This window comes from Erinaceus europaeus, chromosome 9 (assembly GCF_950295315.1).
Source record: "Erinaceus europaeus chromosome 9, mEriEur2.1, whole genome shotgun sequence".
In the NCBI taxonomy this organism is placed as follows: Eukaryota; Metazoa; Chordata; class Mammalia; order Eulipotyphla; family Erinaceidae; genus Erinaceus; species Erinaceus europaeus.
The window spans coordinates 18,297,908-18,369,996 of record NC_080170.1 but is presented as its reverse complement, the minus strand read 5'-3'; the positions used below and the strand labels follow the sequence as shown (position 1 = coordinate 18,369,996).

At 41.8% G+C, this 72,089-nt stretch overlaps 1 long non-coding RNA gene across 2 annotated transcripts; it reads right to left on the bottom strand.

Annotated features, from left to right (window-relative positions):
* Positions 1-26,646: 26,646 nt before the first annotated feature.
* On the bottom strand, positions 26,647-53,779 carry LOC132540153 (uncharacterized). 2 transcript variants are annotated; one of them, XR_009551393.1, is made up of 5 exons: positions 53,752-53,779; positions 30,179-30,249; positions 29,730-29,905; positions 27,946-28,057; positions 26,647-27,022 (listed from the first exon to the last, which is right to left on the bottom strand). It is a non-coding gene; the product is annotated as an uncharacterized LOC132540153 (long non-coding RNA). The 2 variants fall into 2 exon arrangements; XR_009551392.1 differs by having other exon boundaries at positions 29,730-30,249.
* Positions 53,780-72,089: the final 18,310 nt, after the last annotated feature.

Sequence of the window (72,089 nt, the reverse complement as noted above, 5' to 3'; positions counted from 1 at the left end):
ACTCATAGTTTTCAGAATATAAGTCTTTCTCTTCTGTGGTCGTCTTGATTCCTAGCTATTTGATTGATTTTGCTGAAACAGCAAATGGGAGTGATTTCTGGATGTCTTCTACTTCTTCAGATTTAGTGTTTGCATAAAGAAATGCCACTGATTTTTGTACATTGATTTTTAGCCTGATATCTTGCTATATTACCTAATAACTTCCAGTAGTTTACTGCTGGATTCTGTAGGTTTTTCTATGTATACTATCATATCATCTGCAAATAGTGAGAGCTTGACGTCTTCCCTTCCATTCTGTATTCCTTTGATTTCCTTCTCTTGCCTGATTGCTATGGTAAGAATTTACAGTACTATGTTGAAGAGTAATGGTGTCAGAGGACAGGCCTGTCTAGTTCCCGATCTGAGGGGGAATGCTTTCAGCTTCAGTCCATTGAGTATGATGTTGGCTGTAGGTTTGCTATATATAGACTCCACTATGTTGAGTAATTTCCCATCTATTCCCATGTTTTGTAGAGTTTTGAGCATTAATGGTGTTGGATTTTGTCAAAGGCTTTCTCTGCATCTCTTGAGATAATCATGTGGGTTTTGGCTTTGCTTTTATTGATGTGGTGAATGACATTGATTGACTTGTGGATGTTAAAGGAGCCCTGCATTCCTGGGATGATTCCCACTTGGTCATGAATGACAATCTGTTTGATATGTTGCTGTATCCGGTTGGCCAAGATCTTGTTTAATATTTTGGCATGTATGTTCATCAGCGATATAGGTCTGTAGTTTTCCTTTTTTGTTGTGTCCCTATCAGCTTTTGGTCTCAGGATGATGTTGGCTTCATAGAAGGTGGAAGGAAGTATTCCTGTTTCTTCAGTCTTGTGGAAAAGCTAACTGTTTCCTGAAAGTTTTGTAGAATTTGTTTTTGAAGCCATCTGGTCCAGGACTTTTGTTGTTGGGGAGATTCTTAATAAGGGTTTCAATTTCTTTGTCTGTGATTGGTGCATTTAGATTTTTTAGTTCTTCTTGGTTCTGTTTTGGAAGGGCATATGCTTCTAGGAATTGTTCCATTTCTTCCAGATACTCTAGCATAGTGGTGTGTAGTTCTCCATCGAAGTTTGTTGTTTTCGACGGGTTATGTTGTTTTCAATGGGCTGGCTTCATGGGCAGGTAACAGACAACCAGGGACTCATGGTTGAGCTGTAGGCAGTATCTCTTTATTCATGCAGGGCGCAGCACAATCTAAGACGAGCTAAGCTAATCTCAAGGTACAGTACTGTAAAACTCACAATGCTGTCTTTATATATACTTGCCAAGTAAGGTGGAAACAGGATGTGACATAGAGAGAGTGGAGAGAAAAGTGACTGGTGAAAAACAGAGTGTGACAAAGAGGGGGCAGATTAGGCGAGAATCCTATCACTGAACCACAAATGCCCTGGAGGGAGGGTGGAACTTGTTAACAGTGGTTATGTAAATAGAATGAAGTGGTTATGTAAATAGAATAGTGTTAAGCAGGGGGGATTTAAACCAAATGAAACAGAAGGGGTCTCATGCATACCAACAGAAGTTTCGCATGATTCTTTGGATTTCTGTGGTGTCACTTGTGATATCTCCTCCATCGTTTACAATTCTATGAATTTGAGTCTTCTCTCTTTTTTGTTTGGTGAGTCTGGCTAGGGGTTTGTCAATTTTGTTTAATCTTTAAAAGAACCAACGTGTGGCTTCACTGATCTTTTGTATGGTTCTCTTATTTTCGATGTTGTTTATTTATGCTCTAATTTTAGTGATTTCTGTCCTTCTGGTTGCTTTAGGGTTCCTTTGTTCCTCTTCCTCTAAGGCTTGAGGTGTGCAGTAAGGTCGTTCATTTGAGCTTTTTCTTTTTGTTTAATATGTGATTGTATGGCTATAAGTTTCCCTCACAGTACTGCTTTAGCTGTGTCCCAAATATTTTGATAGGTTGTGTCTTCATTTTCATTTGTTTCCAGGAACATTTGAATTTCTTGCTTGAATGACTGTCTGATCCAGTGGTTCTTAAGGAGTGTGTTGTTTAGTTTCCAAATTCTGTGACTTTTCATAATTTTCTGTTTGTTGTTAAATGTTAGTTTTACTCCACTGTGGTATGAGGAGATACTTGGGATGATTTCCATGCTCTTTAATTCATTGTTGCTGGCTTTGTGGCCTAACATTTTGTCTATCCTTGAGGATGTGTTATGTGCACTTGAAACGAAGGTGCATTCCTGTTTTTTGGGGTGAAGTACTCTGGAAATGTCCAAGAGGTCTAGTCTGTCTATCTCTCCATTTAATTCTCTTGTATCTTTTTTGATTCTCTTCTTTGTTGATATGTCTAAGTGTGAGAGTGGTGTATTGAAGTCTCCCACTCTTATTGTATTACTATTGATGTATTTTTGAAATTCTTTCAGTAAGTGCTTGATGTATTTAGATGGTCCCTCATTGGGTGCATAGATGTTAATAATTGTTAAGTCTTCTTGGCTGATTGATCCTCTAATCATTATGTGATGTCCTTGCCTATCTTTTATTACTTTAATTGATTTAAAATCTATTGTGTCTGAGAGGACAATGGTTGTTCCATTCCTTTTCTGTGTTCCGTTGGCCTGTAAGATAGTTTTCCATACTTTCACTTTAAGTCTGTGTTTATCTTGTTGTGTCAGATGGGATTCTTGCAAGCAGCATATGGTTGGATTATGTTTTCTGATCCATCCCCCCACTCTGTGCCTTTTGATGGGTGAGTTTAAGCCATTGGAATGTATTGATATTATGCATTTAATGTATTGTCGTGCCATTGTTGAAAACATTTTTTGTTTTTACTGATATATTGCAAGTATTATAGTGATGTTCTTATTTATAAGAGGTCTTTTAGAACCCCTTATATGTCCGGTTTGGTGATGGTTGCCTCCTTTAACTGTTGTTTGTCTAAGAGGGTTTTGATCCCTCCATCTAGTTTGAATGAAAGACTAGCAGGATATATTATCCTTGGTTGAAGCCCTTTTTCATTCAGGGCTCGATAGATATCTTGCCATTCACTTCTGGCTTTGGGAGTCTGAGTGGTGATGTCTGCAGATAATCTTATCGGTTTTCCCCTGCATGTGACTTTTTGTTTCTCTCTAGCAGCCCTTAGGATCCTTTCTTTATCCTTACTCCTTTTAATTGTAACCTTGATGTGTCTTGGAGACTTCAGGTCTGAGTGGATTCTGTTTGGAACTCTCTGTGCCTCTTGAATCTTGATGTCCTTTCTGTTATTCAGGTCTGATAAGTTTTCTTCTATTATTTCCTCTAGAATGTTTGCTTCCCTTTGCTCAATTTCTTCCTCTGGCTGGCCAATTATACAAATGTTAATTATTTTGAGATCATCCCATATGTCTCTGTTGTTGTCTTCAGTGTCTCTCAATCTCTTTTTGAGTTCTTTCACCTCTTTTGTCATTTTCTCTAACTCATGCTCTGTCGGACTAATCTGTTTTCTGCCTATGTTAGTCTGCTTTCCCTTGCCTCAGCTTCTTCCCTCATTACAGCAATTTCAGCTTTCAGTTCTCTAATTGCATCAAGATAATCAGTATTTTCCTTGGGGGTCTCAACTGTTGTTTCTCTGATACTGCCATTCATTTCCTCCAATGTTGTAATTAAAAAGCAGTGAAAGGAAAGATTTTTGATTACATTATTTTTAATTTAATTTAATATAAATTTCTTAATTAGCTAGGATGAGTAGGTAGGGGAGAGTCTGTAGAGGATGTAGGAGTAAGGACACAAGTTCCTCCCACAATAGATAAGATGCCCTCTACTCTACTAATGAAAGATACCCTAAGAGTTAATTCTGATTAACCTAAGGGGGGGAGATATATGCTTTTATATAATATTAATAATAAAATATAAAATTGAGCTGGGTAAAAAAAAAACCCTGTCCCAGATTACCTCAAACCTTGTGATCAGAGGCAGCTGATTATTAAGAGAAAAAAAAATTTTTTTAAATCCTCAGGACTAGACAAGTATAGCTGAAATAGACAGTTATGCTAATCTGGTATCCACTGTATATTCTAAGGGCAGGTAAAGGAGGAAGGGAAGTTGAGCAGAGATACTCACAGTGAGAGTCCACTCTGAGTCAGAATTCTTCCCCAAACTAATTGCCAAATGTGTATCAGTGAATTCAAAAAAGCACACTGTTTGGTGGTGTGGGGGATAGGTCCTGTGGCTTTGGAAGCTGTAGGATTAAGGAAGAAAGGATGACAAGAATGAGAAAAAGAAAAGAAATAGAGAGAGAGAAAAAGAAAAGATAAGAAAAAAAACATTAATAAGAGAGTGGTGAGAGGAAAGAGTTTTTTCTTTATTTATTTTTAATTATTTAATTAGCTATGCGCGTTGGGGTGGGGTGGTTGGCTACTTAGAAAGAAAAAAGGCCAGAGGTTTCAGACAGGAATAGACTTAGAATGAATGATAATCCCTGGTGGGACAGGAATCTTGGTAAAGAAAGAAGCTCAGCCAGGGAGCCTGCTAGAAGGTGGTCCCCAGAGATGGGTTATGGGGGGGTTGCGGGGGTAGGAGAAGGAGGTGTGCTTTGGGATTAATAATTTAAAAGAAAAAAATGGTTTCCCTTTTTTTTTACTCTGTCTTTTAACCCAAATTAAGTTATAGTCACTCCCTAGTGTCACTGCTAGGACCCCTTATTGACTGGCCTACTAAAGGCAGAAAATCCTACCGTTTCCAGAAGATGTGGTCAGAGCTTGAGCCAATAGCAGCTTCTCAGTCTGCCATCTTCCGGGAACCTCAGTTTCTATCTTTCTTTCCCTTCTCTGTCTTCCACTCCTCTCTCCATTACTCTCTGTCCTACCCAACAACAACAGCATCAATAACTATAAAAAAAACAAGGGAAACAAAAGGGAATAAGTAAAAAATATATTTAAAAAAAGAATAGGAAAGCTATCAAGGTAGGGGACTGGATATGGAGTTGTTGTGGTGGGAATTGTATGGACTTCTACCCCTCTTATCCTATGGTTTTGTCAGTATTTCCTTTCTATAAATAAAAAAAGGGGGAAATCTTAAGGACATCATCAAATATGGTTAGAGCCAATATGTAAATCCTATAAAGTCACAGGAGGAAAAATATTCAGCTGTGATTATGTACAAACAATTAACAGAAAAGAATTGAGGGCTCAGAGCCACACAGAAGAGAGTTAAAAAGTACAATATACATAGGAATAAGTTTTACTAGGGAAATAAAAGAACTGCTCACTAAAAGCTGAAGACACTGATAAAGGATGTGGCACTTTGGGGTATGCATCTCCAGAGAAAAAGCCATCATTACAAGAAAAACATGTCACTTGAAAAATAGTTCAACAGGTAGAACACTGGACTTTCTTACCTGAGTTTGAGTTCTGATAACCAGCACTACATACTATAGTGCTGCTTTGACTTATCTCTCTGCTCTTTTCTTTGCATCATGTGAAATTCCCCATCATATATGTAATAAATGAGATAATTCTTGAATCATCCAATAAAGTTTGGCTCTTTTAGAAAAAAGATGATATGCCACGTATATGGCAGCATTATTAGCACTACCCAAGTTTAGGAACAGATGAAGCATCCATAACACAGACATGAATAAAAGTTGTGCTGCATAAATAGATAGCTACACTAGTCAATCTCAAGGAAGCTAGACCTCTGACAACATAGATTAGCAGAGTGGGGGACACATAATCATTAGTGAAATAAGTGAGACTGAGAAAGCCTACTTGAGAAATCAAAACTCCAAAATGGAAAAAATAAGTTTCTGAGAGGTAGCTCACTAAGGCATTGTATTGCACTGCCACACAATGGTGCCAAATTTGAGCATGCCTCCAGCACACTGAAGGAAGCTTTGGTCCTGTGGTCTTTCTGTCTCTTTCTCTGACACTCTGTCTTTCTCTCTCTCTGCCTCTCTATCTGAAAAGAGGATACAAATATTTTTCTTTAAGTGTTCCAATTGCATACTTTCTTCTAATCATGGTACCATTCCAAGCACTCTCACATAATGAGCCATCACCCACAATAAACTGCATTCATTATTTAAAAAAAAGTAAAAAAAAAAAAAAACCTATATTTCTGTTTATTATTGGGTAGAGTTAAAGAGAAATTCAGATAGGAGAAGAAAGTAGAGAGAGGAAGAGGTAGATATACCTGCAGCCTTGCTTCACCATTTATGAAGCTTACCCCCTGCAGGTGGGGGACCAGAGGCTTGAACATGGGTCCTTGCACACTTAACCAACTATGCCACCACCTGTCCCCCATTCATTAATTTTTTAGCAGCAAGAGGAAGTGGAGAGAAGAGACAGAGAAGCACACAGCACAGGCGAACATCACGAAGCTGCTTCAGTGTTGTCCTCTGTGGTGCTAGTGATCACATTCAGGGCATCCTAGATGGTAAGCCGTGTGCTCTACTGGGTCAAAGTATCTACTGACTTCATATATTTGAATCAGATATGCTACTGAAAAATGATTAAGATTTCCCTCTACTTCCTGAGGGATGAATTTCATTTTGGAGAAAATAATGAGCATTCTCCTCCTTAGTTCCCATCCTAATTACATAATGGAGATCTGTGTGAGCAAAGCAGGAATGACCTTGACCCAGTGCTGTAACATCTCAGGGAAAGTGGCAGCCGACAGGACCCCACAGGAATTGTGCTGGTACTTCAGCTGCTGAGATAAGGAATCCACAGCCACTGCTAAGTGTGAGTGTCCTTGTGAAGAGTTTGTACCTCACACAGACTATTGCGCCACTCTAATGAGGATATAGAACTAAGGGATGAAACAGAAAATCATGCCCCATATCTCGTTGAATAAAGACTTAAAAAATTAAAAAGAGGGAGTCGGTCTGTAGCGCAGCGGGTTAAGCGCAGGTGGCACAAAGTACAAGGACTGGCATAAGGATCCCATTCGAAGCCTGGCTCCCCAGCTTCAGGGGAGTCGCTTCACAGGTGGTGTAGCAGGTCTGCAGGTGTCTATCTTTCTCTCCTCCTCTCTGTGTTCCCCTCCTCTCTCCATTTCTCTCTGTACTATCCAACAACGACAACAACATTAATAACTACAACAATAAAGCAACAAGGGCAACACAAGGGACTAAATAAAGAAAATAAAAATAAATAAAAAATAAACAGATAAATAAAATAAAAAAATAAAATTAAAAGAATTAAAAAGAAGAAATATTCTAAACATTGTATTTGATGTCATTGGAACCCTGATATACAATCATTTGTTTTTCCATTATTTTGTTTATTTAGCTCTGGCCCCATTCCCTCGTGGGAATATTTCACTATAGATTTAAATTTAAGTATTTCATTATAGAACCGGTTATCATTTTTACAAATCTTGCCTCCTGAGAAAAATTATTTTTGCCAAGATTATTATATTTCTCTTTTTCATTTGTGTTCCATATATTTTTAAATTTTTTAATTTCTTTTTTGGAAGATTAATGTTTTACAGTTGACAGTAGACATAATAGTTTGTACATGCATAACATTTCTCAGTTTTCCACATAACGGTACAACTCCCAGTGGGTCCCCTGTCATCCTTTGCTAGCACCTGTATTTTCCCTGCCACACACTCCAGAGTCTTTTACTTTGGTGCAATATCAATGTATATTTTTCAGTCTCATTTATTTATTTTTTTTGCCTCCAGGGTTACTGGTGGTGCTTGATGCCTGCACTACAAACCCACTACTACTGGAGGCTATTTTTTCCCATTTTAGTTGCCCTTATTGTTATTATTAATGCTGTTCTTTTTGTTGGATAGGACAAAGAGAAATAGAGTGGAGGGGAAGACAGAGTGAGGGAGAGATGGACAGACACCTGCAAATCTACTTCACTGCCTGTGAAATGACTGCCCTGCAGGTAAGGAGCCATGGGCTCGAACTGGTTTCCTTACACTGTTCCTCACACTTTGTGCCATTTCTGCTTAACCCACTGTTCTACTGCCAGCCTTCCTTCAGTTCATTTTCACCACTTAATTAAAAGTTTAATCTCTCAAAGATGGACACGTCGATACTGCCACTATAATTATACTTATGAGAATAGTTTTTATATTCTTCTTATAAGAATTAATGTATGATCTATATTATTAGCAATTGTTATTGGCAATCAAATAATCACATCTATACTAATAGGGATATTGCTGAGTGGAGCAATTATCTTTAAACAGTCAAATTCAGAGAACAAGTCAGCTTCATATTTCCAGGAATTCTATAAGTAGTGATGATGCCACTTCCTTCATTTCTCCATTTCTCTCTTTATCTAAAACTTTAAATGAAGACACTGACTCATTAAATTTACTTATTTGGGTTGTAGAGATGTGCAATTTATTAAACAAGATGATTTTCATCCCGCTTGTCACCCTCGTGAGGGCATGCTGGCAGTGCCAGAGGAAATGTTGGTCCTTCCTCATCTGGAGTGTCTTCAAGGTTCACAAGACTTGCATTCTCAGTCTACAAAAATAGAACAGAAGTCAAAACACTTCCCACTCATGCCCATTTAATACAACACATAAAATCTATGCTGCAGACATGAAATCATTGTGGATGGAAGAACTAATGTATGGCAACTTTTCATTCTAAGAATGTATGTCTATGTTCTTCATATTGATGTCAATGTGCAACTATCACAGGGCACAGTGCTTGCCTTAATATGTTCAAAGAAGTCTCGTAATAAATTTTCAACCAAGGAGATAGATCAGTGCTGTGGCAAAGACCTAACCTGAAGAACATACCTAAGTTCCAAGTCCAAACACAGCACCATATACAAGAAGGTGAGTTGTGTACACCTGTGTGTGTGTGTGTGTGTGTGTGTTTGTGTGTGTGTGTATTCAAAACTACTGTAACAGGATAAAATTATTTTTGATAATCTTGTTTGTTTTTTCAGACAAGGAAAGAATGATTTACCATTAAGTATTTTTGTTTGTTTAACTAATTCAGGGCTTTGAAGCTGGGTCATTGGAGCCTGTTTGCATAACCTCTGTTCAAACTCCCTCAACCCTGAATGCCCAGAGTTATGGTCAATGGGAAACCAGATACAGGAACTAAATCTCCCTCAAAATGAACACCTCTGCTCCCCCATACATCACCAAAGAAAGAAACGCACCCTCTCTGCAATTCTGCGTGCAGTGATGGATAATTCTAACTGCATGCCAGTGTGTCTGTTCTGAAGGAGAAAGGAGAAGGACAGTCCTGTATGGACCTCCCCACGTCGCCTTGGTGGTCCTCGTTCCTCTTCAGTCTACAAGATCAGAGCAAAGCATCACGGTGTTAGTGATCTTCTGGGCAGTCCCATTTCAACGGACTAGAATGAAATCAAGGCACATTCTTCTAGTGAATCCTTCAAGGACATGCATGACAGCTTTCGTGGCTGCTTCTGAATCTATGTTTCCAAGAAAAAGTACCTTCACAGGATTGATTTCTACATACAAAAACACCTAGCACCTCCTACCAAGGAGATCTGATTTACAGAAGAGTCCTTGGAGATGTTTTCAAACAAATGAACTTCCTGCTGGAAATTTCATCCAGTCTAGAGTACAGGATTGGTAATTTCATCAAGTTCAAACCTGGGCATCACTTATCAGAGGTCTAAGAGGTGAATTTAGCTTGCTCAGTCTAATGGTCCAAAAATAGTCTCCACATAAAATAATGAGAAATGTTTTATGTCAAAATCAGACTTTTTTATAAATCTTATAGACAGAAGGGGAAAAAAAGCACCAACTTGGGAGCTACTCTCTTTCCTGATGCAGCTTTCTAGTTCTATTTTCTACCCTGATGCCACCTCCAAGGTTATACCTTGGCTGGCCTGCATGTTGGCTCGCAGGCTCTGGCAAACCATCAATAATGTCATGGGCCCCTTGGAATATTTCGAAAAATTATTTCTAATAATTCTTTCCAAGACAGAAATCTCAAATCTTAGCTCCTATATTTCTGTCTTTATATTCCAGATTATTTTAAAAAAATGTTCTTCTTTGTATCTCAATGCTATTTCAGACACCAAATTGAAGATGCTATCATGTTGTCAACCTGACTCTTCCAGGGAGAAAACCTTACCAATGTACACTGGGACCCCACCTCCCCAGAGCCCTGCCCCAATAGTGAAAGATAGAAACATACTAGGAGTATGGGTTGACCTGCCAATGTCCATGGTTAGGGGACAAGCTATTACAGAAGCCAGACCTTCTACCTCTCCATCCGACAATGATACTGGATCCATACGCCCAGAGACATAAAGAATAGGAAAGCTTCCAATGGAGGGGACGGGAAACAGAACTCTGGTAGTGGGAAATATGTGGAATCTTTACCCCTCTTATCCTATAGTTTTGTTGATATTTTCCATTTGACAGATACATTAAATAAACACAACAGCAAAAAAACATCAGTCCTGCTAAGTAAAGGACATATTACAGTCTATCATGACTGAATTCTGTTAGGAGTCAAAATACGCTTTCTTCACCTTTGAGATCCAGTTCCTGCCTGTGCACTTAGTAGTGGCTGCTATGTCATGTCACCTTGGTGCAGTGCATGACCTCTAGGCCAGCTCCTGTTGGTCTGTGAGCTTGGGTGACAATCTCAGTCAAATCCCACAGGATGTCTGTGAGAGTGATGGACAAAACAGACACCTGGAGCTCACAGTGCAGTGCCAGGAAGAGGGTGGGTGCTACGCAGAGCTTTGGATGAGGAAAATGATATGAATTTTCTTTTCTTTTTTAACTATTTAAAGGGTTTTTATTTATTATTAGATAGAGAAGAGAGGAATTGAGAGGGGAAGGGGAGATAAGGTGGGACAGAGACACCTGCAGAACTGCCCCACCATTCGTGAAGCTTTCCCCTTTCCGGTGGGGATCAGGCGTTTGAACCTGGAATCATGCATACTGTAATGTGTGTGCTTATGCAGATGTGCTACCGCCTTGGCTCCAATGATTTGAATTTTCCTGTAAGCTATACTTTGTGTCTTGGTGTCAATCATTTCTCTCTATTCAAAACACTTAACAATGAAAAAGAAGGCATCATGATATAAACATGTAAATTACAAATGTTCAAAATTGTATTTTCCTATTTATTTGATAGAGACAGCCAGAAATCAATGGGGAATGGGTTGTGAGAAAAGGAGAGAAATGGGCGGAGCCAAGATGGTGACTTGGAGGCAGCTGCTGGTATGAGCTCTTACATCAGGGGCCGGATAAGGTAGGATATGGGGCTGTGAGCAGGACGGTGAACAAGAAGTCCTACCTGTGACACCAAGGAGGAGTCCTGTGACTCTAGTTGGGTTAGGAAATGGAGGAAAAAGAAAAGACATTTTCTGATTATTGTTGAAGCCATCCCTCCCCTCCACCAGATAACCACTCCCCAGGGCTTGGAGAGCTGGTCCTAGCAGGCTCCCAGATGAGCTTTCATCTTTATGACTATGAGTCCCTATTCAAGGAAATAGACACTGATACCAAGAAATAGAAAGACATCCCATGCTCATGGATTGGAAGACTCAATATATTCAAAATGAATATTCTCCCTAGAGCCATATACAAATGTAATGCAATGTCCAGCAAAGTTACACCATACTTCCTCTTAAGAGAATAGGATAAAAACTACAGTCATGGGGAGTCGGGCTGTAGCGCAGCGGGTTAAAATCAGGTGGCGCAAAGCACAAGGACCAGCATAAGATTCCCGGTTCGAGGCCGGCTCCTCAACTGCAGGGGAGCCGCTTCACAGGTGGTGAAGCAGGTCTGCAGGTGTCTATCTTTCTCTCCTCCTCTCTGTCTTCCCCTCCTCTCTCCATTTCTCTCTGTCCCATCCAACAACGACAACAACAATAATCACTACAACAATAAAACAACAAGGGCAACAAAAGGGAATAAATAAATAAAATAAATATTAAAAAAAACAAATACTATTAAAAAAAACTACAGTCATTTATCTGGAACCAGAAAACACCTAGAATTGCCTTAACAATCTTAGGAAAAGAAATAGAAATGGAGGCATCACACTGCCATATCTCAAGCTATATTATAAGGCCATCATCATCAGAACTGCCTGGTACTGGAACAAAAATAGGCACACAGACTAGTGGAACAGAATTGAAAGCCCAGAACTAACCCCCACAACTATGGACATCTAATCTTTGAAAAGTGGGGGGGGGGGGCAAAGGATTACATGGAGGAAGAAGGCTCACTTCAATAAATGGTGCTGGGAAAACAGGGTTGTAACATGCAGAAGAATGAAATTGAACCACCTTATCTCACCAGAAACAGAAATCAACTCCAAATGAATCAAGGGCCCGGGCGTTAGACCAGAAACTATCAGACACTTAGAGGAAAACATTGGTGGAACACTTTCCTACCTAGACCTCAAGGATATCTTTGATGAAACCAAGCCAACTGCAAGGAAGACTAAAGCAGAAACAAACCAGTAGGAATACATCCAATTGCAAAGTTTCTGCACAGCCAAAGAAACTATCACACAAACAAAGAGACTCCTCACCATGGGAGAAGATCATCACATGCAAACATCAGACAAGAGACTAATCACCAAAGTATACAAAGAGCTGAGCAAACTTAGCACCAAAAAAGCAAATGACCCCGTTAAAAAGTGGGCAGAGAATAAGAACAAAAGATTCACGACAGAGATCATCCAAAATGCTAACAAACATATGAAAAATAGCTCCAGGTTTCTGATTGTCAGGGAAATGCAAATAAAGACAACATTGAGATACTACCTCACTCCTGTGAGAATGGCATACATCAAAAAGGACAGCAGCAACAAATGCTGGAGAGAGTAGAGTGTGGGGACAGTGGAACGTTTCTGCACTACTGGTGGGATTGTAAATTGGTACAGCCTCTCTGGAGAGCAGTCTCACAAGGCTAGACATGGACCTTCCATATGACCGAGTAATCCCTCTGCTGGGGACATACCCGATGGACACCATAACACCCAGCCAAAAAGATATGTGTACACCTATGTTCCTAGCAGCACAATTCATAAGAGCTACATCCTGGAAGCAACCCAAGTACCCAACAACAGATGAATGGCTGAGAAAGCTGTGGTCTACATACACAGTGGAATACTACGCAGCTATAAAGAACAGTCAACACACCTAGTCGGACCCATCTTGCATGAAGCTAGAAGAAACTATGCTAAGTTAGCTAATTCAAAAAGATAAAGATGAGTATGGGATGATCCCACTCATAAACAGAACTTGAGAAAGAAGAACAGAAAGGGAAACTCAAATCAGGATCTGACTAATTTGTAGTAGGGCACTAAAGTAAAAGCCCTGAGTGGAGGGTGAGGGTGGGTGTTCAACTTCATGAGACTGGGCGGTAGGGGGAGCCAGGGGATGTGTCACAGACTTTTGGGGGGTGGGAATTGTGTTTATGTACACTCCTATCAATTTGTAGTCATTTAAATCATTATTTAATTAATCTGAGAGGGGAAAATTGATTGAATGTCTCAAACTTTTTAAAGCACAGACTGCGTCTTTTGAATACATAGGCTGAGTCTTTGATAGGTTGACTCTCTTAAAAGCTTTGTCCAGGGAGAACAAAAGAAGTTGGTAGCATTGCTATATGCAAATAATGTCAAAGGTAATAAATTATGGTGCTGGTGTGTATGATATAGCAAATCCAAACAAAGGGATTTTTCAAAGTTTACCCATTTGCCAAACAATGTGATTATTGCAATAACTAACTATTGTCTTTTTTTTTTTAAAAAAATTATTTAAGAGAGGATAAATTAACAAAACCATAGGGTAGTCTTCTTAAACACTAAGAGAGCAGGAATCTCCCTTGTCCTCTATAGAGCCTATGTTTCTCTCAATCCTGGTACCTCTAGATGGGGCTCACTTCCCTACATGCTTCTATCAAATGAGGCCAAATGATATTGCATCCACCGATTCCAACCTGATCAATGCAATGAGTACCATCTCAGCGTGCTTCACCTCAGAATTGGTACAGAGACGTCAGGTATGGATTGCCAACCCTTCACCCTCATCACTCGGGTGAGACCTTTCCTTTCATGGTATTCTCTAAGTCCATTCCAGGAGCTTCACTTCCTCATGACATCCCAAAAGCTAGATATAGGCCAGGGCCTACCAGATAGAGCATATATTGACATGTATTCATAAATTAGGGCAAAATATAGACCTAAAGGCAAAAATACACAATAGTCTATAGTGAGTCAGTATCAAGTTTATAATGAAATAGTGTCCACATAGACTTAGATACCCTCATCACCTACTTCCTATTATAGCTCTCTCTCTCACGCCAAAGCTAACCTTAGCAAAGCAAGGACTGCAAAAGCTGAATATGGGCAACAGACTGGCATATTTTCATGATGACTCTTTAGTCACTATCAGGCTGTTCCTCCAGCTGGGGCACTAATCGGGGAGTCCTGAGACTCCCAAACAGACTTGATGCGTGTAGGACTCAAAGAAATCCCTCTCTCCATGGTTCCCATCATTTCTAACGAGAAAAACAAAATAGACCTCTTTGTGGGCCCCCAAATGACCTTGCCCTCAACCTGGTTCAACAATGGTAGAGAATGTGCCATCCATGGAAGGGAGGATGGACAACATACTCTATGCTACACTTGAGGAAGATGGGGTGATCCTGGGGCAGCATGGAATGTTCCTACTCATGACCACAGAATGTGAGCTCAGATCTAGAGGGATGAAGAGGTCACACAGACTCCTAAGCTAATTATGGGCTGAAGATCACATCAAATTGATAAGGTTTATAGTCATATTTAGACCCCTGTCACATATATTAAGCTACTCTCTTCCCTGATACAGCTTTCTGATCCTTTTCCCAGCCATGATATCATCTCCCCAGACAATAATTAGGGGCCACCTGCATATCATATTTCAAGCTCAGGCTAAAATAAAAACAAAACATAACAAACAAAAAATAGCTAGTATAGCTACAGGCCCTTTGAAATATAACTACAACATGCCTACTAGCTATCTACAAAATGGAGGATGCTCCCAACACTTCATCTGCACAGTTCCAGCCTTAAGATCAATGATAGTTCAACCATTTGTCTGGCTCTGTATATGAACTCTTTTCAGCCACCAGCTTCCAGATGCTAGCAGGATGCAACCAAACTTCTCTGGACAGACAACCCCACCAATGGGCCTTGAAGCTCTGCTTCCCCAGAGCCCTTCCCAACTAGGAAAAGACAGAGACAGGCTGGGAGTATGGATGGACCTGTCAATACCCTTGTTCAGCGGGGAAGTAATTACAGAAGCCAGACCTTCCACCTTCTGCATCCCACAATGATCTTGGGTCCATACTTGCAGAGGGTTAAAAAATAGGAAAGCTATCAACAGAGGGGATGTTATTGGTGGTCTGGTGGTGGGAATTGTGTGAAGCTGTAACCCTCTTATCCTATGGTTTTGACAATGTTTTCTTTTTATAAATAAAAAAGGAAAAAAAGAAAAAGATAGAAACACAGAGACATCTGTAGCACTCCTTCCCCACTCCTAAAGCTTTGCCCCTGGTGGAGGCTTGATCTCTTAAAGCTTTTCTTTGGGGGGGGGGGGGTTGAACAAATGTTCTTGCACAATGTAACAAGTGCGTTGAGCAATGTGAGTCACCACCCAAGGTCATAAATTATTTTGATTATTTATTTTCTTTTATTTTTTGAGAGAGATGCAGAGAGAGAGAGAGAGAGAAACATGAGAGTGCTTCTCAGCTCTGGCTTATGGTGGTGTGGAGGACTGAATCTGGGACTTTGGAGGCTCAGGCATGAGAGTATGTTTACAAAACCATTATGCAATCTCCCCCATCCTCTCATTAAATTTTTTGAAAATCATCTTTACTTCAGTTTATTTAGATATCAAAAAATGAAAGCACACTCATGAGAATGTCTCAAGGTTCTGTGAAAACCACCATTATTGTTTCTTACAGAACAACCTACACACCAGGAGGACAGTCAACTTTCAACACTTAGATTACTATGACCAGTTTCAGTATCAGGAACACAGAGGGTTCACCACTTTCTAATATTCCAATGAAAATCAAAGAAGTGTTAAACTGACAAAACTGTTACCTTTGTATATTTCCTGAAATGTCTAGGAGAGAGGTGCATGTACTAAAAGGAGAGATCCCACAGGTTTAAATATCCACAAATCAGTACTGGCCAATATATTACACAGAACGAATGACAGAACAGATATAAATTGTGAGGTGGAGGGGATGTACTTCCTTCTCCAGGGTGTGGAAGCTGTTCACACACCTGTGGCCACGCTCTGACGTTGCCTCTGGGGCTGCTGCCTCCTCCGGGGCTGGGGCCTCTGTGTGGGCAGGGATTCAAGCTGGCTGAAGCCCACCCAATCTAGTGGAAGAGGGAAAGGAACTGCATTCAATGGTCACCACAAATCAGTTCTTGTCTCCAAAGGCGAATAACACTCTCATTTCTGGGGGGAAATTCACTCCTATTATACCAAAGATACTAGCTCCTGCTGGGAGTTGTCAATTCCTTTCCTATAAAAAGCATGGACTCTTAGATCAAAGAGAGTGGGGGGAAAAAGGAAAGAGCTGAAAGAATTAGAGGGAAATGATTTCAGGGAAAAAGACACCTGGGGGTGTTGCAAAACAGGCTGTGGGATGGTGGCATACCAGTAAGAGCCCATGCATTCCCATGGTCCATGACACAGGTTGAAATCCTTGATCCCCAGCTGTGAGAGGAAGTTTTACAAGAGGTGTCAAATGCTGCAGGTATCCTACTCTTTGCTTCTTTAAATCTCTCTTTCCTCTTGATTTTTCTCTTTCTACCCAGTCAATAAATTCATTGTAAATAGACACAAAATGCAAATGAACTAACTTCTCTCTGAAAAAGATATTTGGCCTTTTTATAAATATAAATAAGAAAAAGATACGTGAGAGTGTTAGTCAATATCCCACAAAAACTACCATAAAGGAAATATGAGTTATCTCACGGGCTGAAGTGAACCTGTATAAGAGCCACTGTGAACAAGGTCTAGGAACAAGGCAAAATTAAATCACAATCCCCAAAGGAAACCCGGGCATCACCCAGAAATGGAGGACAGCTTGAGTATGGTCACAATCTCCACCAGGGGGTCTCATTCCTCCAGGAGGTAGAGCAGCCAGAGTAAGCTCTCTTCATCCACCTGGCTCTCCGATGACTCCGTGGCTTCAGTGTCTGAAGAGTGATAGTACTCATCCTCCTCCTAACAGAGAGAAAAGCATCAGCCTCCAGCAGATCATCTAGCTGGTGCTTTCTTTAAGAAACTAAGCTTGCACTGGAGAACTCTACTACTTCCTTTTGGTGAGCCACTGCTGCCTTGGCTGCTGGAAGCTCAGACACATGTGTCTATCGAAGCTGAAGAAAAACCTTTGTTCAGCTTGTTCCCTCTGCACCTCCTCTAAGCAAGTATCTGTGTGACCCACCCAGAAATATTCATAGAAGCTAAAAAGAAAAAAACAAAACCCTGTTAACGTAGTTACCATCTCAGAAGCAGAGACTCTCAGGCATAGCAGGCTGGTCACAAATCAAGATATTTGTACACTTGACAAACCAGAGGTGTAAGAACAGTTGTGGAGAAGGTACAGGACAGATTATCATCCAGACTCCACATGAACTTCCCCCAGCAAGCAGGGCAGGCCTATGAGCACAGGCCCCTCCTTCCTATCAATTCATCACTCACCTGGCCAGAAGATTCCTCTTCTGCAGCTTCTACAAAATATACCATCAATCCCTGTGCAAGAGTCCTTCATTTCAACATACTCCGCCACCACCACTGGCTGCTCCTCTTCGATGGTATCAATGAGTTCCTCCTCTTCATCTTTATTTTCCTCCTCTTCCTCTTCAACCTCCTCCTCCTCCTCCTCCTTCTCCTCCTCCTCCTCTTCCTCCTCTATCTCATCCTCCTCCTTTTCCTCTTCAACCTTCTACTCCTCCTCTTCCTCTTGCTCCTCCAATACCATCACACCATTTTCTTCTTCCTCCTCCTCCTCCGATACCATTATTATAATTTTCTCTTCTTCTTCCTCCTGCTTTGGCTTCAGCTGCTCCACCTACAGGAAAACAAGTTTCTTTAGATGTTCTTCCTCATTCTCCTCAGTCAGAGAAAAACATCACAACATAGCAGGTCTTGGAGCCATTTCCATTGCCAATAATGTGAGTAAAATCTACATGCAGGCACATTCTAATCCCCGCTGTTGAAAGCACTGACAGAGGATGACAGTGAACATCTGACAGACTGGAGGGAAATGGCAAGTAGGGATTTCAAAACCCTGCATGAGGGTGTCATTGCAGCAGCCTCCTAATCTCAGGGGAAATGGCACTGAACAGGACTCAGAAGGACTTCATCAACCAAAATGCAGAGACATGAGAACATACTCAACGGGGTGCAGAACAAACCACCACCCAAATCACATCCCCAGTGAGGATCAGAGAAGAGACCAGGTACCTCCTGGAGGCTGGGGGCCTCCTCCTGGCCAGCCAACTGCTCCACGTAAGCTCTGGGCTCACCCTTGGCCAGAGTAACTGGCTTCGGTTGCTCCACATGCAGGCTGGAGGGTACACACACCTCCTCCTCCTCCTCCTCCTCCTCCTCCTCCTCCTCCTCCTCCTCTGCCTACAGAAGACAGCAGAAGGCACATTAGAGCAGGTCCACCTCTAGTCAACTACAAACTAAATACACACAAACTAATTAGCCTGAGGAAATTTATCTCTCTCTCTCTCTGTCTCTCTCTCTCACACACACAATTTTCTTTTTTTAAGATTTTATGTTTATGAGAAAGATAGGAGGAGGAAGAAAGAACTAGACATGACTCTGGCACATGTGCTGCTGGGGATCAAGCTCGGGACCTCATGCTTGAGAGTCCAAAGCTTTACCATTGTGCCATCTCCCAGATCACTTCTCTCAATGTTTTCTTGCCACCAGTGATATCAGTGTGGAGTCAGTGGCTGCATGACAGAAATCCATACTTACTACTGGCCATGTCTTCCATTTCTTGTTTGAGTTGAAGGGCAAAGAGAAATCGAGAAGGAGAAGGAAGAGAGGGACGAAGGCGGAGAGAGGGACCTGCACCTGCACCTCCCTTGACTGAAGAAGATGGAGTAGATATTCCCACAGAGCAGATCCTACTTCAGTTCCTGGAGCCAGGCACAGAGCTTGCTGCCGTTCTGGCTGCCCATGCTGATTTTCACTCAGAGCCCCATCATTCTACTCCAGAAACACTCACACCAAGGAGAGAAATTTGCAGCTTGAGGGCCTGGGCTCCATGAGCACATCTTAGAGGCTCCAGAGCATCTGTGAATCCAATCCTTGTGTCTTGGGCAATAATCATGAAGTACCAAAGGGATCAACCACCACCTGCCTCGGCCTCTCCACAACACCCCTCATAGGAAATCCCTCCCCATTCCCAGCCCCTACACAGACACATAGACACACAGACACTCAGACAGACACAGAGAGAGAGAGAGAGAAAGGGAGAGACAGAGAGAAAACTGCAAAGGTAGGCAGGGGGAGCTGTCCATGGAGAACTCAGAGAGGAATCCAGACCCGGATTACTCTAGGACACACTGTTTTACCTGAGTGCAGGCACAGCAAGGTGGACATAATATCCAATTTAAAAAGCAATTCTTTCTGGACTCTGTTCGGGAGTGTTCTAGTGCCTATTTCTCCAGAAACTGGGAAAACAGCACTAGAATATTTTCACGCAGGAAAGCTTCCAGTGAAATGAACTGTGTAAGGGACAATGTATCAGCCTGGTTCCAGAGGTGCCATGTTCTACTCACACCAGGCATGAGAACTGTGAGCTCACTTCCTGCAGACATAGCCTCTCCCTCACATAACAACTTATCTAATAGTGCTTTCCACATCCAGGGCAACCTGAGGTTATAAAAGGAATGAAAGACTGTGGACAATTGTTCAATCCAGTATTTCAGTTGGAAGGGACCTGAAACTAGAGAAACTCTGATGAGGCTTGGTGTTATCGAGAAATGAGCTCACAGGCTACAGCCACCTGTCCATCTGTGCTTCGCAGTCTGACTTGACTCCGAGAAACACTCAGCAGATCACTTCTGACAGGACATCCATACCATAATCAGGCACTTCTTTGAAGACAGCCTATGAGTGTTCATAAAGCTGGCTGTCCTCTGAGAAAATACACTAACACAATCATAATAGTAGTGGCATCTGAGCCTTCAGCGAGTGGTGACCTTTTTGTGCTTACCATTCTAGAATTGCTGCCTCCTAGGGAGCCTAGGGGGAGATTTCCTCACAGAAAATGCAGTTCTATCATGCTGCACCCATCCACCATTTTCAGGTTGACTGACAATGGAATTGGTCAAAACACTGAGACAGGTTTCTGCAGGAAGCAGCGAAGTCATGCAGACAGTTCACAGCCCACTTCTCTCTGTTCTCTGGTAAGCTTCAAAGGAACTCAGAGACAAGCCGAAGATGCATCCAGGTCCACTGACAGATCACTGCCCTCCAAGCCCCCAAGTCAGGCCCACTAGAGGATCACACCCCAGCAGAGAGCTACTGCAGCTCACGGGCCACAGACCTAAGCACCAGTTCAGTCCTGCTAGTCACACTCTGGCTTACTAGGGAGCTGGCTGTTGCAGACGCTGATCCAACTTCATAAGCAAAGGGGCTTGCTTTGATCTATGTTACCTTGTGACTGTGCAGCCATGCCAAGAATCATGAAGAAATCTGTGTAACCCTCACCATTTTTCCTTCTTGTCTAATATACAGGCTTCAGCAGGTGCTGCCTAGTCCTTGATGTTCCCGACATTCAGTCCTCCTCATCTGTTAGGACGTTCTTTGTTCTTTGCTGAATTTGGGGAGCTCTTTATATATTTAATTGGATTATGAGCCTTTTGTCTGATGTATGGCCTGCAAAGATCATGTCCTCTTCTGAAAGGAGTCTCTTTGTTTGGGAGGTGGTTTCCTTTGCTGTGCAGAAGCTTTTCAATTTTAGGGAGACCCTTTTATTGTTGTTGTTGGGCTTATTGCTCTTTGTTTTAGTCTTTGTCTGGCAATTGGATTTGTATTATAGAAGATGCCTATAAAATTTACATGGAAATAGGTTCTGCCAATATTTTCCTCTAAGTCCTTCATAGTTTCTGGTTTAAAACCCAGGTCCTTGATTCATTTGAAGTTTATTTTCGTGTGTGTGTAGTGGTTCCATTTCACTTGTCTGCATGTTTCCAACCAACTTTCCACAACATTGGTTCAGTATATGTAAATAAGTCAATATGATCTGCTGCATCAATAAAAAATAATAAAACAGTAACCACATGATTATCTCAACAGATGCAGATAAAGCCTTAGATAAAATCCAACATCCCTTCATAATAATTCTTTTGTTCACACTCGTTTAATCCCCACTGGTTCGCGCTCTTTTTCCACTCTGCACCCTCTCCTAGTCATATACTGTTTTCTACCTTAATTCCCACTGTTTAGGCCGATTTTCCTTCTCCCCACCCCTTATCCTATGTACATCCTCTTCAGACCTGACACTTCCGCCTCAGGAGATATATAGGACAGGATTGTGATTATAGTCATATAGCTTGCACTACATTCATCATCAGTAAAGATTGAACTGTGTTCCCAGCTCAGCCATGAGTCCCTAGTCGTCAGTCTCCCGTCTGCGAAGCTAGCCTGGCATCTGGCACCCAAACTGGTACCGGCAAGCATGAATAAAGATTTGTATTGCTTTGCCACCACTAGCTTAGTTTCTGGGTCATCTCTCCCTCTTGCAATGCTAGCCTGACAACTGATAACCAAAATATATAAAGAACTCAGCAAACTTAGCAACAAATAAGCAAATGACACCATTCAAAAATGGGCAGAGGATATGAACAAAACATTCACTTCAGAGGAGATCCAAAAAGCTCACAAACATATGAAAAATAGCTCCAGTCACTGATTGTCAGAGAAATGCAAAGAAAGTCAACATTGAGATACCACCTCACTCCTGTGAGAATGGCATACATCAAAAAGGACAGCTGCAACAAACGCTGGAGAGGCTGTTGGGACAAAAGAACACTTCTGCACTGCTGTTGGGAATGTAAATTGGTCTAGCTTCTCTGGACAGCAGTCTGGAGAACTCTCACAAGGCTAAACATGGACCTTCCATAAGACCCAGTAATCCCTCTCCTAGGGATATACCCCAATGACTCCATAACACCCAACAAAATATATGTGTACACCAATGTTCATAGCAGCACAATTCATAACAGCTAAAACCTGGAAGCAACCTAGGTGCCCAACAACAGTTGAGAAAGTTGTGGTCTATAAACACAATGGAATACTATGCAGCTATTAAGAACAAGGAACCCACATTCTCAGACCCATCTTGCACTAAGCTAGAAGAAAGTATGTTAAGTGAGCTAAGTTCGAAAGATAAAGACGAGTATGGGATGATCCTACTCATCAACCAAAGTTGAGAAAGAAGAACAGAAAGGGAAATTCAAAACAGGAGTTGATTGAATTTAGAGTTGGACACCAAAGTAAAAACCCTGGGTGGAGGGTGAGGGTGGGTATTCAGCTTCACGGGGCAGAAGAGGCGAGATGGGACACAGTCTTTTGGTGGTGGAATTAGTGTTTATGTACACTCCTATCAATTTGTAGTCATTTAAATCACTAATTAATATGAGAGAGGAAAAATTGATTGAATGTCTCAAACTTTTTGAAGCACAAACTGAGTCTTTTTAATACATAGGCTGAGTCTTTGATAGGTTGACTCTTAAAAGCTTATTCCAGGAAGAAAAAAAGAATAGCTATATGCAAGTTCTTCTTCTTCTAGCATTTGCCCTTCTTCCGTAGCCAGTCAACAGCATCAGATTGAGCCTGATGTAAAGTTTTGAGACCTCCTTTGAATCTGGAGAGGTGGCAGTCATTGACTATGTGGGTCATAGTCTGTCTGTAGCCGCAAGGGCAATTCGGGTCATCTCTGGCTCCCCAGCGATGGAACATAGCGGCGCACCGGCCATGGCCTGTTCGATAGCGATTGAGGAGGGCCCAATCATAATGTGCTAGGTCAAAGCCGGGTTGACTCTTGCAGGGGTCTGTGATGAGGTGTTTGTTCTTTACCTCAGCTGACTGCCAACTCTGTTTCCAAGAGTCTGGAACAGAGAAGTTCAGTGTAGGCATAGGGGACCAGATTGGGTGACGAGACGTCAAGCGTTGGACAGGGTGGGCGAAGATATCCGCATATATTGGCAGGTCCAGTCGAGCGTAGACGTGGGAAATGAACTTAGATGATGCCGCGTCCCGACAAATATCTGGCGGGGTGATGTTGCTAAGAACTGGCAGCCATGGAACCTTACTTATGCCATGGAACTGGCAGCCATGGAACCTTACTTATGCAAGTAAGGTCAAAAGACATAAAATATGCTGAGGGTGTGTATGATACAGCAAATCCTAACAAAGGGATTTTTCAAAGTTAAAACAATTGCCAAACTGTGATTACTGCAATAACTATCTATTGTCTTCTTAAACCCTAAGACAACAAGAGTCTCCCACTTCGTCTATAGAGCCTATGTTTCTCCCAATCCTGGGACCTCTGAGGTGGGGCTTATTCCCTGCATGCTTCTCTCAAGTCAGGTCAAATGATATTGTATCCACTGATTCCAAACTAATCAATGCAATGAGTACCATCTCAGCATGATTCACCTCAGACTGTGCACAGAAGTATCAGGCATAGATAGCCAACCCTTCACCCTCATCACTCAGGTGAGACCTTTCTTTTCATGGTATTCTCTGATTCCATTCCAGGAGCTTCACTTCCTAACAACATCTATCTGGCCAGGGCCTGCCAGATAGAGCATATATTCATATGTATCCATAAATTAGGGCAAAATATAGACCTGAAAGCAAAAATACCCAATAGTCTATAGTGAGTCAGTGTCAAGTTCATAATGAAACATTGTCCACTTAGACTTGGATACCCTCCTCACTTACTACCTATTACAGTTCTCTCACTCACTCCAAAGCTAACCTTATGAATGCAAGGACTGTAGAAGCTGAATAAGGGCAAGAGCTGGCATAGTTTTATGTTTACTCTTTAGTCACTATCAGGCTGTTCCACCAGCTGGGGCCCTAATCAGGGAGTCCTGAGACTCCCAAACAGACTTGATGGGCCTAGACCTCAAATAAATCCTTCTCTCCATTATTACCAGTCATTTCTGTCAGGAACAACAAAATAGACCCCTGTGTTCCCCCATTCGACCTTATCCTCAACCTGGATCAACAATGGTAGAGAATGTTGTCCATTATCTATGCTACACCTGAGGAAGATAGGTTGAAATTGGGCCAGCATGGAATGTTCCTACTCATGACCACAGAATGTGAGCTCAGATCTACAGGGATGTAGAGGTCACACAGGCTCCTAAGCTAATTATGGGCCCCAGATCACACCAAATTGATGGGGTTTAGAGTCAACAATACTTATATCCCTTTACCATATTAGGGAGTTACTCTCTTCCCTGAACCAGCTTTCTGGTCCTTTTTCTAGCCATGACATCATCTATTTAGACAATAATTAGGATCTGCCTGCATATCAGATTTCAGGCTCAGGCAAAAAAAATTAATAAAACATTAGTATAGCTATAGGCCCTTTGAAATATATCTAAAATATGCCTACTAGCTATCTACAAAATGGAGGATCACACACACAAACACACACACACACACACACACACACTATATCTGCACTATCCCAGCCTTTAGTTCCATGATTGTTCAACAATTTGTTTGGCTTTGTATACGAACTCTCTTTTCAGTCACCAGGTTCCAGATGCTAGCAGGATGCAACCAGACTTCCCTGGACAGACAATCTCACTAATGTGCCTTGGTGCTCCACTTCCCCAGAGCCCTTTCCCACTAGGAAAAGAGAGGGACACGCTGGGAGCATAGATCAACCTGTAAATGCCCGTGTTCAGCAGGGAAGCAATTACAGAAGCCAGACCTCAACCTTCAACATCCTACAAGGATCTTGGGTCCCTACTCCCAGAGGGTTAAAGAGTAGGAAAGCTATCAGTGGAGGGCTTGGTATACGGAGGTCTGGTGGTTGGACTTGTACGTGTACGAAGTTGTACCCCTCTTATCTTATGGTTTTGTCAATGTTTCCTTTTTATAAATAAAAAATTTTAAAAATAGAAAATAGAACTTATTAACCCAAAACAAATTAATGAATATGTTCTTTGGGTAACATTCTTTTCATTTCCTCCCCCCCCCATTTTGAATGGGGGCATTTGTGGTTTTTGTTGTTTGCTTGCTTTTGCTGAGTTTGCTAAGCTATTTATATTTTTTGGTTATTCCTCTTGTCTGATGTTTGGCATGTAAACATCTTCTCCCATTCTGTAAGGAATCTCTTTGTTTGGGTGACTGTTTCTTTCATTTTGCAGAAGCCTTTTAATTTTATGGAATCCAACTGGTTCATTTTTATTTTAGTCTCCTTGCAGCTGGTTCTGTATCACTGAAGATGCCTATAAAGTGTAGATGGAAAAGAGTTCTGCCAAGGTTTTCCTCTAAGTACTTGATGCTTTCTAGTCTAACACCAAAGTTGTTGATCCACTAGGAGTTTACTTTTGTGTGTGGTGAAATGTAGTGGTTCAGTTTCTACCCAGTTTTCCCAACATTACTTTTGGAAGGGAATCTTTATTCTTTGTTTGCATTTGGGCCACCTTATCAAAAGTGAGATGTTCATAGGTGAAGGGTTTATTTCTGGGCTCTCAATTCTATTCCATTGGCCAGTGTGTCTATTTTCATTACAGTACCAGGCAATTTTGATTACAATAGCCCTGTAGTCTAGTTTGAGATCTGGGTGTGTGACGCCTTTGGTTCGGTTCATTTTTCTCAAGATTCTATTGGTGGTTCTAGGTATTAGGAACCAAATATACCCATCCAATATGATCTGTATATACCTGTGTTCATAGCACCACAATTTTTAATAGCCAAAACCTGGAAGTAACCTAGATGTTCCAACAACAGATATGTGGCTGAATATATTATGGAATATATAGACAGAGGAATGCAACTCAACCATTAAAATGGTAAATTCACCTTTGTCATTTCATCTTGAATGAAGCCTGAAGGAATCCTCTTATGCGAGATAAGCCAGCAAGAGAAAAGTGAATGTGGGATGATCTCATTTATAGACAGATGTGGTGAAATAAGATCACACATATTATATATATTACATATATTACATATATCATATAAAATATTCATATTTGTCAGTCCATAGATATGATCTTGGTAGTGCTGCAGTTTCCAGTAGAGGACTTGGAAATCTTATGGTGAGAATGGGGACGATCTATACCCCAGTTGATTTATAATATTGTAAACTACTAATGAAAACCTCAGAAGAAAAAAAATGTACATGCAAAGATAGGCATTTCAGAAATAAACTTTATTTTACCCAAAAGAAGTGAGATGTCCAAAGCATTTCTTACAATTTTTTAAATAAAGCTAGTGGTGTTGGCTTCTCTAGGTTAATACCAGTCTTCTTCAGAGGGACTTCTGTCTAAATAATCATTTGTGAGGAAAGTGAGAGAAATACACAAATTCAGTGCTTTTGTGAACAACTGAAAGGACATTTGCAGGTAAAGTAAAAATTCTAAAGGCCAAGGTTGACTAAACAACACACCAAAATGCACAAGAGAGGGACCCTTCTCTGACAGCTGAGGTATTATCAGGATAATATTCACTTTGGTGGATGACTCTTTGGTCCATGTTTTCACTCACTGAATAAACATAGATCTCCTTAGAATTGCTCCCTGGAGACCCCCACCCCCAGGAAATGAGGGTAAAACACAAAACAGACACACATGGCAACCCCCCAGTCCAGTGGGGAACACAGTTGCTGCAACTACCTACCTTGATCAAAGAGTCTTCTGAGCCAAAGCTTGGGAGGGTTTTCTACATATCACACCCTCAAACTCCATAAGAAGGTGAGGACCGCAATTCAGAAGCGCCTCTTTATCTGCGGTCTGTGAATAGGTGTTGAGTGGTGACCAGGAAAGCACAGACTGTTTAGGGAGTCTTCTGGAAGGCTTTCAGGACAGAAAAAACACCTTTAAAAAGTGTCCTTATGACAGAAAACACTCAATCTACACAAACTTGAATACTCCCCACTATGGGTACTGATGCCTCAACTTCACAAAAAGCATTTCCTGTCTCTTTTGTGCAAAATGTATAAAGCAAAAGGCAGGGAAACTCCCCAGGATGCTCCAGTGGACAGGCCTGTGGGAAGCTGAGAGCCTCTCTGATGTGGAGTCTGATCCAAGGAAGACCTGGACTGAAAATAATCTAGAGCAGACAGTTTCTCACCCCCATGGCAGGACCCTTTCCTCACTGGGAGCAGGGACTTAAGTCCTCTGAGCAGCTCCAATAAGCTCTCTGAGTGTGGCTGGGCACTGAATGGAGAACAATGGAGACCAGTCACAGACTGAGTGTCAGTGAGCACTGTGCCTTTCATGGAGCACTGCCTGGCAGAGAACAGGCAATGCTTCCAGAAAGAGTTCACTAGGAGCAGAATAGATGGAAGCTGAGAGGAAGCCCCCAGGAGCACCTGGAGCTCTGGCCGTACAAACAGCATAAGGCACCAGGAAGACTCACTGACCCCAGGGATGGAACATCCCAAACATACTGGGAACATGGCAAATGGGCCAGGAACAAAAGGGAGCTCTCAACCAGTTGAGGTCTACAATCTGAGGACAGGAAGTTTTGTTAAAACTGACAGAAATCTTCCACTGGATCTCACCAGCTCACTGTTTACCCTGCAGCAATGGCAGGCACAAGGAGAGCATCATTTCAACAGATTCAGAGGAATGCTCTGGCATTTCTGGAAAACCAGTATTCTCACTTCTCACCCTCCACCCTCCCCCAAAAGAGGACTCATGGATGTCAAGATTCTGAAAACTGTTAAGACAAGCATGTTTCTAATTGGCGGTGTACAGGAGGTCCCAATTCTTACCGTCTCCAATCCATAAATTCATTTGAGCTCCATCATTCCGGAGAGAAGACATCCAAGGAGTAAAGTGGTAATGGCTTGCCAGATGCCCCTCCATTCTGCATTTTTACTCTGTCTACAAGAAGGAGACATATACTGTATAGGTTAACAACAGACTCAGAGCATCTCAGAAATGCCAACGGGCAAGAGACTTGAGTAGCTAAGATTGATTAGAGATAAACCGAACCTCACAGTTAAATGGCCATGCAACCTTGAGTGTAACATTTATATCTCTTGTCTGACTGTGTTTGTCTGTGATATAATAAAAGAAAAGCCAGAACACACAGATACATCTGTGAGCTCCTGATGATGGTACATCTGGAATATAGTAAGTTTTTGAAAGCTTCTGTTTAGGGTTGTTAAACATATTATCACCAGGCTGGGTAGTGGTGCACCTAGTTCAGTGCACTCTTTCCCTTATGCAAAGACCCAAGTTCAAAACCCCAGTCCCCAGCTACAGGGAGAAACTTCCCCATCAGTGAAGCAGTGCTATAGTTATCTCTCTTTCTCCACCCCCAATCTCCCCTTTCACCTCAACTTCTCTTTGTTCTATCAATTAAGTTAATAAATAATAAATCAAAATTTTAAACATACATTATCACTATAACAAGAAGCCACAGCAATAGTTGAATAATGTCTCTCTGGTTTTTCTTGTCATGAGGCTTCACCAGCCCAAAATGACTATTCAGATAAAAAGAAAGAAAGAGAGAGAGAGAGAGAGCACAAATTCCCCGAGTGCAGGGAGGATCAGGCTCTCACCTGAATCACACACATGACAAAGACTGTGCCTGCCCAGGTGAGCTACCTGGATGGTTCTATCAAATATCTTTCTACATATACTATATCCATTAAAATAATAATAAACATGCAGTGACTGGAAGGTAAAAATGGGCCAGTAATCCAAACTGTCACACCTGGCTCAGTGCTCTCTGAATGCTACCAATCACACTGGAATTCCAAGTGAGTTTCCCACTACTCTTACTATGGCAATTGTTCATTAGTAAATTACTTATCTTTTTCAATGATGTACAGTGACAGCTATTCTATACTTATGCCATTATTCTTGGAAAATAAGAGAAATGTGAAATTACTCAATACCTTTGATTGGTATTTTCATCAGTCATTAGGCTAAGAGACGCAGGCATAAATAAAGACAAAGATACCAAAAATAGGAGGCAGGACAGATATAAGATGGGAATTAGATGTGATCTGCTTCCTCCCACAGTTGTGTGGAGCCCCTGAGCCCCACTCTTGTGACCACACAGTGATCTGGCCTCTTGGCCTGCTGGCCCCCATGAACTGTGAGCACTGTGATGCCAGAACTCTTCAAGCTTATGTCACCCATTACCAGTTGAACAACTAAACAAACACATTAAAGGAAAACTTGGTCTATATAGAAAATGACACTTTCCTGCTATCTATAAATAAAATTCTCTCTTCTACTCAGAGTCTATCCTTTGCTTGAGATTGTGACTGTAATAAGCAGTGACTCTTGGAACAAGCACATTGGGGATTAACAGTCAACAGCTGACAAAACTAGAGGGAAGTGGGACTGAGGAATTTGAAAAAGTTGAAAAGTTGGACATTTCAGACGCATTGCAATGTCTGACTGGAGCACTGAAAAAAATCCAAACTGTGTTGTGATCTCATGTGCAGAAACATGAGAGCAGAGTTCAAGTGGGTACAGAACAAATCACCATCCAGATCAAAACCCTGTCAGGACGTCCCCAGAGACACTAAGACAGCACCTTGACCAGATCTGCCCTGTGCCTCATCGTGAGTGCCTCCATCAGAGGCTTGCCCTCCTCTTCTGGAAGAAGAAAGCTCTCCTCTCTCCTTCAGGACACTCCGTCAGAGCCAGAGGCCGTGTTGGTCCCTCTTCATCTATGATTTCTTGTAGGATCAGATGATCTACATTCTCAACCTACAAAATTAGAATAAAAGTCAAAATGCTTCTCACTCATTTGATAAAACAAAGAAAATCAGTGCTGCAGACATTTAATCATTTTGAGTGGAAGTTCTAGAATTGTGGCAACTTCTCATTCTAAGAATGCATGCCTATGTTCTTCATCTTGATGTCAATGTGCGAATATCACAGGGAAAAGTACCTACCTTACCTTAATATTTTCAAAAGAGTCTCTTAAAATAAGTTTTCAACTAGGAGATAGATAAGAGCTAGGGCAAAGAACTCACATACCGGAAGTTCCAAGTCCAAATCATGGCATCATGTGTAGTAACAGTCAACACTGAACACTGAGTGCTCATTTTCTGTGTAAACATAATTGTATAAATACTTATATAATCAAAACTACCAAATATAATTTTTTTGCAGAAGCTTTTCTTTTTACTCTCTCAGACAAAGAGAGAGAGTTAACAGTAAGATTTTTTTGTTTAGTTTTCTTTTGTTTTTTACCAGTTCTGAGAATTGAACCTGATTCCTTGGAGACTCAGACTTGAGAGTTCCTTTGAATCAAATTTATTCTATCTCCCCAATCCAGAGATATATTTTCTTAATAGTTCAAGCAAAATCTGTAGAATTTTTACATGCTTAAATGGAGGATTATGGGAAAATTAAATACATGCAATGAACAACTTCAGAATTGCTAATAGGGCAAATTGAGTGCAGTCTGTGGCCTCTTTAGATTTGTGTTTCAGTGTGTGTGAGATGTCATAATGACAGGTGTGTGAAATTAAAGAGATGTCTCTGAGCTTCTGGTGCCATGACAGATGGTTAGTGCTCTCCACTCAGTGCTGGTAGACAGAGTTTACTCAGTGCTCTCAGCTGGTATTATTAGCACGGTTTTCCCCAAAGTCACAATCTAATACTCTGCTTCAATGTTTCTCATTGTTACAAATACTTTGTCCATTAAGCAAAAAACAAAAATTAAAAAGTATCAAACCATTTTAAGGCAAAAAAGTTAGAGAAAAGTAAATTACTGAGTCTACATCAATGTTCTGTAGAAGCCACAGTTACTGTTTCCAACAGAAGAATCATCACACAAGGAGTTACAAGTTTCTTTCTTTTTATTTATTTTTTATTTAAGAAAGGATAAATTAACAAAACTATAGGGTAGGAGGTGTACAACTCCACACAATTCCCACCACCCAATCTCCATATCCCACCCCCTCCCCTGATATATAGAGAGGGTGGAGAGAAAAGTGACTGGTGAAAATCAGAGTGTGACAAGGAGGGGGCGGAACAGGCGAGAATCCTATCACTGAACCACCAATGCCCTGGAGTGCTTTATGTAAAAGTGATTTATGTAAATAGACCAAAGCTTTGGATCAGTAAATCCCTATATAGCATATGGTTAAGCAGAAGCCAGGGGGAGGTGGCATACTACCCAACATCTCCCCCTTTCTTTTTAACTATTTGCCATAGTATCAGGAGTGTGGGGCACTTTGTGAGGCAGGGAGACTGATAAGAGGCACACCTTTTTTGGGGTTCTACTGTCCCTCCTTGCTCAACCTCTCCGTGGAGAGAGAGACTAACAGGATTGACACACCCCTCAGGCTCAAGCCCTTCCAAGCTCAACCATATCCTCACAATTCCCCAACATCTTCCTCTTACTTAATGGCCATATATAACTGGGTTAATGTCTGTAAAAGGCTTCATCTCTGTCAGGGGAATAGCAGTGTAGGGGTGAACGGAAACCTGTTGGGAAGAAAGCAGAATGATAGTGTGTAAGTGTCTTTAAAAAGAACTAGCACAAGACGGAGGGATAAGTAAGAGTAGCAAGAGACAGAGTGAGCCTGATGGGTGGAGGAGTGGGGGCCTGATAAGCCGAGGGGCTAGAGGGGTGATCTGGCATTGCAAAATCCCGAGTCAGCTGGCGGTAAGTTCTATGAACTGCTACAGTCATTCTTCAAGAAGTCCAGCAGTATAAAAGGAGTGTCCAGCAAGTTCTATAGAAGCATCAGTCCAATGTCAAAGGCCAGGAAATAAATGCCACACGTCTATCTTGATGGAGGAGGACAGCCACTGGAACTTTTCTTCTCTGTAGAGAGTGACCTGGAACCGCCAAAACATAGTGGGCGAAACAGAAGCAGGAAGAGCAGATACCGATGGTTGAGAGAAAGGCAGTAGGAAAGTCTTGTCCTTTGGAGTCTGTGAATCAGGTTCTCCAGATCGTGTCAGGTCACATCATGGGTTTCGGGGGATGGCTGTAATTGTGGGTGATGTCAGAGGTCAGGGGTCCAAGATGGATTTCTGGGGATTCTATATGAGCAGATGCTTCTTTATGCGAAGGCTTGTCATAGCTGTAGTCAATTACTTATGAAAAAACTTTGTAACAAATTAGAAGTTTACTACAATTGATAACTCAATGATTATAATTGGTTTAGGTATCTTTATAATTTCGTGTAAGGTCATCTTACGTGACCTCATGTAGCAGTCTTTATATAGCAAAGTTTTCATACCGAATTTAAGTCACATATATTGATTCTTAACTATTTTTACATTGGGTTTTTAAGCAAACTCAGGTTACTAGAGTTAACACATTTTAGTGACAATTTTTTTTTGGTACATTTACAATATCGGATTGATGCCAAATTTGTTGTGGATTAATTTCCACAAGATAGCTTACAGGACATTTTTGGGGGCCCTCCAAAAATGTCCTGTATAGAGAATTTGTATTTTAACTTAGGAGATGATGAATTGTCACATTGAATATTTAGAGTTTTACCTTAAACACTCAGTTACTTAAATGAATTGATTTTACCTCTTCTCGTAAAAATGTAGCTTCGAAGTTACAATTTAACTGTTAAGTTAATGTTTACCAAACTTGAAACACGCATATTAAACATATAGTTTATAACACACAGGAGGAGAAAAACTTGTAAATAAGATATATCATTTCAAATGTGAATTTAGATCTACTGTCATAGTTGAACCATCTTTACTCACACAGTTTAAGACTAAACATTTCATATTGATATCAAGACTTAAAAAAGAAATCAAAAGGGGGAATGAACAATTTTTGGACTGTTTCTGGACGTCTCCAGAAACCATGGCTGCGTCCAGCCGTTTTATATAAAGTCAGTTAAATTTCAGAGTACTCTGAGCACAATGGGTCATACAAAAATTTTGGTCACTCAACTCACTCAATTTTTTTTTTTTTCACTCACTCACTCACTCACTCACTCACAAAACACAACTGGCCAGTCATAGCATAAGACATTCATTCGGAGGGGGGGAAGAGTTCCGTGAATCAGATTTTTTTTTTGATTCTGCCATGCTGTATTATGGATCCTGGGGTGCATCCTGTAGCCAGTCCTCTTGCAGCCAGTCTTCTTGCAGTGTTTCTTGTTCTTCAGGGATATCAGCGCCATCATGTGGGTATTGCCGAACATGGCGGGCAGGAACCCAAACAGGCTTGGAGTAATTTTGTGGAAAAATACATGCGAAACCCCTCCCCATAGTCAACAGGGGGTCAGGTCCTTTCCAAATTTTATCAAGTGGGTCTTTCCATTTGACTTTAATAGCTGGGAGGGTGGGTGGTGTTTACCAATGAAGAATTATAGGAGGTTGGTCTGAGTTTTTGTAAATATTAAAGAGATTTAATGTAATTAAGGCTTTTGAAGGCTGGATATTAGGGGGGTACATTTCCCCTTTTTCTTTATTTAATTGAGCCTTAAGAGTTTGATGGGCCCTCTCCACAATGCCTTGTCCCTGCGGATTATACGGAATGCCTGTAGTATGAGTAATGTTCCAGAGGAAACAAAAATCTTTAAATTGTTTGCTGGTAAAAGCAGGTCCATTATCCGTTTTAAGTTGAAGATGTAAGCCCATTACAGCAAAACAGGAGAGCATATGGCTTATAAGCTTTTTTGAGTTTTCTCCAGTCTGAGCTGTAGCCCACATAAACTTAGAGAAGGTATCAATTGAGACGAACACATATTTTTGTTTGCCAAAGTTAGGTATGTGGGTAACATCAATTTGCCAAAGAGCGTTGGCTTTTAAACCTCGAGGATTAACCCCCAGAGTCTGAATAGCAGGTGTTTTGATTAGACCTGCACAGGAGGAACATGTAGCAAGAATACGTTTTAACTATGGCAGAGGAATATCAGGAAATCGAGCTCGAAGACCTTTAAGATTAACATGGTTTAGGGAATGAAAGCAGGATTAGAGACAGAGGCTAGGAGAATTCCTGTGGAGGCAAGGCGGTCGGCTGTAGCATTCCCTTCGGACAGGGGACCAGGAAGAGGGCTGTGGGAACGTAGGTGCTGAACATACAGTGGCTGGGTTCGAGAACAGAGCATAGAGGCAATTTGAATTAAAAGAGGAGAAAGTGGGTTGTCATCAATTCTTACATAAGATCGAGCAAGCCATGGAAGTAAGTTAACAGTATACACACTGTCAGAAAAAAAGGTTGAAGGATTCTGGTACAGCTTTTAATGCAAGGAAAACAGCATAAAGTTCTTTGTACTGAGGGGAATTATCAGGAAGTTCAGTAAAGAGAGGTTTGGGGTATCGCTGGTCTGGATAATATATAAGGGCAGCAGCTCCCTTTTTTCCACCATCAGTGAACACTGTAGGAGCAGAGGGGATGGGATCTCGAGAGAAAAGTTTAGGTACTAGTAGAGGCAACAGAGGTAAAGAAGCTATCAAATTATTAGAGGGAAAATGATTATCTAATTGTCCTGGAAAACCCATTAAACTTATGGCAAAATGAGAATGGTGGTGTATGAGCCATTCTGTATCAGTGAGAGAAAAGGGAAGAATGATTGAATCTGGTTCCCTTCCTAAGACCTGAACCGATCTGTTTCTTCCTTGGCGAACCATAAATGCTAAGGCATCAATCTCAGTAAGGAGTCTTGGAGTGTATGAAGCCATTCGAGAATGCCATGTTTCTGCACCAATGCCCCCACTACTGTGGGGGTGGAGTTAAAAGATTAGAAGATTTACTGGAGAGGAGGGGGAGAACCGAATGAGGTGCATGTCCTGGAGAGCTTTGTTAACTTTTTCCAGAGCCAAGGATGCTTCAGGGGTTAACATACGCTTTGAGGAGGGCTGTTTGTTTCCTTTTAACAGATCGAACAGTGGTTGCAGGCAGCTCGTAGGCAGATAAAGATACTGCCTAAGCCAATTCATATTTCCAAGAAAACTTTGTAAAGAAGCAAGAGTGAGATTAGAAGGAAAAGTAACACAAGGTTATAAGGATGAATCTGTGTTAGGGAAATCTCTGAGCCTAAGAAAGATATTGGAGGGATTAGCTGTAGCTTCTCAGGAGCTACATTAAGTCCACTTCTCTTTAAGGCAGGGATTAGAAAATCACGTAGGGCGGAGAGATCTGTATCTAATTCTCCCCATATTAACACATCATCCATATAATGAAAAACCTTAAGGCCCTTATGAATATATGGAAAAAGGGCAGATTTAACAACCTCTTGACAAATAGTAGGACTATTAGCCATGCCCTGGGGCAGTACCACCCATTCAAATCTATCGGCAGGGCTGGCATTAATAGAAGGAACAGAGAAAGCAAAACGTTTACAATCTAGTGGGTGTAAGGGAATAGAGAAAAAACAATCCTGTATATCAATAACTATGATTGGAATTCCTGTGGGAATTGCGGAAGCAAGAGGCAAACCCCTTTGGGGGAAGCCCCAAACCTGCATGGTTTTATTAACTGCACGAAGATCTTGGAGGAGGCGCCATTTTCCTGAGCGCTTTTTAATCACAAAGACTGGAGTATTCCTTGGGCTCCGAGAATGACGAATGTGTCCCAAAGATAACTGCTCTTGGATGAGTTTTTTTTAAAATTTCTAGCTTCTTCCTAGGCAAAGGCCACTGTTCCACCCAGACAGGCTCATCAGAAATCCAATCTAAGCGGGGAGTTCTGTTACGAACAGTGGCAGTTAGTATTGGGGGTGCTGGTTGGGTCTAGCAGTCTCACAGGAGTGAGTGTGGTGTCCTGCAGAGGTGTCTGAGGATATCACTACATCTAAAGATTCCAGCAAGTCTCTTCCCAATAAATTGGTGCTTATATCAGCTATTAAAGGCTGAAAGCGTCCGGTAGTCCCTTCTGGATCTTCCCACACAAGGGAATCTCGTGTGCGGAATGCCTGAGTCATTCCTCCAACACCATGTAAGCGTGGTCCTGGGAGGAGTTCCCAACTCTGGGGAACCTCTGCTTGTCTTAATATTGTCTTATCTGCTCCCGTGTCAATCAAACACTTAAAAGGAATATCACCAATCTTTACTGTCATAGTTGGGTGACCCCTTTCTAAAACAAGGGTGGTCCATAAAATCTCAGGCTCCGAATTCGAGCTGTTCTCTTGCTCCAGCCGGTTATTTCTATGCTGGAAGTTCCCACATACCGCGGGTTCCTCCTTCTGCTCACCCTCTGTTATTGTTACTTGGCGTGGTGGGTATAGCTATGGATTGGGTCCCAAGCTGGGCTTTTGTTTGTGGAAGAAGGGCACAGCACCAAGCGGGCGACCTGCTTCCTTCCCTCTTGGGGGCGGGGCTAAGGGAAGCCCCACACCTAGTTTAAATCCCTGTTTACATTTGGCAGAGGCGTGCCGTTCCTATGGAACCTTGACCAACAATCTCTCCTTCAGTGAAATCCTTTCTGGCATCTGGGACAAGGCATTCGTGGTCTCTGATTCCCTGTCTGGAGGCGGGGTTGCCCTGACTGGAGGTGGGGTCGCCCTGACTGGAGGCGGGGTCGCGGTCTATTTTCTGGACATTGGTTACGCCAATGCCCTTGGCGACCGCACTGAAAGCAAACCCCTTTTTGCTTATGTAAGGTAGCCGCATAGGCCTGTAACATATGTCCTTGAAAAGAGCTTGATCTGAGATCCTGTGTAGCTAGAATCCAAGTATCTGGGTGTTCGTTTTTAAGAGTGATACAGGCCTGTCGAAAATGCGGAAGCATTCCATCCCAGACTATGGATCGCAGGAGGAGAAAACGAGCGTCAGGATTATAAATCTTCCTTTCCAAACTCGACTGGACCCTGGCAATGAATTTAGCGAGGGATTCATCAGGTTCTTGTTGCAGCGAGAGAATGGAGGCTGAGGCTGCTCCCATGGGTGGTGTTAATGGCTCCCATGCTTTTAATGCACACAGGCGTACTTGATCAAAATACCCCGGTGGAAACTTGGCTTCCGCCTGTTGAATCCCTGTTTCTAATTGGCCTGTTCCAAACAATGCATCAAAATTACCCTCTGGCTGATTTTGAATATTTTTCAGCGATTGCTGTAAACATTCATCGCGAAACAATGCCTCCCATTGCAGGAAGAGGGGGCCTGGGAGTGTAGCGTGAGTTACATCCCTCCAATCTTGGGTGGTATTATGGTTCTGAAGCAGGCCTTGTAAAATGGACCTGGTCCATGGGGCATGAAGACCATCATCCTTGATAGCTTGGCATTCTGTGACGGGATACGGATACCAGGCCTGAGGTTTTTGTCTATTGGGGGCAACATTGACTGGAAATGTGTGGACTTGCTCTGATAAGTGTGTAGCGGTAGGAGGAGTCACCGAAGTGGAAGCTTCTGGACAAGCGGTCGAAGAAGTGGTTTTGGAGGCTACAGGAGAATTCGGACATGTGTCTGTCAAAATGGGGGTGGGCGAAGAAGCAGCCGTGGAGGCAGCAGGAGGTTCCAGACACGTGTCTGCCAAAATGGGGGTGGCCGAAGAAGTGGCTGTGGAGTCTAAAGGAGAATTTGGACACATGTCTGCCAAAATAGGGGCCTCAGGGCAAGATGCCAAAATAGGGGCCTCAGGGCAAGATGCAGAGGAATTAGGGTGGGTCAAGATCACGACAGGCCTTTGCTTCTTTTTGTTTTTAAGGTGCTTGTTAAGTTCTATGATTACTTCCTTTATCTCTTGGACCTCAGCCTCTAGGTCCTTAAGCTTTTTGAGAGGTTGCCCTATATATCCCTTAAAAGCTGCTATGATGATCAACAGGATATAAGGTGAAGCCCCAAGAAAAATGTCCCAGATATATAAAAATTGTATACTGGAAAAAGAATGCAGAATTTGGAAAAGATTTTCCATGGTGGAGAGACTTCAGGAAAACAATAAGAAAAAAAAAAGAAAAAAAAATCACAGTGCCTTAACACAATATTGCAGATACCCAAAAGGTGTGTACTTATCTAAGATGTCTTCTTGTAAATCTGCTGCTTACGGGTCCCTGTTGCGGGCGCCAGATGCCGGGATAGCCTGAGGGTACTTCTTCCCGAGCTAGTGCTCTCTGGCTTGGAGAGAACTCAACTGGAGCTGATCTAGGCTGCTGCGTGGGAGAGGGATCAGGAACTCGTGCCGCACTAACTTCTGCAGGAGATACACTCTGGAACTCTCGGAGCCGGAAAGCAATTTCCAGGTGTCTTTAATCAGAAGAGCAGCTGTTTTTATACTCTCCAAGTAGGGTGGAAACAGGATGTGATATAGAGAGAGTGGAGAGAAAAGTGACTGGTGAAAATCAGAGTGTGACAAGGAGGGGGCGGAACAGGCGAGAATCCTATCACTGAACCACCAATGCCCTGGAGTGCTTTATGTAAAAGTGATTTATGTAAGTAGACCAAAGCTTTGGATCAGTAAATCCCTATATAGGCATATGGTTAAGCAGAAGCCAGGGGGAGGTGGCATACTACCCAACATGTGTGTTTAAAGTTTGGTAAACATTAACTTTAAGGTTAAGAATGTAACCTTAAGGCTATATTCTTACCAGACAGAGTTAAATGAAAAAAGGTTTTCAACATAATTCTCATAAAGATAAAATTAACTTACATTTAAATTCTGAGGTAAAAATTAGTTAAAAATCAATATATTTTAACTAATTTGGGCTAAAAAAAAAAGACCTGCATACACCTAGGGTGTGTCTCCATCTTGAATGGGTGTAAGAAAAGGTTAAAAAGACTTGTTGATATGTAAAATTCTCAAATTCCTTCTCAAATAGAAACATTAGATTGCACTATGGTTATGCTAATGATTCTCATGCCTGAGGCTTTTTTTCCATGGTTCTCTGTTTACCTTTCCACATTTTATTGTTTAAACTTTAAACAACCTTAAAATCATACTAAGAAAGACTTCCAATTGTAACAGAGTTATCAATTGTGGTAAACTTCTAACCTGCTACAAGTTTTGTTTCATAGTAAGTTAATTGCAAGTTCTCTACAAAAAAGTGGAATTCCAACAACTGACCTTCCTCATGCAACAATTCACCCCCCGGGGAATAATTCAGTGGACATCTGCTTTGAACTGGCACTTCTATCAGACTTACTGGTACTCAAGCCTACAGTAGCTTCCCTTTATGCTGCTGGGTTTCTCAAAGACTGACTGCAGCCGCTGCCTTAGGACTCTAGGCCATACCCTCTCTCCATGCTAGGTAATGCCCACAGGAAAAAAAATGCCCGTCGAGGCAAGTAACGCCCCCCAGAGACAAAAGAAGCACCTAGAGGCAAGAAATGTTTTTTAGCTGATAAAGCTTTGCCCACAGAGGAAAAAATGCCCCCTCAGGCCTTCCCTTGGTAGCACACTGGTTCTTGTTGCTCACTTACATGTTCCTCCATGTTTGTGCCAGTTTCTTTTTTTTTTTAAAAAAAAAAAGCCTGTATGATATAGGTTTCTGTTCACCCCACACCCCTGATACTATGGTCATTTAGTTAAAAAGAAAAGGGAGAATTGTTGCTATGCTTCACATTGGTTTGGTCTTGCTCTCCCCCCGCCAGGAGATTATGGTTTAGCCCCTGCTAGTTTTGTGCCTCTTTTTCTCCCTGCCTCATATGCTACGTAGTCCCAGAGTTCTCCCCGCAGCCACAAAAGGAGAAAGATGCAGGACAGATCTGTGTGGTGATTAGTTTAAGGGTCTCTCTCTGCCACAGAAGGAGAAAGACAGGAGAGCACATGTTGGCCCACTCGTGAATAAAGATTAAATTGTGATGTTCTGAGCTCAGCCGTGTGTCTCTGGTCGTCTCTGTTACCTGCCCGTGAAACCAGCCCAGTAAAAACAACAAAAATCAAACACCATTCATGTTCAAAACACTACAAAAAATGGGAATAGATGGGAAATTCCTGAAGATAGTGGAATCCATATGTAGCAAACCTGCAGCAATATCAGACTCAATGGACAAAAGCTGAAAGCATTCCCCCTCAGATCAGGGACTAGACAGGGCTGTCCACCAACACCATTACTCTTCAAGATAGTACTGGAAGTTCTTGCCATAGCAATCAGGCAAGAGAAATATAAATCAAAGGTATACAGATTGGAAGGGAAGAAGTCAAGCTGTCACTATTTGCAGATGATATGATAGTATACATACAAAAACCTAAAGAATGTAGCAGAAAACTACTGGAAATTACTAGGCAATACAGCAAGGTATCAGGCCACAAAATCAATGTACAAAAATCAGTGGCATTTCTTTATGCAAAGACTGAATCTGAAGAAGAAGAATACATCCAGAAATCACTCCCATTCAATGTTGCAGCAAAATCAATAAAATACCTAGGAAAAAAGCTAACCAAAGACGTGAATGAATTGTATACTGAAAACTATGAGTCGCTATTCAAGGAAATAAAAACTGATACCAAGAAATGGAAAGACATCCCATGATGATGGATTGGAAGAATAAATATCATCAAAATGAATATTCTACACAGAGCCATATACAAATGTAATACAATGCCCAACACAGTTCTACCATACTTCCTTAAGAGAAGAGAACAAAAACTACAATCATTTATCTGGAACCAGAAAACACTTAGAATTGCCTTAACAATCTTGAGGAAAAGAAATAGAAATGGAGGCATAACACTGCCATATTTCAAACTACATAATAAGGCCATCATCATGAAAACAGCCTGGTACTGGAACAAAAATAGGCACACAGACCAGTGGAACAGAATTGAAAGCCCAGAACTAACCCCCCACACCTATGGACATCTAATCTTTGATAAGGGGGCCCAACGTAGTAAATGGAGGAAGGAGGCTCTCTTCAATAAATGGTGCTGGGAAAACTGGGTTGAAACATGCAGAAGAATGAAACTGAACCACCTTATCTCACCAGAAAAGATATCAACTCCAAATGGATCAATGGCCTGGGTGTTAGTCCAGAAACTATCAGATACTTAGAGGAAAACATTGGTGGAACCTTTCCTACCTAGACCTCAATGATATCTTTGATGTAACCAACCCAACTGCAAGGAAGACTAAAGCAGAAACAAACCAGTAGGACTACATCAAATTGAAATGTTTCTGCACAGCCAAAGAAACTATCACACTTAAACACCAAGAAGAAGCCCAAATGAACGACCTTACTACACACCTCAAGGACTTAGAGGAAGAGGAACAAAGGAACCCTAAAGCAACCAGAAGAACAGAAATCACTAAAGTTAGAGCAGAAATAAACAACATCGAAAATAAAAGAACCATACAAAAGATCAATGAAGCCAAATGTTGGTTCTTTGAAAGATTAAGCAAAATTGACAAACCCCTAGCCAGACTCACCAAACAAAAAAAGAGAGAAGACTCAAATTAATAGAATTGTAAACGATACAGGAGATATCACAACTGACACCACAGAAATCCAGAGAATCCTGCGAAACTTCTATGAAGAACTATATGCCACCAAGCTAGAGAATCTGGAAGAAATGGAACAATTCCTAGAAACCTATGCACTTCCAAAACTGAACCAAGAAGAACTACAAAATCTAAATGCACCAATCACAGACAAAGAAATTGAAACCGTTATTAAGAATCTCCCCAACAACAAAAGTCCTGGACCAGATGGCTTCACAAACGAATTCTACAAAACTTTCAGGAAACAGTTAATACCCATACTTCTTAAGCTATTCCATAAGATTGAAGAAACAGGAATACTCCCTTCCACCTTTTATGAAGCGAAAATCACCCTGATACCAAAAGCTGATAGGGACAGAACAAAAAAGGAAAACTACAGACCAATATCTCTGATGAACATAGATGCCAAAATATTAAACAAGATCTTGGCCAACCGGATACAGCAACACATCAAAAAGATTGTTCATCATGACCAAGTGGAATTCATCCCAGGAATGCAAGGCTGGTTCAACATCCGTAAATCAATCAATGTCATTCATCACATCAATAAAAGCAAAGCCAAAAACCACATGATTATCTCAATAGATGCAGAGAAAGCCTTTGACAAAATCCAACACCCATTCATGCTCAATACTCTACAAAAAATGGGAATAGATGGGAAATTCCTCAAGATAGTGGAGTATATATATAGCAAACCTACAGCCAACATCATTCTCAATGGAGAGAAGCTGAAAGTATTCCCCCTCAGATCGGGGACTAGACAGGGCTGCCCACTGTCACCGTTACTCTTCAACATAGTATTGGAAGTTCTGGCCATAGCAATCAGGCAAGAGAAAGAAATCAAAGGGATACAGATTGGAAGGGAAGAAGTCAAGCTCTCACTATTTGCAGATGATATGATAGTATACATAGAAAGACCTAAAGAATCCAGTAGAAAATTACTGGAAGTTGTTAGGCAATATAGCAAGGTATCAGGCTACAAAATCAATGTACAAAAATCAGTGGCATTTCTTTATGCAAACACTAAATCTGAAGAAGAACACATCCAGAAATCACTCCCATTTATTGTTTCAGCAAAATCAATCAAATACCTAGGAATAAAGTTGACCAAAGAAGTGAAAGACTTGTATGCTGAAAACTATGAGTCGCTACTCAAGGAGATAGAAACTGATACCAAGAAATGGAAAGATATCCCATGCTCATGGATTGGAAGAATAAATATCATCAAAATGAATATTCTCCCCAGAGCCATATACAAATTTAATGCAATACCCATCAAAGTTCCACCAGGCTTCTTTAAGAGAATAGAACAAACACTACAATCATTTATCTGGAACCTGAAAACACCTAGAATTGCCAAAACCATCCTAAGGAAAAGAAACAGAAATGGAGGCATCACAATCCCAGACCTTAAACTATATTATAAAGCCATCATCATCAAAACAGCATGGTACTGGAACAAAAATAGGCACACAGACCAGTGAAACAGAATTGAAAGCCCAGAAGTAAATCCCAACACCTATGGGCATCTAATCTTTGATAAGGGGGCCCAAAGGATTAAATGGAAGAAGGAGGCTCTCTTCAATAAGTGGTGCTGGGAAAACTGGGTTGAAACATGCAGAAGAATGAAATTGAACCACTTTATCTCACCAGAAACAAAAATCAACTCCAAATGGATCAAAGACCTAGATGTCAGACCAGAAACAATCAAATACTTAGAGGAAAACATTGGTAAAACACTTTCCCATCTACACCTCAAGGACATCTTCGATGAATCAAACCCAATTGCAAAGAAGACCAAAGCAGAAACAAACCAATGGGACTACATCAAATTGAAAAGCTTCTGCACATCCAAAGAAACTATTAAATAAACAGAGAGACCCCTCACAGAATGGGAGAAGATCTTCACATGCCATACATCAGACAAGAAACTAATCACCAAAATATATAAAGAGCTCAGCAAACTTAGGCGCAAAAAAGCAAATGACCCCATCCAAAAATGGACAGAGGAAATGAACAAAACATTCACCACAGAGGAGATCCAAAAGGCTAACAAACATATGAAAAACTGCTCTAGGTCACTGATTGTCAGAGAAATGCAAATTAAGACAACACTAAGATACCACCTCACTCCTGTAAGAATGGCATACATCAAAAAGGACAGCAGCAACAAATGCTGGAGAGGATGTGGGGACAGAGGAACCCTTTTACATTGCTGGTGGGAATGTAAATTGGTACAGCCTCTGTGGAGAGCAGTCTGGAAAACTCTCAGAAGGCTAGACATGGACCTTCCATATGATCCAGTAATTCCTCTCCTGGGGTTATACCCCAAGGACTCCATAACACCCAACCAAAAAGAGGTGTGTACTCCTATGTTCATAGCAGCACAATTCATAATAGCTAAAACCTGGAAGCAACCCAGGTGCCCAACAACAGATGAATGGCTGAGAAAGCTGTGGTATATATACACAATGGAATACTATGCAGCTATCAAGAACAATGAACCCACCTTCTCTGACCCATCTTGGACAGAGCTAGAAGGAATTATGTTAAGTGAACTAAGTCAGAAAGTTAAAGATGAGTATGGGATGATCCCACTCATCAACAGAAGCTGACTTAGAAGATCTGAAAGGGAAACTAAAAGCAGGACCTGATCAAATTGTAAGTAGGGCACCAAAGTAAAAACCCAGTGGTGAGGGGTAGACATGTAGCTTCCTGGGCCAGTGGGGGGTGGAAGTGGGCGGGAGGGATGGGTCACGGTCCTTTGGTGGTGGGAATGGTGTTTATGTACACTCCTAGTAAAATGTAGACATATAAATCAGTAGTTAATTAATATGAGAGGGGGAAATCAATTGTATGTCTCAAAGGTTCTCAAAAGACAAACTGAATCTTTTTAATATATAGGCTACGTATTTGATATGCGGACTCTCTCAAAAGCCTAGACCAAGTAGATTAGAAGCTTCCAATAGCACAGCTATATACAAGATACTGGGTACTGTACAGCAAACCATAACAAAGGGACTTTTCAAAGTTAACCCAATTAACAAATAATGTGATGATAATATTAACTATTGATTGTCTTTTTGAACCCTAAGACAGCAGGAACCTCACATCTTCACTATAGAGCCCCTACTTCCCCCAGTCCTGGCACCCTTGGATAGGGCTCACTTTCCCGTATGCATCTCCTAATCCAAACCAAATAATATTGCATCCGCCGATCACAACCTAACCAAAGCAACGATTGCCATCTCAACATGCTTCACCTCAGACTATATCCAGAGACTTCACGTGTGGAATGACAACCCTTCAGCTTCATTACTCGGGTGAGACCTTTCCTTTTATAGTACACTCTAATTTCATCTCAGGTAGTTCACTTTCTAATAAAGTCCCATAACCTAGACATACACCAGTTTCTGTGAGAGAGAGCGTATGTGCACACGTATCCATAAACTACAGCAAAATATATACCTGAAAGCAGGATTACACTAGAGTTTGCAGTGAGTACCTCCCTAACACTTCCTCTCCACTATTCCAAGTTTGGGATCCATGATTGCTCAACAAATTGTTTAGCTTCATATGTTAACTCTCTTTTCAATCACCAGGTTCCAGATGCCACCAGGATGCTGGCTAGGCTTCCCGGGATTGAAGACCCCACCAATGTGTCCTGGAGCTCAGCTTCCCCAGAGACACACCTTACTAGGGAAAGAGAGAGGCAGACTGGGAGTATGGACCGACCAGTCAACGCCCATGTTCAGCGGGGAAGCAATTACAGAAGCCAGACCTTCTACCTTCTGCAACCCTCAATGACCCTGGGTCCATGCTCCCAGAGGGCTAGAGAATGGGAAGACTATCATGGGAGGGGGTGGGTTATGGGGATTGGGTGGTGGGAATTGTGTGGAGTTGTACCCCTCCTACCTTATGCTTTTGTTCACTAATCCTTTCTTAAATAAAAAATTTAAACAAAAAAAAAAAAGAAACTATCACACAAACAAAAAGACTCCTCAACATGGGAGAAGATCATCACATGCAAACATCAGACAAGAGACTAATCACCAAAGTATACAAAGAGCTGAGCACACTTAGCCACAATAAAGCAAATGACCCCATTAAAAAGTGGGCAGAGGATAAGAACAAAATGTTCATGACAGAGGACATCCAAAATGCTAACAAACATGTAAAAAAAAGCTGCAGGTTTCTGATTGTCAGAGAAAAGCAAATAAAGACAACATTGAGATACTACCTCACTCTGGTGAGAATGGCATACATCAAAAAGGACAGCAGCAACAAATGCTGGAGAAGCTCTGGGGCAAAGGAACCTTTCTTTTTTCTTCTTCTTCTTCTTCTTTATTTCTTTATTGGGGAATTAATGTTTTACATTCAACAGTAAATACAATAGTTTGCACATGCATAACACTCCCCAGTTTCCCATTTAACAATACAACCCCCACTATGTCATTTATCATCCTTCATGGACCTGTATTCTCCCCACCCACCCACCCCAGAGTCTCTTACTTTGGTGAAATATGCCAATTCCATTTCAGGTTCTACTTGTGTTTTCTTTTCTGATCCTGTTTTTCAACTTCGGCCTGAGAGTGAGATCATCCCATATTCATCCTTCTCTTTCTGACTTATTTCACTCAACATGATTTTTTCAAGGTCCATCCAAGATCGACTGAAAAAAGTAAAGTCACCATTTTTTAAAGCTGAGAAGTATTCCATTGTGTATATATACCACAACTTGCTCAGCCACTCATCTGTTGTTGGACATCTGGGTTGCTTCCAGGTTTTGGCTATTACAAATTGTGCTGCCAAGAACATGTGTGTACACAGATCTTTTTGGATGGATGTGTTGGGTTCCTTAGGATATATCCCCAGGAGAGGAATTGTAGGATCATAGAGTAGGTCCATTTCTAGCCTTCTGAGAGTTCTCCAGACTGTTCTCCACAGAGGTTGGACCAATTGACATTCCCACCAGCAGTGCAGGAGGGTTCCTTTGACCCCAAAACCTCTCCAGCATTTGGTGCTGTTACCAAAGGAACCTTTCTGCACTACTGGTGGGAATGTAAATTGGTCCAGCCTCTCTAGAGAGCAATCTGGAGAACTCTCACAAAGCTAGACATGGACCTTCCATATGGCCCAGTAATCACTTTTCCAGGTATATACCCCAAGGACTCCATAACACCCAGCCAAAAGATATGTGTACACCTATGTTCCTAGCAGCACAATTCATAATAGCTAAAACCTGGAAGCAACCCAGGTGCCCAACAACAGATGAATGGCTGAGAAAGCTGTGGTCTATATACACAATGGAATACTACACAGCCATTAAGAACAGTCAACACACCTACTCTGACCCTTCTTGCATGAAACTAAAAGAAATTATGTTAAGTTAGCTAAGTCAAAAAGATAAATATGAGTATGGGATGATCCTACTCATAAACAGAAGTTGAGAAAGAAGAACAGAAAGGGAAACTCAAATCAGGATCTGACTAAATTTGTATTAGGGCACTAAAGTAAAAAGCCTAGGTGGAGGGTGAGGGTGGATGTTCAACTTCATGAGGCGGGGGGGGGGGGTGAAGGGGCAAGGGGATGTGACACAGACTTTCAGGGGTGGGAATGGTATTTATGTACACTCCTATCAATTTGTAGTCATTTAAATCACTATTTAATTAATATGAGAGGGGAATATTGATTGAATGTCTCAAACTTTTTAAGGCACAGACTTTGTCATTTGAATACATAGGCTGAGTCTTTGATAGGTTGACTCTCTTAAAAGCTTTGTCCAGGGAGAACAAAAGAAGCTGGTAGCATGGCTATATTCAAATAATCTCAAAGGTAATAAAATATGGTGGTGGTGTGTTGGACTAGCTTTGCGAGTGGAGACAGACGACCAGGGACCCATGGCTGAGCTGTACGTAGTATCTCTTTATTCATGCACAACGCAGCACAACACAAGCCAAGCTATGCTAAAACTAAAACTAATATACTTGCCAAGTAGGGTGTAAACAGGATGTGATGTAGAGAGGGAGGAGAGAAAAGTGACTGGTGAAAATCAGGGTGTGACAAGGAGGGGGGGGTGCAAAAACCCATCATGAACCAGTGGGGATTAAACCAATGCCCCTCAGTGGTTATGTAAATAGAACACAGTGTTAAGCAGGGGGGATTAAACCAAATGAAACAGAAGAGGTTTTTAGAAGCAGAATTAGAAGCATACCAACAGTGGTGTGTATGATATAGCAAATCCAAACAAAGGGATTTTTCAAAGTTTGCCCATTTTCCAAACAATGTGATTATTGCAATAACTATCTATTGTCTTCTTAAACCCTAAGGCAGCAGGAATCTCCCTCTTCCTCTATAGAGCCTATTTTCCTCCCAATCCTGGGTACCTCTGGGTGGGGCTCACTTCCCTGCATGCTTCTCTCAAATGAGGCTAAATGATATTGCATCCACCAATTCCAACCTGATCAATGCACTGAGTACCATCTCAGCATGCTTCACCTCAGACTTGGTACAGAGACGTCAGGCATGGATTGCCAACCCTTCACTGTTGGGAACATGTGTAAGCCTGATAGAGCTTAGGGAGAACCACCCCCATCTTTGGATCGAGGTCTGAGAAGATAACCTCTTGGTAAGTCTCTCTCAACCGAGGTGAGCATAAGGGGGGAAACTCAGACTTGGTTCTTTCCTTCTTGACTCTCAGGCCCACAGATACCCCAGTACTTCCCTCCATTAACTCCAGGCCACATGGCCGCAGATTCACTCATTCAAAGTCACCTTCTGATCACAGAAGAACACACCTTATCACACACCTCAGACTCCAGACAAGAGAAATTCCAAACTATATGGCTTTTGATATTCATCTTCTTTCTGCCTCACCCTACAGGTTTAACCCCTATGCTTCTCTGGAATACCTTTGGATAATTAAGTTGCTTGTGTCATGGAAAATAACTGTCTTGTATCTCATCAATTCCTGTCATACCAGCCCCCTACCTTAGGGGCATGCTGACTGTTAAGAAACCTGTAATTTATGTCATATTGCAACAATAATTACCTCCATTGCTTTTCTATTTAACTCATGTCAATATTGCCAATAAACAGACTCTAGGATTCTGGGACTCTAAGGACTCAGATTCTAGATTCACGCTAAGAGTCCCCTGGTGTCTTTTACTCCGTGTCACCCCTGTCGTGAGCGAGAAAGAACCAGCCCGTTACCTTTCCCCTGGAGGCCACCCTGCCGGAGAAGGAGAAAGACACCCTGAAATCTGGTGCCCATCCCACGTTGGGCGCCATCTCCTCCTAATTTCTTTAATTAATGAACTGTGTTTATGGATCAATGTCAGTTAGAGCATTTCTTTCCTCTAAAGGAATACGAGTGTAAAGGTGAACTGAGACTCTCTGTACTGTAACATTAATCATGTCATGTATGCGTTTCTTGAGGAATTGAATGAGGCAAGGAATAATCAGCGATAGAGCTACCATAGCTAGAAAAGGGCCTAGGAGAGGCAGAAGCCAAGCAGTTAAAGGAGAAGAGAACCAGGAATTAGTATTGAAAGGGGAAAAGGAATTCTTAATATCACGGCTAAGTTTGTACAAGGTATCAACATTCTGTTCTACAAATCCAGTTTCATTTACAAAAAAACAACATTCTTCCTGCAATGCCAGGCAAAGACCACCCCATTCTGCATATATTAAGTCCAAACCACGACGGTTCTGGAGTACCACCTTGGCAAGGGAGTTTATCTGTCTCTGGAGAGACTCCAAGCTGTCAGAGGTAAAGTCAACGGACTGTTGGAGCTGATTTTCAATGCTTCCAGCAGCATAGAGAGATTATCCCAAAGCTCCAGCAGCAATTCCAAGGGAAGCAGTTAATCCGATTCCAACAATCAGAGGGAGAAAAACTGCACGTCTGGTCCTCCGGTGGGTAGCCATCGCCAGCTGATGAAATTCTTCTTCTTTATAGAGGGTCAGCTGTGGAACAAGAGAAACTAGGAGGCAAGGACCAGGTAGAGAAGAATTGACATGAAAATATAGGGTAGTGTTGCACCAAAACACAAACAGAGAAGGTGCATACACATTAGAAGTCAAGGTGAGGTTCCTTGAACATCGAGGAACACTGGGAGTAAAAGAAGAGGTCAATAAACATGTAAGAATGAAATCAGAACCAATGGATTCTGTATAAAGAGGAATTGAAGTCAGAGGTGGTAGGTCAGCAGAAAGAGAAGGCTTGGGTAAGCTGGTGAGGTTAGCTGGAGTATTATTTACTGGTGTGACAGCTGGAAGAGGCCTATTGAGAGAGGCACATAAAAAGCAATTGGAAGCTTTTGGGAGAGCAGGGGATTGGTCAATAAGAGAGACAGCATACTGAAGGAAGTCTGGCCATGATATATCATAGCTGGCTTGAGGAGCAAGGGCTTTAGAAAGGGCTTGCTCTTGTTTGGTTATCTTGCTATGAACCTGAATTTCCCTAGGGGCGAGGACTAAAAGTCGAGAGATAAAAATGTCAGCAGAGGGAGAGTTAGAAGCAGCACTATAGTAAAGTTTTCCAGTGACCCCAGAGGCCCACCTTGGGTGCCAAGGGTCATGGATGATAAATCTGAGAAATCCTTCACCAGAAAAATATTGTTGGGCAGGGTTATATACTGGCAAGTTGGCTGTACTGTGGCACCGAATATAAGCAACAGGAACTCCATGAATTTTGCAAGACCAATAACAGCATCCACCATAATAATTTACATCTGTGAGACAACTGCCCGAATTGTCAAAAGGAAAACAAACATATGGACAGCCACTTCCTGTACAGTAGGTTGTTGCTTCTGATTTGACAGGTATAGTTACAGATGACTGGCACACCTTATGGAAGCAATTTCCAGTCCCAATATTTAACAAGTAAAGAAAATAGCATATTGGTTCACTTTATGTGGTTGTTATATTTTATTTTCCAAGTAATACTGATTAAAAATATTTACACACCTACTTTTAAGTCCACGGTTTAGCACTCTTATTTGTATGGCTTTAAAAGTTATAGCACAAGATCTTTACATTAAGGATCAGGGTAAAAGATTCATTCAAAACAAAGCCTGATAAATTATATACACCATTTTCTGTACTTTATCTTAAATACATTAATTATTTAATGATGCTTATCTTTTTTTTTTCATCTGGTGGTACAATACTAGTGCAACTTTCCATCAAAATAAAGTTTACCACACTTCACCCTCATCACTCTGGTGAGACCTTTCCTTTCATAGTATTCTCTAAATCCATTCCAGGAGCTTCACTTCCTAACAACATCCCAAAAGCTGGATATAGACCAGCGCCTGCCAGATAGAGCATATATTGGCATGTGTCCATAAATTAGGGCAAAATATAGGCCTAAAAGCAAAAATAAACAATTGTCTGTAGTGAGCCAGTATCAAGTTCATAATGAAATAGTGTCCACATAGACTTAGATACCTTCCTCACCTACTTTCTATTATAGTTCTCTCACTCACTCCAAAGCTAACCTTATGAAATCAAGGACTGCAAAAGCTGAATAAGGGCAACAGACTGGCATATTTTCACAATGACTCTTTAGTCACTATCAGGCTGTTTCTCCAGCTGGGGCACTAATCGGGGAGTCCTGAGACTCCCAAACAGACTTGATGGGTCTAGAATTCAAATCCCTCTCTCCATGGTTACCATTATTTCTAACAGGAAAAAACAAAATAGAAACCTTTGTGGGCCCCCAAAGGACCTTGCTCTCAACCTGGATCAACAATGGTAGAGAATGTGCCATCCATGGAAGGGAGGATGGACAACATACTCTATGCTACACCTGAGGAAGATGGGTCGATATTGGGGCAGCATGGAATGTTCCTACTCATGACCACAGAATGTGAGCTCAGATCTAGAGGGATGAAGAGGTCACATGGACTCCTAAGCTAATTATGGGCCCCAAGTCACATCAAATTAATGGATTTTATAGTAATATTTATACCACTTTCCCATATATTTAGCTACTCTCTTCCCTAATACAGCTTTCTGGTCCTTTTTCCAGCCATGACATCATCTACCTAGACAATAATTAGGAGTCATATGCATATCAGATTTCAAGCTCAGGCTAAAGAAAAAACAAAACAAAACAAACAAAAAATAGCTAGTATCGCTACAGGACCTTTGAACTATAACTACAATATGCCTACTAGCTATCGACAAAATGAAGGATGCTCCCAATACTTCATCTGCACAATTCCAGCCTTTAGATCGATGATTGTTCAACAATTTGTTTGGCTCTGTATATGAACTCTCTTTTTAGCCACCAGCTTCCAGATGCTAGCAGGATGCAACCAAACTTCTCTGGACAGACAACCCCACCAATGGGCCTTGGAGCTCCGCTTTCCGGGAGCCCTTTCCAACTAGGAAAAGAGAGAGACAGGCTGGGAGTATGGATTGATCACCCATGTTCAGCGGGGAAGCAATTACAGAAGCCAGACCTTCCACCTTCTGCATCCCACAATGATCTTGGGTCCATACTTGCAGAGGGTTAAAGAACAGGAAAGCTATCAACAGAGGGGATGTTATATGGTGGTCTGGTGGTGGGAATTGTGCAAAGCTGTACCCCTCTTATCCTATGGTTTTGTCAATGTTTCATTTTCATAATAAAAAATAAAAAAAAGAAACAAGAGAGACATCTGTAGCACTCCTTCCCAACTCCTAAAGCTTTGGCCCTGGTGAGGGCTTGAACTCCTAAAGCTTTTCCTTGGGGGGGGGGGTCGAACAAAGGTTCTTGCACAATGTAACAAGTGCATCCAGCAATGTGAGTCACCACCCAAAGTCATAATTATTTTGATGATTTATTTTTTGAAATACAGAGATATGGAGAGAGAGACAGAGAGATAAAGAGAGAGAGAGAAACATTAGAGTGCTTCTCAGCTCTGGCTTATGGTGGTGTGGAGGACTGAATCCAGGACTTTGGAGGCTCAGGCATGAGAGTATGTTTACAAAACCATTATGCAATCTCCCCCATCCTCTCATTAAATATTTTGAAAATCATCTTTATTTCAGTTTATTTAGATATCAAAAAATGAAGGCACACTCATGAGAATGTCTCAAGGTTCTGTGAAAACCACCATTTATGTTTCTTACAGGACAACCTTCACACCAGGAGTGACAGTCAACTTTCAACACTTAGATTACAATGACAAATTTCAGTATCAGGAACACATAGGGTTCACCACTTTCTAATATTCCAATGAAAATCAAAGAAGTGTTAAACTGACAAAACTGTTACCTTTGTATATTTCCTGAAATGTCTAGGAGAGAGGTGCATGTACTAAAAGGAGAGATCCCACAGGTTTAAATATCCACAAATCAGTACTGGCCAATATATTACACAGAACGAATGACAGAACAGATATAAATTGTGAGGTGGAGGGGATGTACTTCCTTCTCCAGGGTGTGGAAGCTGTTCACACACCTGTGGCCATGTTCTGACATTGCCTCTGGGGCTGCTGCCTCCTCCGGGGCTGGGGCCTCTGTCTGGGCAGGGATTCAAGCTGGCTGAAGCCCACCCAATCTTGTGGAAGAGGGAAAGGAACTGCATTCAATGGTCACCACAAATCAGTTCTTGTCTCCAAAGGCGAATAACACTCTCATTTCTGGGGGGAAATTCTCTCCTATTTTACCAAAGATACTAGCTCCTGCTGGGAGTTGTCAATTCCTTTTCTGTAAAAAGCACGGACTCTTAGATAAAAGAGAGTGGGGGAAAAAGGAAAGCTGAAAGAATTAGAGGGAAATGATTCCAGGGAAAAAGAAATCTGGGGGTGTTGCAAAACAGGCTGTGGGATGGTGGCATACCAGTAAGAGCCCATGCATTCCCATGGTCCATGACACAGGTTGAAATCCTTGATCCCCAGCTGTGAGAGGAAGTTTTACAAGAGGTGTCGATTGCTGCAGGAATCCTTCTCTTTGCTTCTTTAGATCTCTCTTTCCTCTTGATTTTTCTCTCTCTACCCAGTCAATAAATTCATTTTAAATAGACACAAAATGCAAATGAACTAACTTCTCTCTGAAAAAGATATTTGGCCTTTTTATAAATATAAGAAAAAGATATATGAGAGAGTTAGTCAGTATCCCTCTAAAAAAAACCTTAAAGGAAATATGAGCTATCTCACATGCTGAAGTGAACCTGTATAAGAGCCACTGTGAACAAGGTCTAGGAACAAGGCAAAACTAAATCACAATCCCCAAAGGAAACCCCGGCATCACCTCAAATATGGAGGACAGCTTCAGCTTCTTCACAATCTCCACCAGGGTGTCTCGTTCCTCAAGGAGGTAGAGCAGTCAGAGTAACCTCTCTTCATCCACTTGGCTCTCAGATGACTCGGTGGTTTCAGTGTCTGAAGACTCATAGTATTCATACTCCTCCTAACAGAGAGGAAAGCATCAGCCTCCCGCAGATCATCTAGCTGGTGCTTTATTTAAGAAACTAAGCTTGCACTGGAGAACTCTACTACTTCATTTTGGTGAGCCACTGCTGCCTTGGCTGCTGGAAGCTCAGACACATGTGTTTCTCTAAGCTGAAAAAACACCTTGTTCAGCTTGTTCCCTGTGCCCCTCCTCTAAACAAGTATCTGTGTTACCCAGAAATATTCATAGAATTTAAAAGAAAAAAAAAACCCTGTTAACATATTTGCCATTTCAGAAGCAGAGACTCTCAGGCATAGTCTAGATATTAAAAAGCTTCTTCACAGCAAAAGAAACCACTACCAAAAGCAAGATACCCCTCACAGAATGAGAGAAGATCTTTACATGCCATACATCAGATAACAGTTTAATAACCGACATATATAAAGAGATTACCAGACTCAACAACAAGACAACAAATAACCCCATCCAAAAATGGGGGAAGGACTTGGACAGAATATTCACCACAGAAGAGATCCAAAAGGCCGAGAAACACATGAAAAAATGCTCCAAGTCTTTGACTGTCAGAGAAATGCAAATCAAGACAACAATGAGATACCACTTCACTCCTGTGAGAATGTCATACATCAGAAAAGGGAACAGCAGCAAATGCTGGAGAGGTTGTGGGGTCAAAGGAACCCTCCTGCACTGCTGGTGGCAATGTCAATTGGTCCAACCTCTGTGGAGAACAGTCTGGAGAACTCTCAGAAGGCTAGAAATGGACCTACCCTATGAACCTGCAATTCCTCTCCTGGGGATATATCCTAAGGAACCCAACACATCCATCCAAAAAGATCTGTGTACACATGTTCTTGGCAGCACAATTTGTAATAGCCAAAACCTGGAAGCAACCCAGATGTCCAACAACAGATGAGTGGCTGAGCAAGTTGTGGTATATATACACAATGAAATACTTCTCAGCTGTAAAAAATGGTGACTTCACCGTTTTCAGCTGATCTTGGATGGACCTTGAAAAAAATCATGTTGAGTGAAATAAGTCAGAAAGAGAAGGATGAATATGGGATGATCTTATTCTCAGGCCGAAGTTGAAAAACAGGATCAGAAAAGAAAACACAAGTAGAACCTGAAATGGAATTGGCATATTTCACCAAAGTAAGAGACTCTGGGGTGGGTGGGTGGGGAGAATACAGGTCCATGAAGGATGATAAATGACATAGTGGGGGTTGTATTGTTAAATGGGAAACCGGGGAGTGTTATGCATGTACAAACTATTGTATTTACTGTTGAATGTAAAACATTAATTCCCCAATAAATAAAAAAAAACAAGTCTAGATATTTGTACACTTGACAAACCAGAGGTGTAATAACAGTTGTGGAGAAGGTACTGCACAGACCGTCATCCAAACTCCACATGAGCTTCCCCCAGCAAGCAGGGCAGCCCCATGAGCACAGGCCCCTCCTTCCAGTCAATTTGTCACTCACCCAGCCAGAAGATTCCTCTTCTGTAGATGTTACAAAATATCCGCCAATCCCTGTGCAAGCGTCCTTCATTTCAACACACTCTGCCACCACCACTGGCTGCTCATCTTCAATGGTATCTATGAGTTCCACCTCTTCGTCTTTATTTTCCTCCTCCTTCTCTTCCTCTTCCTCCTCCTTTTCCTCCTCCTCAAATACCATACACATCATTTTCTCTTCTCCCTCCTCCTCCTCCAATACCATCCACACCATTTTCTCTTCCTCTTCTTCCTTTTCAGATTCCTTCCCCCTACACACCACCTCCTCTTCCTCCTCTTCTTCCTCCTCCAATGAGTCCTCCAACCTCAGACACTCATGTTTTTCCTCCTCCTCTGGCTTCAGCTGCTCCACCTGCAGGCAAACAAGTTTCTTTAGATGCTCTTCCTCATTCTCCTCAGTCAGAGCAGAACATCACAACATAGCAGGTCTTGGACCATTTCCATTGCCAATAATGTGAGTAAAATCTACATTCAGACACACTCTAATCCCTGCTGTTGAAAGCACTGACAGAGGCTGACAGTGAACATCTGACAAACTGGAGGGAAACTGCACGTAGGGATTTCAAAGCCCTGCATGAGGGTGTCATTGCAGCAGCCTCCTAATATCAGGGGAAATGGCACTGAACAGGACTCAGAAGGACTTCATCAACCAAAATGCAGACACATGAGAACATGCTAAACGGGGTGCAGAATAAACCACCACCCAAATCACATCCCCAGTGAGGATTAGAGAAGAGACCAGGTACCTCCTGGGGGCTGGGGGCCTCCAGGCTGGCCAGCTGCTCCACGTAAGCTCTGGGCTCACCCTCAGCCTGAGCAAGTGGGTTTGGTTGCTCCACACATGGGCTGGAGGGTACACACACCTCCTCCTCCTCCTCCTCCTCTGCCTACAGAAGACAGCAGACAGCACATTAGAGCAGGTCCACTTCTAGTCAACTACAAAGTAAATACACAAAGACTAATTATCCTGAAAATCTCTCTCTCTCTCTCTCTCTCTCTCTCCCTCTCTCTGTCTCAATTTTCTTTTTTTAAGATTTTATTTTTTATGAGAAAGGTAGGAGGAGGGAGAAATAACCAGACATCACTCTGGCACATGTGCTGCCTGGGATCAAACTCGGGACCTCATGCTTGAGAGTCCAAAGCTTTACCACTGCGCCACCTCCCAGACCACTTCTCTCAATGTTTTCTTGCCACCAGTATTATCAGTGTGGAGTCAGTAGCAGCATGAGAGAAATCCATACCTATTATTGGTCATGTTTTCCATTTCTCGTTTGAGTTGAAGGGCAAAGAGAAATCGAGAAGGAGAAGGGAGAAGGGGAGGAAGGCAGAGAGAGGCACCTGCAACCTGCACCTGCCTTGACTGAAGAAGATGGACTAGACATCCCCACAGAGCAGCTCCTGCCTCACAGCCTGGAGCCAGGCACAGAGCCTGCAGCCCATCTGGCTGTCCCTGCTGGCTCTCACTCAGAGCCCCATCATTCCTCTCCAGACACACTCACACCAAGGAGGGAAATTGGCAGCCTGAGGACCTGGGCTCCATGAGCTCATCTAGAGGCTCCAGAGCATCTTCTTTAATCTTACCCTTGTGTCTTGGGCAATGATCATGAAGGACCAAAGGGATCAACCACCACCTGCCTCAGCCTCCCTTCAACACCCCTCCTGGGAAGTCCCTCCACACTCCCTGCCCCTACACAGACACACACACACACACACAAAAAAAAAAAAAAAAAAAAAAAAAAAAAACTGCAAAGGTAGGCAGGGGAAACTGTCCGTGGAGAGTTCAGAGAGGAATCCAGACCTGGATTACTCTAGGACACACTGTTTTATCTGAGTGCAGGCACAGCAAGGTGGACATAATATCCAATTTAAAAAGCAATTTCTTTCTGGACTCTGTTCTGGGGTGTTCTGGTGCCTATTTCTCCAGAAACTGGGAAAACAGTACGAAAACATTTTCACTCAAAAAAGGTTACAGCTAAATGAACTGGGTAGGGAGCAAGTACCCACCTGGTTACAGGGGTTCCATGTTCTACTCACACCAGGCATGAGAACTGTGAGCTCACTTCCTGCAGACATAGCCTCTCCCTCACATAACAACTTATCTAATAGTGCTTTCCACATCCAGGGCAACCTGAGGTTATAAAAGGAATGAAAGACTGTGGACAATTGTTCAATCCAGTATTTCAGTTGGAAGGGACCTGAAACTAGAGAAACTCTGATGAGGCTTGGTGTTATCGAGACATGAGCTCACAGGCTACAGCCACCTGTCCATCTGTGCTTCGCAGTCTGACTTGACTCCTAGAAACACTCAGCAGATCACTTCTGACAGGACATCCACACCATAATCAGGCACTTCTTTGAAGACAGCCTATGAGTGTTCATAAAGCTGGCTGTCCTCTGAGAAAATACACTAACACAATCATAATAGTAGTGGCATCTGAGCCTTCAGCGAGTGGTGACCTTTTTGTGCTTACCATTCTAGAATTGCTGCCTCCTAGGGACCCTAGGGAGAGATTTCCTCACAGAAAATGCAGTTCTATCATGTTGCTCCCATCCACCATTTTCAGGCTGACTGACAGTGGAATTGATCAATAAAAAATAATAAAACAGTAACCGCATGATTATCTCAACAGATGCAGATAAAGCCTTTGATAAAATCCAACATCCCTTCATGATCATTCTTTTGTTCACACTTGTTTAATTCCCACTGGTTTGTGATCTTTTTCCACACTGCCCCCTCTCCTAGTCATATACTGTTTTCTACCTTAATCCTCACTGGTTAGCCCTATTTTCCTTCTCCCCACCCCTTATCCTATGTACATCCTCTTCAGACCTGACACTTCCGCCTCAGGAGATATATAGGACAGGATTGTGATTATAGTCATATAGCTTGCACTGCATCATCAGTAAAGATTGAACTGTGTTCCCAGCTCAGCCATGAGTCCCTAGTCGTCAGTCTCCCATCTGCGAAGCTAGCCTGGCATCTGGCGCCCAAACTGGTACCGGCAAACATGAATAAAGATTTGTATTGCTTTGCCACCACGAGCTTAGTTTCTGGGTCATCTCTCCCTCTTGCAATGCTAGCCTGACAACTGATAACCAAAATGTACAAAGAACTCAGCAAACTTAGCAACAAATAAGCAAATGACGCCATTCAAAAATGGGCAGAGGATATGAACAAAACATTCACTTCAGAGGAGATCCAAAAGGCTCACAAACATATGAAAAATAGCTCCTGGTCACTTATTGTCAGAGAAATGCAAATTAAGACAACATTGAGATACAACCTCACTCCTGTGAGAATGGCATACATCAAAAAGGACAGCTGCAACAAATGCTGGAGAGGTTGTTGGGACAAAAGAACCCTTCTGCACTGCTGCTGGGAATGTAAATTGGTCCAACTTCTCTGGACAGCAGTCTGGAGAACTCTCACAAGGCTAAATATGGACTTTCCATAAGACCCAGTAATCCCTCACCTGGGGATATACCCCAGGACTCCATAACACCCAAGAAAAAATATGTGTACACCTATGTTCATAGCAGCACAATTCATAACAGCTGAAACCTGGAAGCAACCCAGGTGCCCAACAACAGTTGAGTGGCTGAGAAAGTTGTGGTGTATATACACAATGTAATAATACGTAGCTATTAAGAACAAGGAACCCACATTCTTAGACCCATCTTGCATAAAGCTAGAAGAAAGTATGTTAAGTGAGCTAACTGAGAAAGATAAAGATGAGTATGGGATGATTCCACTCATCAACCAAAGTTGAACAGAAAGGGAAATTCAAAGCAGGAGTTGACTGAATTTGGAGTAGGGCACCAAAGTAAAAACCCTGAGTTGAGGGTGAGGGTGGATATTCAGCTTCAGAGGGCAGAAGAGGCGAGATGGGACACAGTCTTTTGGTGGTGGGAATGGTGTTTATGTACACTTCTATCAACTTGTAGTCATTTAAATCACTAATTAATATGAGAGGGGAAAAATTGATTGAATGTCTCAAACTTATTAAAGCACAAACTGAGTCTTTTTAATACATAAGTTGAGTCTTTGATAGGTTGACTCTTAAAAGCTTAGTCCAGGGAGAAAAAACGCATAGCTATATGCATATAATGTCAAATGACATAAAATATGCTGAGGGTGTATATGATACAGCAAATCCTAACAAAGGGATTTTTCAAAGTTAAACCAATTGCCAAACAGTGTGATTACTGCAATAGCTATCTATTGTCTTCTTAAACCCTAAGACAACAAGAATTTCCCACTCTGTCTATACAGCCTATGTTTCTCCCAATCCTGGGACCTCTGGGGTGGGGCTTATTCCCTATATGCCTCTCTCAAGTCAGGCCAAATGATATTGTATCCGCTGACTCCAACCTAATCAATGCACTGAGTACCATCTCAGCATGCTTCACCTCAGACTGTGCACAGAAGCATCAGGCATAGATAGCCAACCCTTCACCCTCATCACTCAGGTGAGACCTTTCTTTTCATGGTATTCTCTAATTCCATTCCAGGAGCTTCACTTCCTAATGACATCCCAAAACCTAGATATAGGCCAGGGCCTGCCAGATAGAGCATATATTCACATGTATCCATAAATCAGGGCAAAATATATACCTGAAAGCAAAAATACCCAATAGTCAGTATCGACTTTATAATGAAATAGATACCCTCCTCACCTACTTCCTATTACAGTTCTTTCACTCACTCCAAAGCTAACCATAGCAAAGAAAGGACTACAAAAGCTGAATAAGGGCAAGAGACTAACATACTTTAACGATGACTCTTTAGTCACTATCAGGCCATTCCACCAGCTGGGGCCCTAATCAGGGAGTCCTGAGACTCCCAAACAGACTTGATGGGCCTAGACCTCAAAAAAATCCTTCTCTCCATTACTACCAGTCATTTCTATCAGGAACAACAAAATAGACCCCTGTGTTCCCCATTCGACCTTATCCTCAACCTGGATCAGCAATGGTAGAGAATGTTGTCCATTCTTTATGCTACACCTGAGGAAGATGGGTTGATATTGGGCCAGCATGGAATGTTCCAACTCATGACTACAGAATGTAAGCTCAGATCTAGAGATATGTAGAGGTCACACAGGCTCCTAAGCTAATTATGGGCCCCAGATCACATCAAATTGATGGGGTTTAGAGTCAACAATACTTATACCCCTTTTCCATATTAGGGAGTTACTCTCTTCCCTGAACCAGCTTTCTGGTCCTTTTTCCAGCCATGACATCATCTACCCAGACAATAATTAGGATCTGCCTGCATATCAGATTTCAGGCTCTGGAAAAAAAAATAAAAACATTAGTATAGGCCCTTTGAAATATATCTAAAATATGCCTACTAGCTATCTACAAAATGGAGGCACACACACACACACACACACACACACACACACACACACACTCTATAACTGCACTATCCCAGCCTTTAGGTCCATGATTGTTCAACAATTTGTTTGGCTTTGTATTTGAACTCTCTTTTCAGCCACCAAGTTCCAGATGCTAGCCGGATGTGACCAGACTTCCCTGGACAGACAACCTCACTAATGTGCCTTGGAGCTCCACTTCCCCAGAGCCCTTCCCCACAAGGAAAAGAGAGAGACAGGCTGGGAGTATGGATCAACCTGTCAATGCCCATGTTCACTAGGGAAGCAATTACAGAAGGCAGACCTTCAACTTTCTGCAACCCACAAGGATCTTGGGTCCCTACTCCCAGAGGGTTAAAGAGTAGGAAAGCTATCAGGGGAGGGCTTGGTATACGGAGGTCTGGTGGTTGGACTTGTACGTGTACGAAGTTGTACCCCTCTTATCTTATGGTTTTGTCAATGTTTCCTTTTTATAGATAAAATTTTTTTAAAAAGATAATAGAACTTATTAACCCAAAATAAATTAATGAATATGTTCTTTGGATAACATTCTTTTCATTTCCTCCCCACCCATTTTGAATGGGGGCATTTGTGGTTTTTGTTGTTTGCTTGCTTTTGCTGAGTTTGCTAAGCTATTTATATTTTTTGGTTATTCCTCTTGTCTGATGTTTGGCATGTAAACATTTTCTCCCATTCTGTACAGAATCTGTTTGGGTGACTGTTTCTTTCATTTTGCAGAAGCCTTTTAATTTTATGGAATCCAACTGGTTCATTTTTATTTTAGTCTCCTTGCAGCTGGTTCTGTATCACTGAAGATGCCTATAAAATGTACATGGAAAAGAGTTCTGCCAAGCTTCTCAAGTCCACTGAGCAGGTCCAATAAGCTTGCTGAGTGTGGCTGGGCACTGAATGGAGAGCAATGGAGACCAGTCACAGACTGAGTGTCATGGAGCACTGCCTGGCAGAGAACAGACACCCTACAGGCAATGCTTCCAGAAAGAGTTCACTAGGAGCAGAATAGATGGAAGCTGAGAGGAAGCCCCCAGGAGCACCTGGAGCTCTGGCCTTACAAACAGCACAAGGCACCAGGAAGACTCACTGCCCCTCAGGGATGGAACATCCCAAACATGCTGGGAACATGGCAAATGGGCCAGGAACAAAAGGGAGCTCTCAACCAGTTGAGGTCTACAATCTGAGGACAGGAAATTTTGTTAAAACTGACAGAAATCTTCCACTGGACCTCACTGGCTCACTGTTTACCCTGCAGCAAGGGCAGACATAAGGAGAGCATCATTTTAACAGATTCAGAGGAATGCTCTGGCATTTCTGGAAAACCAGTATTCTCACTTCTCACCCTTCACCCTCCCCAAAAAAGGATTCATGGATGTCAAGATTCTGAAAACTGTAAGACAAGCATGTCTCTAATTGGTGGTGTATGGGAGTCCCCACTCCTTACTGTCTCCAATCCATAAATTCATTTGAGCTTCGTCCTTCCGGAGAGAAGACATCCAAGGAGTAAAGTGGTAATGGCTTGCCAGATGCCCCTCCATTCTGCATTTTTACTCTGTCTACAAGAAGGAGACATATATTGTATAGGTTAACAACAGACTCAGAGCATCTCAGAAATGCCAACTGGCAAGAGACTTGAGTAGCTAAGATTGATTAGAGATAAACCGAACCTCACAGTTAAATGGCCATGCAACCTTGAGTGTAACATTTATGTCTCTTGTCTGACTGGGTTTGTCTGTGATATAATAAAAGAAAAGCCAGAACACACAGATACATCTGTGAGCTCCTGATGATGGTACATCTGGAATATAGTAAGTTTTTGAAAGCTTCTGTTTAGGGTTGTTAAACATATTATCACCAGGCTGGGTAGTGGTGCACCTAGTTCAGTGCACTCTTTCCCTTATGCAAAGACCCAAGTTCAAAACCCCAGTCCCCAGCTACAGGGAGAAACTTCCCTATCAGTGAAGCAGTGCTATAGTTGTCTCTCTTTCTCCACCCCCAATCTCCCCTTTCACTTCAACTTCTCTTTGTTCTATCAATTAAGTTAATAAATAAGAAATCAAAATTTTAAATATACATTATCATTATAACAAGAAGCCACAGCAATAGTTGAATAATGTCTCTCTGGTTGTTGTTGTCATGAGGCTTCACCAGCCCAAAATGACTATTCAGATAAAGAGAGAGAGAGAGAGAGAGAGCACAAATTCCCCGAGTGCAAGGAGGATCAGGCTCTCACCTGAATCACACACATGACAGACTGTGCCTGCCCAGGTGAGCTACCTGGATGGTTCTATCAAATCTCCTTCTACATATACTATATCCATTAAAATAATAATAAATATGCAGTGACTGGAAGGTAAAAATGGGCCAGTAATCCAAACTGTCACACCTGGCTCAGTGCTCTCTGAATGCTACCAATCACACTGGAATTCCAAGTGAGTTTCCCACTACTCTTACTATGGCAATTGTTAATTACTAAATGACTTATCTTTTTCAATGATGTACAGTGACAGCTATTCTATACTTATGCCATTATTCTTGGAAAATAAGAGAAATGTGAAATTACTCAATACCTTTGATTGGTATTTTCATCAGTCATTAGGCTAAGAGACGCAGGCATAAATAAAGACAAAGATATCAAAAATAGGAGGCAGGACAGATATAAGATGGGAATTAGATGTGATCTGCTTCCTCCCACAGTTGTGTGGAGCCCCTGAGCCCCACTCTTGTGACCACACAGTGATCTGGCCTCTTGGCCTGCTGGCCCCCATGAACTGTGAGCACTGTGATGCCAGAACTCTTCAAGCTCATGTCACCCAATACCAGTTGAACAACTAAACAAACACATTATAGGAGGGGATAGGATACATAGTTCTGGTGGTGGGACTTGTATGAAGTTGTACTCCTCTTATCCTATGGTTTTATCTATGTTTTGTTTTTATAAATAAAAAATTACAGAAATTTCAAAAAGCTTTAATCATTTAAAAAAATGATCATTGATCCTGGTTCGAGCCCCTGGCTCCCCACCTGTAGGTGTCACTTCACAGGGGGAAGGTGTGCAGGTGTCTATCTTTCTCTCCCTCCCTCTCTGTTTTCACCTCCTCTCTCCATTTCTCTCTGTCCTATCCAAAAATGACGACATGAACATCAATGATAATAACTACAACAACAAAAAGAAAACAAGGGCAACAAAAAGGAAAATAAGTAAATATATAAAAAGATCACTGACAGGGAAATTGAGAAAATTAGATAATAATGGTTGAGCTCTTGCCAAAGGACTGTGAAACATGTCGAATGGCACCACAGGCCATAGTAAAAGGACAGACACACTATTCTAGAATAACAATAATTTGGTTAAAATTAAAAACTCCACAAAAGATTACAAGTTGCTGCAGTTTCTTCAGAAATAAATTCATAAACAAATAAATAAATGGAACCTGAAATTGCATTTGTTTTTACCAACAGGTCAGTTTACCAAAAACTCCATCAAACAAACATGGTAATACTGGAAGAGGGGAGTCGGGCTGTAGTGCAGCGGGTTAAGCGCAGGTGGCGCAAAGCACAAGGACCGGCATAAGGATCCCGGTTCGAACCCCAGCTCCCCACCTGCAGGGCAGTCGCTTCACTGGCTGTGAAGCAGGTCTGCAGGTGTCTATCTTTCTCTCCTCCTCTCTGTCTTCCCCTCCTCTCTCCATTTCTCTCTGTCCTATACAACAACAACAACAATAATAGCTACAACAATAAAACAACAAGGGCAACAAAAGGGAATAAATAAATTTAAAAATATATATACTGGAAGAGAAGCACACGTGGGTGGACTAACTCATTTTATGTTGAAAGTAAGACAAGTAACACATACTTGAGTTAAATGAAAGATTCATTAAGGTTATTGTTGAGCTGACTTGGGGGACAGGATAGTGCTTATCTGGAAAGACTTCTGTATTTGACATACCAGAGTCTAGGTTCCATCCCCAGGGCCCAGAAGCCAGGGTATGGCTTTAATATAAAAAACAAAAAAAGAAAGAAAGAATAATAGGTCTATTTTAGGGGCATTCCTCCTCTGCTATATTCTTGCCTTTGGGTTCCAAATTATCAGACAATTTGTTCTTCTGTTAATAAATTAATTTTGCATGATGTCATCTGTATCCCTGTGAAAATTGTTTAAATAATAAACCTCTGCAGCCGGGGATCAGAGGCGCCTCTCTCCTGCACTTGAAACAGCTGACGTGTCTCTCACTACTTCTTCATTGCCGACTCCGCCCCTTCAGGACATACCCTAGTAACTGTCACCAGGGCTGGCTCCTGGCATAATAATAACTACCTAGGACCTTCTTTAACCTTAAGAGCTGTCCACCTTTGACTGGCCCACCCCACCCTGCCCATCTTTGACCTACCCACCTTTGACTCCTGGAACACGGGTGTGGAATCAGCCATGTCCACGTTGTCCAGGGAAAGCTGAGACTTCGTAGGGTCTGCCTCAAGTAGTTGGAAGGACAGATGGACAGACAGAGGCCTGGAGCGGACTTCTTCTTCTTCTTCTTCTAGCGTTTGCCCTTCTTCTGTAGCCAGTCAACAACATCAGGTTGAGCCTGATGTAAAGTTTCGAGACCTCCTTTGAATCTGGAGAGGTGGCAGTCGTTGACTATGTGGGTCATAGTCTGTCTGTAGCCGCAGGGGCAGTTCGGGTCGTCTCTGGCTCCCGGAGCGGACTGAAAGCTCTCCAATAAAGAGCTTTCACTGTCAAATAAGAATAATATTGATAATACTAACCCTTATTACTGTTATCATTATTATTATATGACAGTGAAAGCACTTTATTGTAACCCTCAATATTATTTCCACACTAAACTTTCTGTAAGTTATTAAGAGGGCCCAGAGTTCAAATAAATCATCAGTTCTCCCTTCCAAATAATACTGTAGTCTGTCCTCTGTGGGGTGTTAGTCTCCTATTAAAGTCTTCCCTTTGGGTCTGTATGGGGGTTCACCCGGTAGAGTACATTTATCACCATGCATGAGGACCTGAGTTCAAGCCCCTGGTCACCATGATATGGTAAGGTGTACCCTACCTGTCTCCTTCCCACCCTTATTTATGCCTTTTATCACCGATTTTGGTCTTCTCATCAAGTACCAGAAACTAGCATCACCCTCATTTCCTAGCCACCATAGAGCTATGCAAATCTACTGTCCTTATTGGCTACTGTGTCCCAGCACCTGAGACCAATACACTCTGCTCCTCACTCTCACTACTCTGAACATTCTGGAGAGCTGCCCCTCATCCTCACCCCAATGTCACCCACTCCCAGCTGCCCTTGATGGTTACTCTCCAGCCCCCTGCCTGGTTCCCTTTTCCACATACCTTTTTTTTTTTAATTATTTATTTTGGACAGTGGCAGAATATGAGAGTAAAGGAAGAGATAGAGGAGAGAGAGAGACAGACTCCTAGAGCCCTGTTTAACCACTTATGAAGCTTCCTCCTGTAGATGGGGACTGGGGCCTTGAACCTGGGTCCTTGTGCACTGTTTTGTGTGCCCTCAACTGGGTGTGCCATCACCCAGCCCCCTTTTCTCTCTACTTTTCAGTTCGTCCAATCTATTTTTTGATCTCCTGGGGGCAGTGTGAAACTTTCTACTGTCAGGAAATTGTAAGGATGTGGTAGAGCTTGTCAGGGCTTGACCTGAGGTGTGTCTATCCTGTCAGTCTTTCTCTATAATGAGAGGTTCAGCAAGAAAGGACAAGAGTAGCCCCCAAGGTTTGCCCTGTCTTATCAGACTCCCTGTCTCACAGGCACCCTGCATTCCTGATACTATAGCCATTAGATAAAAAGAAAGGGGGAGATGTCAGAAAATTGTGAGTATGTAGTTGAGCTTGGCAGGGCTGGACTTGAGGGGACATCCATCCTCTCATCTTATCAGATTCCCTGCCTCACAAAGCACCCTGCATTCCTGATACTATGGCCTATCTACATAATCATTGTTTTGCCTGAAAGATACCCACGCCTTCCATTCCTTTGTGTTGGGTAGTTGCCACCTCCCCCTGGCTTCTGCTTAACCATATGCCTATATAGGGATTTTACTGATCCAAAGCTTTGGTCTATTTACATAAATCACTTTTACATAAAGCACTCCAGGGCATTGGTGGTTCTATGATAAGATTCTCTCCTGCTCCACCCCCTCCTTGTCACACACTGATCCCTTCTTTGTCACACTCTGATTTTCACCAGTCATTTTTCTCTCCACCCACTCTATATCACATCCTGTTTCCACCCTACTTGGAGAGTATAAAAACAGCTGCTCTTCTGATTAAAGACACTTGGAAATTGCTTTCCGGCTCCGAGAGTTCCAGAGTGTATCTCCTGCGGAAGTTGGTGCAGCACGAGTTCCTGATCCCTCTCCCACACAGCAGCCTAGATCAGCTCCAGTTGAGCTCTCTCCAACCCAGAGAGCACTAGCTCGGGAAGAAGTACCCTCAGGCTATCCCGGCATCTTTGATCTATCTTCTTTCTACCCTCAAGTCCCTCCCTGCCTGCAGGGTAGTATTATTAATCCTACAAGTTAAAATCCTCATAACAGTTGCTAAGAAAGTTTCTATTTTCCCCAGACCCCTTTTCCCTTTCTCCGCCCCTTTCCAAACCATGTCAAGCCATTTCCGTTTCCAACCTGCCACTTCTGGGTCTTCCCTTTAAAAGTCTTGCCTCTCTGATCAATAAAGAATCAACCTGCCTCGCCACCACGATTCTGTTCCTGAGTCATCTCTCTCACATTGCTGAGTGAGTAGCAGCACAGGCTGGCTCTGGTCATGTTCTCTCCAACCCAGAGAGTACATGCCCAGGAACACTCATGCTAGCCCAGCATCCTATGTCTTGATTTCTTATTGCTTCATGATATATTAACATTGTATAGTTTCAGGACCCAGGAAGTGGTGCACCCAGCCATGTGCACACATGACCGTTCTCAAGGACCTGGCTGGGTTCAAGCCCATATTCCCCACTATATGGTAATATGTTCACTACAAGTTATACAGCATAGATACTGCATCTGCTCATGAATATAGTGTATCTCTCATTTCTTATAAGCTTATTTGCTGTCTTTCAATAAATTCTATAAACAAAACACTTCATAAAATGCATCTCCTTTACCTCATCTTGGATGGAACTTGAAGCATCCATATGAAGTAAGATAAGGCAGAAAGAGAGGGATCAATAACTGATTAACTCACTTACAGATGAACCTTAATGGACCTTAAGGACAAACAGGGAAAACACAGGATGCAACTTGGGACTAGGTGGGCCTTTTACATGAAAGCCGAGGACTCTGGTTGGGAGGTGGGGAGTAAAGCAGGCATTGGGAACCCAGTGTATGATGGTGGAAGAGGACTTAATTTTGGGGTAGAAGTGGTGTGCAGGCATCTACATGAGGAGTTGAGAAATTGTACTCAAGTGACAAACAACCGCCTTCGGGTCATTATTCCTTTTATCATTATTGTCACCGTTTTAAAACAGGGTGAATAAAAAACTTGATCTCCATGGCACTTAACTTTTGTAGTTGACACTGCTTTCATTGGACAAATAAAAGATCATTAAGCCTGCTGAGTTCACTTTGGAAAAAGAAGTTACAGTTCACTTAGAAGCTTCCATGAGGATCTTTCATGGACAAGAAGGTGCACTGGACTCCTTGCAACCCTCTTCTTCCCTGAATTTAAGGAGAAACGTTGATTAGTTGATTCTACACTTTGAACAAGTCTATAGCTTACCACAATGAGGTAAGTAGCAATTAGCATCCTGAGATAATATGAAAAATAGCCTTCAATCCTATGTATAGTGGTATATGTCTAAAAATTAAATAAAAATTTAAAGTTGACAGTGAAAAAGGTAAAAGGTAAAAGCAAGTAGTTCAAAGGGAAATTGAATCTGCAAGCTTCTCTTGACAAGACGCACCACATTAGTCTGTATGGGGTTGGCAAACATTTCTTTTTAAAATTTTCTTATTTATAAAAAGGAAACACTGACAAAAACCATAGGACAAGAGGGTTACAACTCCACACAGTCCCCACCACTGGAACTTCGTATCCCATCCCCTCCCCTGATAGCTTTCCTGTTCTTTATCCCTCTGGGAGTATGGACCTAGGGTCATTATGGGTTGCAGAAGGTGGAAGGTCTGGCTTCTGTAACTGTTTCCTCACTCAACATGGGTATTGACAAGCAAACATTTCTTATAAACATCAATACAGTTTCACTACTGTATGCTTTGGAATACATGAGTCTCTATGGTTTTTTGCTTCACAGAAGCTACAAGATGAGTGACACAGAACCACAATAGTGTTATAATTGTTATTATATTTTTTTAAAGTCAGTAAAAAAAATAATGAGATAAGACACAGGATTTGACTAACCCTCTCATCTTCTAAACTCTGTGAGAGACTCCAGGAAGTAAGACTCACTAGAGATCCATCCTGTGTTTCTGGGACCCCCACTTTTCTCTGTGTTGCTCTCATTTTCTGCTGATTTGGACTTTGGAGACTTCAGGAAGTTCAGCACTAGATAGAGTACTGTGCAGTGTTATCAAGTGAAAAAAACTGTGCTGGTGGATTCAGTGCATATTCTCAAGGTACTGCTGTGAGTACAATTCACTTTCTGGCCTGAAAAGGAAGTCAGAGGAGGAGGAGGAGTTGGTGGTTCTTCAATAAAATTCTCAGCTGTAGTTAGTAAAAGTGCATGGGAATTGATCTGGAATTTTGGAGCTTCAGGAAAGAGAAAAAAGAGTCTCTTTGCATAATTTTATGCTACCTAACCCTGCCCCAGCACTCTTTTTAAAGAGGTGGAGCTGGTGGTCGGGCGGTGGTGCAGTGGGTTAAGCGCGTGTGGAGCAAGGCGCAAGGACCTGTGCGTAAGGATCCCATTTCGAGTCCCCGGCTCCCCACCTGCAGGGGAGTCGCTTCACAAGCAGTGAAACAGGTTTGTGGGTGTCTGTCTTTCTCTCCCCTCCTCTGTCTTCCCCTCCTCTCTCCATTTCTCTCTGTCCTATCCAACAATGAACAACATCAACAATGGCAATAATAATAACCACAACAAGGCTACAACAACAAGAGCAACAAAAGGAGAAAAAATGGCCTCCAGGATCAGTGGATTCATGGTGCAGGCACTGAGTCCAGAAATAACCCTGGAGGGGAAAAAAAAAAAGAGGTGGAGCCAAGATGGCAACTTTGGAGCTGCAGCTGCAGTGAGCTCCAAGAGGCAGCAACTTGCAACCCGGAATCCACTGGATGTGGTTACTGGGTGTCCTAGCCATTGTGAAAGGAACTTGTTTCTCTCTACCTCTTCTCTCCACTCTTTTTTCCCTCTTCCTAGCTAATTAAAAAAAAAAAACTTTCCTTTCATTGCTCTTCCTTTTTTCTTCTTTACTTCTTCCTTTCTTTTTTTATTCTTTTTTATTCTTTTCTTCCTTCCTTCCTCCTTCTTTTGTTTTCTGAATTCACTGATACTCACTTGTGAATTATTTGGGGGAAGAAATCTGACTTGGAGTGGACTCTCTGTGTGTGTCTCTCTTATCTACTTCCCTTTCTATCCCTAGAATTTTCAGTGGACAGTAGATTTGCAAAATTGTTAATTCTTGCTTTCATTTTTCTTTTGTCTCTTTATCTTGTGTTTGGTTGCTATTTTTTTCTTGGACTGGAGGTGTTGTTTGGCTAAATGATATTGGTTGAGCTGCATCAATTCTTGCCTCAATTACTATTGTAATTTCTGAGGTTGGTGACTGCACTTGTCATAAAGGTCTTTAGTATAGTATGGCTTGTACCCAAAACACAACAACTGAGAACAACAGAACAGAAAAGTAAAAACAACATCAATTTAAAAAATGGTTAAATCAAGAGCAACTTAAACTGCTACCACAACGAATCGTGACAGGAGCCCAGAAGAAACTCCAAATCAGTCATAAGTGACCATAGATAAGAAAAGTATGCAAGCAGTAATAAACCTAATAATCACAGAAATGAAGACAACTATGAAGGAAAGGGCTATCAGAATTAGAGAAACAACAGATGAGACCCTCAAGGAAAATATTACCTACCTCAAGGAAATAAGAGAACTGAAAGCTGAAATAGCTGAGCTAAAATGCCAGCTAGCAGAACAAGCTAACACTATAACTGAACTGAAGAAAGAAGCTGAGGGAAGGGAAAGCAGATTACCAGATGCAAAAAAAAAACAGAATTAGCCAGGCAGAGGATGATTTAGAGAAAACAAAGAAAGAGGTAAAAGTGCTTAAGAGGAGACTGAGAGACATTGAAAACACCAACAGAGAAATATGGGATGATCTCAGAAGAAGTAACATTACTTTAATTGGCCTACCAGAGGAAGAGAGGAAGGAGAAGTAAACATTCTAGAGAAAATAACGGGCGAAAACTTCCCAGACCTAAACAACAGAAAAGACATTAAGATTCAAGAGGCCCAGAGAGTCCCAAACAGAATCAACCCAGACCTGAAGACACTAAGACACATTATAGTTACAATAAACTCTGTGAGAGTACATTACCATGTTCTGATGCAAAGGAAAAGCTACACCTGTCATCTCATATGGAGAAGGAATTTGGAGGGGAACACTGCTTCTCAGTGGCTCTTTGAATATTTCATCTAGAAGCTCTTAAAAAGTCTTTACAAGTTCCAAAGAATTCAGTTTAAATGCGCTATTTATACAAAGACTATTTGAAATGGATTTTCATCACCTTCATAGATTGGAGATTAAATTGTTACAAGTTACCAAAACCAGGAAAATAAAATATAAAGCAAAATGGGAGTGTGTGGGGTGGAGGGGGAGAAACCCTACAACTTGCAATAGCAGGTTTTTAATTACTTTTACTTTAGTGACTTATACAGTCATGTAAACTGTATTGTGTGTGTGTGTGTGCACAGAAGGTACACTATGTCACAAAAAGTTTAATTTCCGGCTAAGTTGAAATACAAATTTGCCCAATGTAAATATACTGACGAGGGGCCTTGTGGTGGTGCACCTGGTTTAGTGCACGTGTTACAGTGTGCAAGGACCCAGGTTCAAGTCTCTGGTCCCCACCTGCAAGGGGAAAGCGTCATGAGTGGTGAAGAAAGGTTGCAGGTGTTTCTCTGTCTCTCTTCTCTATCTCCCCCTTTCTTCTCTATTTCTGGCTGTTTCTATCCAAAAAGTAAATAAAGTTAATCAAAAAATTAAAAATAAATATGCTGATAATCAACCAGTAAGATAGAAAACAATGTACAGGTTAAACTATAGCGTGGAGCAGACTTATTTTA